Raw genomic sequence first — 72089 nt, 5'->3', positions numbered from 1 at the left:
TCATTTCAGGTGCCATCAAGAGGGAATTTAAAGCTTATTCTCTTTTTTCCTTTTTTTAACTAATTTAGTTCAAGTGTCATTTCAAGGGTGAACGCCTTTCAAAAATTTTAATTTAAAACTTTAGGATAATTCTAAATTACGTAATAAATTATTTTTCTACTTTTTTCCCCCTACTGATCTAATACTATGCACAGGGGAAAACTGTGCAATTTGATTGAACAATCTCCTATATGGAGTTCAGAAAAAAAAAAAAGAAACACATACATGGTGTGGGTGTGACAAGATATGGGACCAGTGTGCAATCAATCCTCTATGACTCTAATATATCATGAACAAATCATACTAAGTGTATTTCAAAAATTAATTACTAAATTAACCACATGTATAGATTATCATTATATACAACAAAATATTATCCTACTATATAGAATCGGCTATACGGATCAAATGACGCTATTAAGTCTTATCATGTATTATATCTACAATAAGATTATTAACAAATATATTTTTTTTGATCACCTCATATATGATCTTTTTAAGTTTTTCTTTTACCATTCGCCATCTATTCACTTTTTATCTCATCTACCTTTTTAACTGGGTATTTTATTTATCTTTTTTCTACATGTATAAACCACTAGAGATGAGATTCTACTATTTTTTTTACAATAAGCATTACTCTCACTTCTCTCTTATATTTTTATTCTTTATTTTGTTCATATGTGAATGGCCGCTCATCTATTTTAGCATCCTCGTCTTTGCTACACTTATGTTTATGGTAACCCTTTGCCGCCCAAAATTCTGTTTTATACAATATAGTCGGTCTAATATCATGGAATAAGATTTTCCTTTAAGTTTTTAAAGGTACTTTTTGTCGCATATAAAATTAGACGCATTTCACTATTTTAACCAGTCTGTTTATATCCGACGTTTTACATTCTTTTCAATTTCTCTATTATTCTTTATAGATTACATGTTAAAATAAAAAAATACATATTAAAAATAAATTAAATAATACAGATTTATACAAATATTTATTTGGTGATTAATTTTTTTGTATAGACATACTATTCTTATTATGAACTTATCCAAAGTGCTAGATTTGCTGGTCCATTAGTTATAATTGAATCTTACAATATGTAGAAACAATTGACCAGTTTAAGCAGAAACAATTGTTGGTCTAGTGGTTAGCTCACCAGTCCGCCTTGTGTATGCAGCAACCCATTGACCAACGACAAACCCTTAAATAGAGCTCAGTACCGCAGCAGATTAATCACATGCCGAGTTGGGAGATACGAGAAACCAAAAGATATATATATATATACGCAGAAAGAATTACTTGGCATGGGCATGTTTGAGAATTGAGAGGGGTAACTGCATGCATGGGACATGGATTCTCAAGGTTACGGTTGTTTCCATCTGATCAGTAGTCATTCCATAACAATTACTTGGCTCTTCCACCGTTGTCTTTTCCAGGTCCCAAGGGGTAATAATAACAAAACAATATTATATGACCAATAAAATTGATTATTATTTATTAAAAAAAATACTAGATAAACAAATTATTTTTGTAATCAAATTCATTTAGAATTTTTTTTCTTCTTATGTCTTTTCCTTTCTTTTTTCTTCTTCAACTAAATTTATAGTTATCAATTTTTAAGCTATTGGACTAACTTGATTGATCTTAATTATCAAGTAATTTAATCATGTGGCATCATCGATATATTAATATTTACTATTTAGCCAATTTTAAATTTGGATAAAGTACTAAATTGGTCCCTACGTTTGGACGTAATTTTGTTTTGGTCTTTAAAGTTTAAAATGTCCTATTTGAATCCAAAAAAGTTTCATTTAGTTTTAATGTAGTCCTACCGTGAGGTCAAAGTTAAATAATTAACGGAATATCCTACATAACAACAGTACAAGAATAAGATCGATAATCTAGAGAACAAGTACAAGCTTCAGAGACACAATATCAACCGTGATGCATCAATAGATTTATTTATCATTCTCTTTAGTTCTATAGAAAATATTTCATTTCAATTGCAAGAAGAATGATAAATAAATGTATTGATACATCCATGGTTGATTTTGTGCCTTTGTTCTCCAAATTGTCGACCTTGTCCTTATACTGCTGTCATGTTCCATTATTTATTTAACTTTGACCTCACAGTGGGATTACATTGAAACTAAATGAAACTTTTTTGAATTCAAATAGAACACTTTAAACCTTAAAGACAAAATAAGATTACGTTCAAACGTAGGAAACTAATTTAGTATTTTACTCTTTAAATTTTAAACTCTAAATTTTAAAAGTGTTAATGGCTAATATTGACCAAAAAAAATATTAGACTCTGACATTACAGGTAATGATATACAAAAAGACAAATTCTTTGGTATCTATAAATTTGATATTGAATTTGCCGAACTTACCTTTAATGATAAATTTTAAATATTTTAAAATTATTTATTTTTATATTTTTTAAATTAAATATTAATATTTGTCCTTTTTTAATAAATTAAACAACTATATATAAACACCATAACAAGCACTGTACAAAAATATGGCCGAAGAGTGTCACTTCCATAACCATAACATGGGGCCTTACTGCCAGTTACCATTGGCCCAGGTCACGACTCACGAGTGATGATGACTCTGTGGTTGCTTCAGTAACCAGTAGTATGAGGTTGTTTTTGCACTATGGACTTTTTCTCACTACAAGTGGTTCCCGAGTCCCTAGTCTCTGTCATGGTGGACCAAGTGATTTGCTTTCTTCACAGTGGAGAAAATGCTATGGCTTCCTTCTTCTTAGGGTGGTTCTTCTTAGGGTGGTAATATGTACTCTACCTGCGGGTACCCAACCCGATCCCACCCGTTAGGATAGGGTTGCCAATCTGATCCGCAACGGGTAGGGTAGGATGCGGGTAGGGTTCTCGTGCGGGTTGAGTTTCAACCCTATCCGACCAACCCGCACTTTATATATATTTATATTATATATTTATATAAAAATATGTTTTAAATGGATGTTTAATCGAAGACCTCTCACTAAATGCAAAAGATCCTTAGTCACTAAAAGAAAATCATTAATTGATATTTTAATATATTTTTTTTACATAAAAATCAGTTCTATTTTAAATTATCACCAAATTATATAATAATGTTGTATATTTTTTGTAACCCGGGAATAGGGTCGGATACCCGCGGGTTAAGAGCGAGTAGAGTTAGGGTTGGAATATTCTCAACCCGCGGATAGAGTTATATTTTAGTATCCTTAAGTCTAAGAGACCCAATATCTTAGTATCCTAGTCTTCGCTCGAAATTAATAAGGTATTGAAGCATCTTTTCTTTTTTATATATAGGGTTATATAAAGATGAGACTCCCCAAGTCAATAATAAAAAACATTGGGAGTTCGTTCTCTCACTTTGACTTTGAAGAATGAAGAGAGTTCATGTAAGCTATTCAATTGGGCCTTTCATAGCACGATGGAATTTTCTTTCTTCTTTTCTCAATGGCGTGTTTGTTTTCTCTTTTTTATTTCTTTAAATTGCTATTAGTTGTGACGGCTTTCTTGGCTATGCATATACAATATTTGAGTAAAATTAACACAAGGTGACATGAGAAAATCAACGAACAACTCTACCTTAAATTGCGTTAGCTAGAAGGAATGATCCTTGAAAATTCATGCCCTCTGATGAAAGAACCAACTATACACAAAATCAACCTACCAAGCCAACCCCAACCTCCCATCTTTCTTTTTTTTTCTTGTTGGGAATGGATGAAGGATCATTTTCCAGCTAACTTCAAATCAAGCTTTTTCTTTTGAAGTTGATGATAGTAAATGATTCAACGTTGCTGCTTGAACGACAGCAGTCGGGCTTGGTTCCTTGATATGGGATGTCCCGGCTCTTCGAGTGCCATAATTCTTAACACGGCGCGAAGGAACTCTAAGAAATCTCACCAGCCTTTTTGAACCCACAAGTAAAACCACGCCAACAATGATAAGCAGCCTGCAGCAAAATGTTTCGGATTAACTTGCTTCTGGCTTAAGATCATGAATATTCACATATTGGGAGAAATAAGAAATACAAGATTATTGATAAGTTCTCTATGTAAAGTTATTCAACCTAAACAGAAAAGAAACTTGGACAAGAGATTAACTGAAACAAGAAGTGCTTGTAATAAACAATAAAACTAATGTTAGTTCTAGCAAATGAAATGACGAACTCTCAAAGACCTTGGAATGTAAGGGGAAAAAAAGCACAAAGCAATAAGGCAGACAACTTATATTACCATCCAAGAAGAAGTGCGAAACGAGCTTTTGGGGCTGAAGGGAGTCGCTCGCCTAAAGCAAGCATCCCAGCAAGTACACCAGTCAAAATTGATGCCACAGCTGCACATGTAGAAACTATAATAGCCCTCCCATGCTTTAGGCCGCGTGTCTACATGGTGAATAAAATAAATACAGTGATGCAAATCTGAAAATGGCAATGCAGCACTTAGACATGTGTCTAGACATTTTGACTGAAATTAACACTCATAGGTTGAATTCAAATGTCAATTAAGCTTAAAGTGTGTAAGCATTTTGCACAAAGTAGATGGCACAAAAGATATCTTCAGCATACCTGGTAGAATAAGCCTGCACCACTAAAGAATACACTGATGATGATGCACATAGGAACCAACAGGCTGGGGAAACCTTGCTCCAGGAATAAAAATCCCATCTTTGAAATTACAGAAGCCATCCTGCATTTAAAGGGTTTACAATGATCAAGTTGTATTTGCTAGCATAACGTAGTAACCCCCAATAGAAACTAACAATTCTAATTGAAACCAAGTCTAGACTTCACTAATGAAAATTTCAAGATATTTTAGATTCTTACTATCACCATTATTCTCTAAAAAGTAACAGTATAAACAGAAGGGAAGTAACAGTACCCAAACAGAATTCCAGATTCCAAGCCATATATGATTTCCTCAACAACATCATATTCCATCTGTAAGAATTAAGAATGTAAAGTCATGCATGGGTAAAAATGACAACAAAGATATTTAAATCACCAAAGGGATAGAAGAGGTTATTTTTGATAAAATATCAATTGTAGAAGAGTTCAACATTGTTATCTAAATTAGTAAGTGACTAAATCAAATACTTTGTCTAATGAGGCAATATATGATCTGGATGTCAATGTTTCTCACACTAATATTGCATCAAAATTAAGTTCTATAAAAATAAAGGAAAAAAAAACATGTGAATTTGAAGCTTCTAGAAATGAAAAAGGTAAATTTAAAAGGTAATATCATGATGACAAAATAAATTACCATCTCTTGTTCTCTGCGATGACGTTTGCATATACGAAGCCATGCATTAAGTAGTATCTGCATAAGTGTTTCCAACAATTAACATAACGACTCTATTTGGAAGCTAGTAATATTACTTTGTTGCGCAGACATCGTAACAAAAATGCATTTGGAATTTCCAACATACTACAATAATGCCGTCTTGCTGGCTTCGAGGAAATTCAGTGCTTAGTGGAAAAATCATTTCAAACACAAATGTTAAAAATAAGATGATGCATAAGGCAGGGTACCTACAAACAAGATGAAAACGACAAATGCCAGCCACGGTACACATAAAATGGATAGAGCAGCAGCCTCTTGCTCCTCACCTCCAGCACCAACTCCTAAATTTTGAAGAGCATATCATAGTTAAAATATTGGACATGAATCACATGTGATAAAACAAAACATTTGATGAATTGAATCCATTAACTGATAGCAAACTTAATTTTATCAGCATATGGATAACATAAATGAGGAATTTGAAACTTACATTACCTATTGTGCCAAAACCTGCCAAGGTAATGCCAACCCAATCAACAATATTCATGACTTCCTTAAGATAAAAATGAGAAAAGATTGAAAGAATGGCCAGTCCACTGCCAGAAACTGGTTGGATAACAGAGACCTATTTGGGAAAACACCACCATATTTTATCAACTTGAGGAACCTCAGAACAGGATTAATAAGAGCATGCATTATACATGTTAGAATATAATTAGGATAAATTAGGATTAATTAGTATTATTTAGTATATCTGAATAGGATATTACGTCTTTATTATTACGATTCTCTTAGTACCTATAAATACCCTTTCATATTGTGTCTTTCATATTGTGTCGAGACAATTTGAATAGACAACTTGATTGTACTAAATAATACTAATTGATCCTAATTGATCCTAATTATATTCTAACAATACACAACAGTATGGCAATAAGAAATAACCCCCTGAAATTCAGAGTCATGCTTTCAATTGAAGAAAACTTCTCTTATAGGTATTGGTATTTTTCACTTACAGGAGCTAGAGAAAGTGCCCTTAACATCAACAGTGCCCCAATTATGTCCATAAGAAAACCTATCAACCAGGTTTTGTTTGAAGCATATGCCTTTATGACCTGCAAAAGCCGAAGAGCAATGTTAATCGCTTTTAATCAGTGACTCCCTGTGGTTGCATAAGCTTGCATGAAAATTTAAACAAAAAAAAAAGGATCTTGAAATTCAATTCTCTCTGTTCAAGTTTTCAGTTTCACCATTCCAAAAGAAACTAACAACGCAAAATTGTAATGTTTTCGAGCTACGGCGAATTGAGAGAGAGAGAAACAAATGTGCATGCAAATGTTTGAAATGATATTGGTAATGAAAAAGAAAAGAGAAGAAAAAAAGGTGAAATTTTTGAAAGGGAAGAAAGAAAGGGACCTTGAGCTTGAAAGAGAGAGGGGGGAGAATGAGTGTGCCCTTCTTCTGAAGGATCTTGCCGACGTTGTTGCCGGCGGTGGCAACCACCGTCAAAACGATAGATTCCCACATCTCTCTTCTTCAGCCCTTTTGCCCCTTTTCCTTTCTCTGCTCTCTGCAAAGTGCAAACCTCTCTCTGCTTCGCTTTGTTTCACAGCGCTTTCTTCCATTGACTTGCCTTATTAATTCATGGATTTCATTTAATTACATTTTTTAAATGGTGAAAACTCACTTGAAATCGACTTTAGGTAAAGTTGATATTTGAGAGTCGTTAGACGAAAATTTAATTAAATTAATTAAATTATCTGACTGTTCTCAGATATAACTTAACGTGAAGTCAACTGCACCTGAATTTCCATCCTTTTAAATATAATATAGATGTGAATATGAAATTATGAATATAGATATACATTTAATTATGTTTTTAGTCCCTATTCCTATTCGTATCAAAATGGATGCTTTTAATTTTTTCCTCTTATTGTTGTAAAATACAATTTTTTTTAAAAAATTTAAAAAATGAGTGGAAAAAATATTAAATATATAAAATCATACTTAACAATATTAATTGAAATAAAAAATTAAAAAGATTTATTTCCTATTTGAATAATCAAAATTTGGTAATTACATTTGATTTTTTCCTTTTTAAAAAAATTGTTTATTAAAGAAAAAATAAACTGGTTGAATTACATTTGTCATTCACATTTAATATATATAGAATATTGTTATATTATTAGTAAAATTTATTATTTTTTTAATATTAACTAATTTTAAATTTTAAATATTAAATTTTAAATTCTGATGGTATAAAAATAAGATATTAATCTAATAGAATTTATTTTTAAAAATTTTACATAGAATTTATTAAGATTTTTAAAAATTTTAACAGGTAAGGGGCGTGTTATAACACGTGGTAGCATCTTGGCCAACATGTGGGGGCGTGTTGGACACATGGCAACATATTAGCCAACACGTGGGGAGCGTGTTGAAACACGTGGGGGGTGCTAAATGATTTCCACAATACTGTAATACACTTCAAATATCAATATTCAACCAAAATACCATCTCTATTTCTATATTAAAAATAATTTCTACAAATTAGATTAGATTTTTTTAAAATTAAAAGTTTTAGTCATAATATATCTTCTTTTCAAATTAGAGATACAAAAGCTTTAAAGTTCATTTTTTGTCAAAAAAAATAAAATTGGGTTTAGGATATAATACCATAATTAGTTTTCAGTGAAAATAATTTTTTTTATTTTATTCCAAAATAAATCTGTTAAATGTAGGACAAAATAAATAAGTTTTTTTTTTAAATAAAATCTTTTTTATTTATTTGTTTATTCTAAGAAAATAGAAAAAAAAATGTATTTTTTTTGACAAAAAATGAACTTTATCTATGTCTTATCTATTAAACACAATTTTATATCTTTGTATTTCTGTTTTAGTATATGTTAATAAACGCGGCCTTATTTCTATAATTTTGAGTGACGAGGCACACAAAGTCACAAACTTTAGCCTCAAAGTGGCCATGACATTTTTGCTTATTTGGTAAGGACTAAAGAAATGGTGGGATTTATAAGTGCTGTTCCGCTATTTTCTTGAATAAAATATTTTTTTGTAAAAAAAAATAAAGAAATGGTCTTATTTACATTATCATTTATCTTGCCTATTTATGTTGTATTCTGTCCCATCCCATTGCTTACTAGTTACTTCTATATTTTTAAGATGGAACAGAAGTCTAGATTCCCTTAACAACAATACAAATGATTAATAATTAAGTGGAATCAGAATCACGGTATTGGTACAAATAGAAAAGAATAGTTTTTTGAGTTCAACTCTGTTTCATGAACTAGAAACACATTCTAAATAGAAAATTATTACTATTTTGATTTCATTGTATGACAAGCATTTTATAAACACCACAAGATGTCTTTTGAAAGTTGTCTCTCAAATATAATACAATTTATTTAACTGAAAGCAAAACCTGCCTAAATATTAGGATGTACATGGCCGGGTGAAACCGAATTTAATGTGATCTAGACCCGACTCAAAATATATACAGGGCCTATTTATTGGACTCGAACCCGGCCCTAGACCCGATGAAACCTATATACTTTCGGCCACGATTATACCGGATAAAAACCGGGTCGTTAACATTATATTACCTTGATACCTTCTTCTAAGCTAGCATGTGAAAATATCCAAATTTCCAAGACTCCAACCATTATTTGACATGGTAAAATTCACTTAGAAAAGTATAACAAGAACCAACTCTTCTCTAAAATTAAAGCATAATCATAATCAATACTAATATTGTCTAATAACACCAAATATTTAAATCAATATAAATAACACAATATTATGCAATAGTCTAAAATTTTATGCATTTTAAACATAAAATATTAACTTATAGTCTTATAATAACTAATAACACAAAATATTAAGGTTTACAATACTTAAATTCCACATAAGAATAGCCATCATCTATCACTAATAATACAAAATATTAATTATGTATGATGACCGGGCCGACTTCGGGTGACCCGAGCCATAACCCAGACCCGACCCAAAATAATGACCGGATCTATTTTTGAGACCCTTACCCGACCCTAAACCCGATAAAATCACACAAAAATAGCCCATAAATTGTTCGGAGCCGGGCCGAGTCTTCGGCCCGGACCGAGCCATGCACACCCCTACTAAATATGCATTCAATAGGTCAATTTCATAAGGTGAAGCACATTCTGGAAACCACGTTGAGCCAATGGTAAAAACTAACAAGAGTCAAAAGCCATAATCGGAAAGTAGAAACAGAATTAAGAAGGTTACAGATTACAGAACACTTCAATAAATGGAAAGATATATTCTGATCCCTCAGGATCCAACATGATTTAACAGTCTATCTAACATATCAACAAAAGCTTTGACTAACTCAAGAAAACCGATCATAACCCATTATTAATTAGTGATGAATGATGATTAATCTGAAAGTTCTTACAACAAACTTAAAATTTGTATACAGAACTTTAAGCAACACAAACAATAGGACAAAGTAATTAACATTTAACAGTAGTACCTACCAACCATAAACAACCTTGGAGTACTTGTTCTTAAGCCACCTAAAACTGTTTCTGAGGGAACGTTTGACTTTTCCTTCCACAGAATACATCTTATAGCTAGCAACCCTCTTCTTCCTCTGAAGTTCAGGATCACCAAAGCTCCAAGACTTGGAAATAGAACCTGAAATGCTTTTCCCTTTCTTCAGCTTCAAGTCCCTATTATTAACACCACCTTGAGTTTGAACATATGAAACACTATAGCTCCTGAAATCATGAGGAAGAGGTCTAGGTGCACCATAGTAGCTATCTATCTGCATCCTTTCCCCATTTGCATAGGATCTTGATCTCTGAAACTCCCCCATTAAAATTCTGCAGGAGGATTGAAGAAAGGTTTGTTTTTTTTTATCTCTTGATGAAAGACCAAGACTTTATGGAACCCAAAAAATGTTATCATAATTTTGAGGAACAGTGGTTATGTGGGGTCCAATGAAGACTAGAGGAGCTGGTCTTCTATGTCGATGGCTGCAAGCAAAGTTTTAACTTTGAATTTTATTCTAGATTTTTATGTGCTGCTAATTCCATACATTGTTATTGAAATAAGCTTAGAAAGAAAAAAATGTGACAGATAATTAAAAATAAATAATTCAATCAAATTGAATAATAAACAATTCTTGGCGTGTATAGTGGGGAACCATTATTGTTGAATGGGGAAGCTTTTAAAATTCTTGAGGATTTTTCTTTTTTGACTTAGACAAAAGGTGTATTTTTGAGACTATGGACAAGGATTCCGAATATAGGACAACCTTTCTGTCACGAATTTCGAGCCTTTTTCACAGGCTCAAGACAATAAACAACCGTAAAAGTCTTCTTTAACGGGTCCGGTTTTCAATCATCATAGTTTTTTACTTTTTTTTAGTGAAACAACTAAGAAAGTAGTTTTTGGTTGCCCACGGTATCCTCCGACCCGACAGGTTAAGGATTTATCCGTCGCGGATTGGAGTTCCATTTAAAGGTTTGCAGCTGGCCAATGGGTTACTGCATGCATAAGGCGGGATTTAAACCCCCGACACTTATTAAGAAAGTAAGCACCCATCAAACCAACTTGAGTTCATCTCCCATGGTGTGTTTGAGAAGGAGATTGAAAGATACAGATTAAAAGACAAAAATCGAGAGATAAAAATTAAATTAAATTTTTATATTATGTTTGGTATAAAATATATTGAATTGAGTTATTTCTCAGTATTATATTTAGTTTAATCGATACTGAGAGATAGATTTAAAATTTGAAAAGTTAATTGAGTATTTTCAATAAAAAATGTTACTAAAATTTTAGTTTTGGTTTCTAGAAATTTCAATCTTTGTATCAGCGACTAAAATTTTAATTTTAATATTTGATCACCAAACACAATAATCAATATTCTATCCTATTCCGTCCTATTCCTAGTTCCGAAAAACAAATACAACCTAATTGACTTAAATAAATTTATAATTTCCTTTAAATATTCGTTTTTTTCTTTTAAATCTTATAAAAAAAATTTTGGTTTCGGTACAATAAAATTTAAAAATTTACTTTATTAACTGCAGTAAATTTAATGTACTGTATTAGTGTATTGTCGCGTTAGTATTCAATCTATTACATTAACATTTAACAAAATAAACTAACGAAAAATATTATAATAAAAATATTTTAAATTTAACTGGACCCAAAAAAAAAAAATTATAGAGATAAAAAATATTTAAATTATTCTAATTTTATTAAATAAGAGTAAAATTATTATCATAATCAGAGGACAAAATTTCAAACTTTAATACTACACATTCAAATTTTTTGTTAATGGTTTAATTCAGGATGCTAGGACAGGGCGGTTTGCATTCACCAAACGAGGCTTAAATGTGCTTACCTTATTATATAGTTGACACTTGACAATTATTATCATAAGTTCATAATCATAATGATCGTTACGCTATTAATTAATCACGTCCAGGCTGTGGTCTTAGACCACAGAATGGTTCTAATTTCTAACTATTAAGAGTTAACACATGCCAGCATGAACTGTATTTTGAGGTACTGAGACAGAAACTGAGAGACTGAAATTTAGTATCGTATTTGTTAGTTCAGAAACTAGTATTAAAATTTCTGTCTGTCTCTAAAATTTCAGTATTTCAGTACTTCCAAAAAGTAGGGACACAGGAGACTGAAATTTTTAGAGATTGAGACTGAAACTTTAATAACATTTTATACCTAAAATACTTTCATTTCAATTAATTAATTTCAATTTTACCCTTTGTACAAATTAAATTAGAATTTTATTCTTGTCTCAATTCCTGTCTCCCATTTTGCACCAAATAGATACTGAGATTTATTTCAATTCTTGTCTCTTAGTCTCTGTCTCTCAGTCTCAGTTTTTCCGTCTCTGTCTCTCTACCAAACACTACCTTAAGTGATTAAGGTATAGATTACTGATTTTCACACTAATGAGAAAATCCAAATAGCAGGTATAAATGATAAAAGGCTATAAAAGCAGGACATTTCCAATATAAAATTAGAAAATTTCAACTTTACACAACCATCCCTCATATGTTTAAACAAAACTTATATGAACAGAATTACAGAATATTCAAATCCAATAAGGCTAACACCAGATATACAAATAAAACCCCAACAAAAATTTTGCAACACAAGCCAAAACTAGGAAGAATGCTCATTTCTCTTCAAATCTTGCTACAAAAGAAGGGGCCCTAGATCATGAAAAACTAAGTAAAGACTGCAGCATCCATACTGAAAGCAAAACTGATGAAGCATTAATCAAATCACAGGAGATCAGCAACATTGGCTGGAAGCTCCTCAACCACCACATTGTAAAACTTTTGTATGTCAAGCAGCATCCTTTCAACCTCCCTTGTCACAAAATTGATGGCAACACCCTTTCTTCCAAACCGACCGCTACGACCAATCCTATGGAGATAGTTCTCTGGCTGTGTAGGAAGGTCGTAATTAATCACAAGTGAGACTTGCTGAACATCAATACCACGGGCCAAAAGATCTGTGGTAATGAGAACGCGAGAGGACCCGGAACGGAATTCTCTCATGATGATATCTCTTGTATTCTGGTCCATATCTCCATGGGTGGCCGAAACAGTGTGATCACGGCTGCGCATCTTGTCTGTCAACCAATCTACCTTGCGTCTGGTGTTGACAAAGATAACACTCTGGGTAATGGCCAGAGTTTCGTAAAGATCACAAAGTGTCTCAAGCTTCCATTCCTCCTTCTCAACATTGACAAAAAATTGCTTGATACCCTCCAAGGTGAGCTCATCACGTTTCACAAGAATCCTCACAGGCTTATTCATAAATTTTCTTGTGATCTCCAAGGCTTCCGGAGGCATTGTGGCAGAGAAAAGCCCGACCTGTATCTTAGGTGGCAGGAGCTGAAAAATATCATAGATCTGGATGGGAGGAAAAGGGAAAAGAAAGGTAACATTCAGAAAAAACTTTGAGGGGAAAAAAAAAGTTAAATACAACTTAAAAGTACTTAATATGTTTCCTATTGGACATGCAGATAATACCAGTGCAGTGCTAACCAAAACATATAATTCTTAAAATGGAATTTGGCAAGCAATAGATCTTCTCATCCATGAAAACATGAAACAAATAGGAAAATTAGTTTCAAATAACAATACTGGCTGAAAGTTTTCATCATTTGGCAGATAAAAGGATGATACATGAAAGAAAAGGGAAGCAAAGACACTGAAAGGCAGTAACAATGTTTCAGCAGCCACCTCATTACAGCAAAAAAATGTGGCAATAATACAAATAAAATCACTGAATAGTATTCTTATGACAAAATCTTCCTCTGCAACATCATATCGATAGAACAAAGCAATTAAAGAGAGCATCATATGAAAGTAAGTGAACCTGATCCTTGAAACCTTTAGAGAGCATCTCATCTGCCTCATCTAACACAAACATTCTAATGCTATCAGGGCGCAAATACTGTCTTCGCAGCATGTCAAATACACGACCAGGGGTACCAACTACAACATGGACACCACTCTCAAGGATACGTTTATCTTCACGAACGAGGGTCCCACCCACACAAGTATGAACCTTAACCCCAAGATAGTCACCTAGTGCTCGCATGACCTTCTCAATTTGTTGTGCAAGTTCACGAGTTGGAGCAAGAACCAGAGCCTGGCATTCAACAAAGCTGTAATCAAGCTGCTGCAAGATACCAGAGCAAAACGTAGCAGTTTTTCCAGTTCCAGATTGTGCTTGCTGAATTACATCAAGTCCCCTGATGAAAGGCACAATCCCCCTTTGCTGAATTGCAGAGGGCTTCTCAAAACCTTTCCAGAAGTTGCACAATATCATCAAGAATGCACAGATCCACATAAATAGAAAGCAATACAAACTAGCATTCGCAAGCAGAGTTTAGAATTAAATTACACTAATGCAATAATCTACATACCATATGCATAAATACCCCTTAGAAGGTTCTCCTGCAATCCCATAGCATCGAAGCTGTCATAGACTTCGTCATAAGATGTAAAGAATTCCTGTCCATCATCTCCTAGTCTGGCCCATCAACATACCAAACCGAGAATGAGCACATAAATATGGCCATCGCAATAATGCATTACTTATAACAACAATAACGAGACTATGAAGAAACTCTCATAATGAGGAGTGCTAGGGTGCCAGCACTTTTGTTAAATTCTGGCCAGCACTTAACCACATAAAAAAGAAATTGAATGATTCTACACCATTAGATGCAATCTCACACCATTAAAAACATCATTGATGGCTAATTAATGGCTAAAAACCACAAAATCTGCTGGCCCCCTAGACTTTCTCATCTAAGTATCTGGCAAAAGAAACAAACAACATACAACTCATTCATCTTAGCATCAAATTGACGAGCATCAAATTGTGATCCTTCTGGTGCCAACTCCGCCATGATTGCAAACTAGAAAGAAAAATATACATAATACATTAGCTCATTTTGCATAATTTGGAAATTAAGATATCAAAAATACTTCATGAATTCTAATATGCCAACCACAGTGCACAACATAACTACACTAATCTGGAAACTATAGAGAAAATGAATAACCTAACTAACCAAAACGGTAATCCGATAATCAATGAGAAAAAATCTGCCACAAAATAAAGCTGGAAGAAACAACTCAAAAAAGCTATATTAGCTGAGTGTTACTTTAATCGAGGTTAATATTAAGTTATAAAATGTAAAAATCTAGGGAAAAAAAAAATTAACGCAGAGTGAGAACTGCCACAACATAAATTGATCTGAGCAAAGAGAGATGGAAATCTGTAACAGAAACTAGAAATTGATGAGATGTGAAGTGTAGCAGCAGTGAGATGCAGCTTTTAAATTGCAATAAATCATAATTAAGTTCAAAGTTGAAACCTTTTGAGGGTGAAGATGGAGGTTCGGATAATGAAATAGCAACTAGTGAAGAAAAAGAGTGTGTGTTGGGATTTGAAGAAATGGTTGGATCTTATCTTGAAGGATGGTGGTGTTGGCAACGAAACGACGGCGTAGAACACAGAAACGCAGCTGCTGCTGAGTGAGTGGTAAGAGAAAATCAGAATAAGTTGAGGCGTTTCGTTGTTTGGAGGGAAAGAAATAGAGAGAAGGGGAGGGAGAGACAGAAGCCGGAGTAAAAGTTGAATTTCTCTTTCTCTTTTTGTCTTGCTTGGAGGACAAGAAATTGAAAAAGAACAAAATTGAATAATCATTTTTCTTTTTTTTTTTTTCCTTTTTTTTTGGGAGTGAAGTGTGAGATATAAAAAATAATTATCCTAATCATTAAAATTAGTTATTAGTATATAATATGCACTTTTTAATTTTATTATGGAGGTGAGGATGGGGTAGGACCCTGTCATGGAGTTCAGGTGTGCTTTACATGCATGTGGTGTCAGCAAAAGAGAAATCGAACCATGCGGGTGGGAGAGGCCTTGTCAGACGGTCCGATTTACTCCAATAACACGATTTCTAAAAAAAATTAACTATACATAGAACACGAATGGTCCGATTTGCTTTATCGAAGATTCAAAATTTCTCTACTTACAACTCGGACCCTCCGACCTGATCATCACCTTTTTCATACACACAACTCGTATGGTCCGAGTTCTTCACACTGCAACTCAGAAAAAACTGCCCCACACGCACCTCAGAATTTCATAACCAAGCACAATACATTCGTGGTTTCCATAACCGAAAAAATGAGCCTATAATATGTATTGAAATATAAAATATACATTAAAAATAAATTAAACTACATATTTATTTGTATAAAAATATATAATAATTAAATTTTGTGGCTAATTTTAACATATAAATAGTATTTTTTTAATAAAAAATAAAAAATTTGGTCAAAATTATCTTAAAAAAATAAAAATATTAAATATATATTAAAAATAGTAAATTATTATACATTTGTGTGTAAAATATTATTTTATACAATTTTAAATAGTTAATTAAGTAATTGATTTTTAACATATATAATTGTTTAAAAAAATTCTTCTAACAAAAAAGTATTTATATAACATTAAATAATAATAAATTTAGTTTTTTCTTCTTTTTTTTTTTTTAATCAACTGAAATCCAAAATGTAAAACTACATATTATTTTAAAATAAGATATTTTTTAATATCAACAGAAATTGAAGAGAAATCATACTAGAAAAGTGAAACATATACAATTAACTAAGAAATCTAAGTATGTCTAGGTTTAGTTGATTTGTCTATATATTCATTTCTTTTTCTAAATACGTAATTGAGTGTTATATTCCACTCCTTCACTGGTAAAATCTGAAACGCTGCTACAAGAAGAAAATTTGTATGAGAGTCGTGAAAATACTCAATTTTTTTTAATTTACGTTATTAAAAAAATTTTATAAAAAATATTCTATGAAAATACTTTGTCTTTCACATAATTAATAATTTATAATCTATTTATAAATTATTGATATTTTATAATTTTATAATATATAATTAATATTGTTATATTTTTTACATAGTTGTCATACTAAAAATAAAATTATAAAAAAAATTATAATTCTTTTAATATATATTAATAAATTTTTTAAAAATTACGATAAAATTTTTAGATCATCCTTGCTCACAGTGTCACAACCTCACAACAATTTTCTTTTTTTTTTTTTTTTTTTTGGTCCATAATTTTCTTTTCTTTTTTATTCCTCGGAGGGGGGCCTTGGGCTTTTCAGAATGTAACTAATTTCTATCCAACTGTATTCTTAAACAATGGTGGTGGAGGCCTTAGCACAATGGAAATTCGATTTTCAATATATCTATTTGTTTAGGCCATGTGAACCAAGGTAATCCCTTATGTATCCCTATCAAGCCTGCATTTATAAGCACAAATATATAATTTTTTTCAAGCCCAGGAATTGAGTCCTAATTTCTGACCAAAAAAGAGTCCCAATTGAGTATGCAAAAAGTTATTAATTGTTAATTTTTAAATAATAAAAAATATAACTTTGATGCACTAGACAATTTAAACTTTATATATATATCTAATTAGATAATATTGTATTAACAAAAATAATTACTTTTATATTAATTACATGAATAACTATTCAAAAACAAATGTGATTTGACAATTTTATAAAACGTGTTATATTATTAATATATTAAAATTAAATTCTAACAAAGATATATAAAATTTTATAATTAACAAAGAATTTAAGAAAATACAAAAATATTTAAAAGAAAAATATATAAATTTCATATAAAATCACAAATTTTATATAAATAACAGAACACGAAAAAGAAGAAAAAATGTATTGAGAGAGAATAAAAAGAAAAAATAAAGAAAAAAGAATAAGAGAAATACGAGTGGCAACATACATGTTATCCGTAGGTATCCAACTCGACCCTATTCGATTAGGTAGGGTGCGGGTTAAGTCTCAACCCTATCTGACCAACCCGCACCTATATATATATATATATATATATATATGTATGTTTTAAGTGGATGTTGAATTAAAAACCTCTCATTAAATGCAAAAGATCCTTAGCCATTAAAAGAAGATCATTAATTGATAATTTAATAATTTTTTTTTACATAAAAATCAGTTCTATTTTAAATTATTATCAAGTTATATAATAATATTGCATCTTTTTTATAACTTGCAAGTAGGCTACCTGCGGGTTAAGAACGGATAGGGTTAGGGTTGAGATATTTTCAACCTATGGATAGGATAGGTTTAAATTTATATAAAAATTTCAATCTGCGAATAGGATTAAAGTTGGCTCTAAACCCTACTCTATTCTACCTATTACCACTCGTAAAGGAAAACAGAAAAAATGAAATAAAAAAAATGCAATAGAAAAAGAAGAAGAATATTAGAAGAAAGAGAGAAAAAAATCATAGAAGGAAAAGAAAGAGGAGAAGAAAGTACGTGGAAGAAAAAGAATAATGCATATGAAAAAGGAAAAAAAAAATAAAAACAAAACATTTATTTGTTTTCAATTTGAGAAAGTCTAGGGCAGCAACTTTATTAAATTCTGGCTAGTATGTAATCAACAAAAGAAAAAAGAGTAATTTCACACTATTAGACCATTTGGCCAGTACTCCCAAGAGTACTCCACAGACAAACAAGCCCAAATAAGATGATCAATAACTCTATATTTTTCTTTTATTATATCACATGTTTATTTTGCCTTTCTTTATTATTCTGAAATGTGTGAGTCAACTTTTATTCTTTATTCTGTTAGTATCTTATTAGAATATTCTACAAATTAGAAAGATTTGCTAGATATGATTGTATTTATGATGAGCTTGTAAAAGCTGTATATATTACAGCAAGAGAAAAGCATTATACAAATTTTACCCTTCTCTTCTCCTTACTGTCCATAATTCAGTATGGTGTCAGAGCTTTAAAGCTCTGCTATATCCATCCATGGTAAAGACCACAAATCCAAACGGAACACCTCCTTCTCATTCTCCTTCTTCTTCTTCTGTCATACAAACAATGAGTGATAATGATTCAAACCCCTCTCAAAATTCTGCTATCCCCTTCTATATACAGCCAAGTGAGAACCCAACATCAATTCTTGTTTCCCTGTACTCACAGGAAACAACTACCATTCTTGATGTCGTTTCTTTTTTATGGCCATAATTTCCAAAAACAAATATGGCTTTTTCACAGGCTCAATCCCTTCTCCTTCACTTGATGACCCAGTTTATCCTGCTTGGGAAATGTGCAATAATTTAGTCATTTCCTGACTATTTCATTCCCTTTCACCTTCCATTACCCAAAGTGTCATTTATCTGTCTACTGCTTCTTCTGTTTGGGAAGATCTTCGAGATCGCTTCTCACAGTCAGATCTATTGCGCATTGCTGAATTGCATGAGGAAATTTATGCACTCAAACAAGGTTCACTCTCTGTCACTGACTTTTTCACTGCCCTAAAGACTCTATGGGAAGAGATAGAAAATTCACGTCCTCTCGCTCTCTGTACATGCCCTGCAAAGACTTACCGTAACCAAGACTTCATCATCCGATTCTTGAAGGAACTTGATGAACGTTTTTCAGTGGTAAGATCCCAATTGCTTCTCCTTGATTCTCTGCCTCCAGTCAATCGAGTTTTTGCCATGGTAATTCAGCAGGAAAGACAATTACAAGCAGCTTCTGGCATTCTGGATGAACAACGAACTATTGCTGCCGCGATTGAAGGTCAATGACCAGGACACGGTCGCGGACGCGGCTCTGGTTTCCGCAGCAAAGGACGCGATGGGAATTCCTCCAAGTACTGTACTCATTGCGGCAGAACAGGGCACACGGTGGACGTGTGCTATGGAAAGCACGGGTATCCACCTGGACACCCGCGATACCCTAGACGACCTCGTGCTGGTGATCACGCTGCTCCCTCCATCAACAGCGCCGCTTCCTCCGCTGCTAACCCTACTCTGTTCTCCAACGGCGCCGCACCATCATCCTCTTCATACAGCCTGGTTCAAGAAAAACAGGTTATTAGGGCACCAACTGAACTAGTTCTTGGACTGACCCAAGCCCAGCATGCAGCCTTAATGAGCTTTCTGAAAAAGGGCCGAGGCCCACAGTTCAGTTTCTAAGGATGAGATTAAGCCCTCCAGTTCCTCTTCCTCTCAATCTCAAATTGGGCTTCTCCCCAGTCCAAATTTGGGTAGCCATATTTTATGTTCTTCTCATACTTTTTCAATTTTAAATTCTGCATCACACTTTGTTTTTAATGGTGCATGGATATTAGATTCAGGTGCCACTGATCATATTGCTTCCAATTTTTCTTATTTTATTTCATACATAAAAATTAAGCCAATAGTGGTCCATATGCCCAATGGTTCCAAAGTTATAGCATCTTTTAAGGGTGTAGTTCAATTTTCATCCTCTTTAATTCTTTCTAACGTACTTTATTTGCCTCAATTTCATTTTAATCTAATTTCCATCTCAAAACTTACTTCTAAACTTCCTTATGATGTCACTTTCTCACAATTTTCATGTATTGTGCAAGAACCAAACAGCTTGAGGATGATTGGTTTGGGTAGTTTAAAAGAAGGATTATATATGTTCTTGAGCAAGTTTTCCACAACATAAGTTCATCACCTTCCTCCATCAATTCTACATATAGTACACCCATCACATCTTTAAACTTATAGTATTTTAGAGTAGGTCATCTTTCTGGACAACGGCTTAATGCCCTGCATAAACAATATCCATTTATTTCTTTGCATCATGATAAACTTTGTGATGTATGCCATTTTTCTAAGCAACAAAAACTTCTTTTTTCTCTTAGTAATAATAAAGCAAGCATGAAATTTGAATTATTACATATGGATATATGGGACCATTTCGTCAAAATTCAATTCATAATCACAAATATTTTTTAACCATAGTTGATGATTTTAGCCGCTTTACTTGGATCATCTTGTTAAAATAAAAAAGTGAGGTATCTCAACATATCAAAAATTTCATTGCTTTGGTTGAAACACAGTTTAATTCTAAGATTAAATTTATTCGATCAGATAATGGTCCAGAATTTCTTTTGACATCCTTTTATTCATCAAAAGGCATTATTCATCAACGAAGCTGCGTTGAAACTCCCCAACAAAATGGGAGAGTCAAACGTAAGCATCAACACATTTTGAATGTTGCTCGTGCTCTCATGTTTCAATCAAATTTGCCTATCACTTTTTAGTCTTATACTATTAATCATGCAGTTTATTTGATAAATAGAGTTCCATCTGCCATTCTTAATTTTAAAACCCCTTTTGAAACTCTATTTAATAAACAACCCGATTATAATGAACTCAAAGTTTTCGGCTGTTTATGTTTTGTTTCAACTATTTTGAGACATCGTTCTAAATTTGATTCAAGAGCACAAAAGGGTATTTTTCTTGGTTATCAAAATGGTTTTAAAGGATATATTGTTTATCTTTTTGAACATAAGAAAATTCTAATTTTCAGAAATGTGATCTTCTATAAGCTTATTTTTCCCTTAGCCAAAAACAATCAACAGCCCACACAAAATTATCCCATTCTTATCCCACATCAAAATAATCCAAGCCCAAATAACATCAATAATTCAAAATCACCCTCCATTCCTATTGGACCCATTCCTTTACCCGATTCAAGCCCACTTCACAACAATAATTCCCAACTCCCCTTTTCTGGAAGCACCGAACCCCCTCTCTCTCCTAATTCCCCTTCGTCTTCTTCCTCCCAATTGCCTTTACCTTGTTCTCCCAACTCTTCTTCCAATGTGACTTCTCCCCCATCCTCTCCTCAATCACATACAGCCCCTCACTCCATTGAGCTAATTGAACCTGGACCAATCACTGTCCCTCCTTCTACCCGACATAGCCACCGTCATATCCGGCCTCCCACTCATCTCTCTTATTATGTCTGTAATACTTCTTTTAATCCCCAAATTTATTCATCCTCACGCTCAAGGTATTATCTATCTTCAGTTTTCTTTTTTGCTTTTTTTTCTATCTCACATACCAAGTTTCTTTCATCCTTATACTCTGACTGTGAACCAAAGACCTTTTAGGATGCTGTTAAGGTTCCTCACTGGCAGCATGCCATGACAGAGGAAATTGCTGCACTTGAGCTGAACAAGACCTGCGTTCTGGTTGAGTGTCCTCCCACCGTAAAACCCATTGGATGTAAGTGGGTTTACAAGATCAAATGCAAGCCTGATAGTAGTATTGACCGCTACAAGGCTTGCTTGGTAGCCAAGGGTTTCACACAGACAGAAGGAGTAGATTTTCTTGAAACATTCTCACCGGTAGTGAAACCTGCAACTATCAGAATCGTTCTTGCTTTGGCTTCGATTAAGGGTTTGCCAATCCAGCAGCTTGATGTTAACAACACTTTCCTTCATGGCGATTTGACGGAAACTATCTATATGGCTTTACCTCCTGGTCTCAAATCTTCTCAGCCAAATCAATGTTGCAGATTGCTCAAATCATTATATGGATTGAGACAATTCAGTAGAATGTGGTACAAGAAACTCTCCCTTCTTCTTGTTTCTTATGGATATCAGCAGACGATTTATGATTATAGTTTGTTTTTCAAAATTCTGGGCACTGACATTTGCATAATACTGGTCTACGTTGATGATATTATGATTACGGGAAGTTCTTCTTCTGAGATAACAGCAATAAAGGTACTTTTGAACTCTAAATTTAAAATTAAAGACCTTGGTACATTGAAGTATTTTTTAGGTATTGAGGTAGTTCATTCTTCTCGGGAAATCTCTCTTTCACAGAACAAATACTACTTGGACCTTTTGAACGATTCTGAACTTTTGGGTGCAAAACCCACACCTATTCCTATGGATAGTACCTTTAGACTTCATTAAGATGATAGTCCTCCTTTGTCTGATCCATTTATTTATCGGCATCTTGTCGGTCGATTGTTTTTCCTAACCACAACTCATCCGGATATCACCTATGCCACCCAACAGCTTAGCCAATTCATGGCCACCCCTACTCAGGTTAACTATGCAGCAGTTCTTCGAGTACTTCGATATCTGAAAAATAATCCGGCAGAGGTCTTTTCTTTCCCAGATTTTCTAGTCTTCAGATATATTGCTTCAGCAATTCCGATTGGGCAGGTTGTCCGGATACCCGTCGTTCATTAACTGGTTATTGCTTTTTTTTTTTGGAAATTCTTTAATCTCTTGGAGGACTAAGAAGCAAACTACTGTTGCTAGATCTTCAACAGAAGCTGAGTACCGAGCCTTGGCTAACACTACATGCAAGCTTTTATGGATCTTGAATTTGTTACAGTTTCTTCGTGTGTCTTGTGATCGTCTACCTGTTCTGTTTTGTGATAATCAAAGCGCCTTACACATTGCTGCCAATCCTGTGTTCCATGAGAGAACTAAGCACTTGGAGGTGGATTGTCATCTGGTTCGCCAAAGGGCTCAAGCTGGCGTAATGAAGTTGCTTCCCGTCCCATCTTCGCGCCAATTGGCAGATATATTTACCAAGCCTCTCCAAACACATTCCTTTCGTATCAATTTATCCAAGTTGGGAATTCTTGACGTATATCATCCTCCAACTTGCGGGGGCATATTAGACCATTTGGCCAGTACTCCCAAGAGTACTCCACAAACAAACAAGCCCAAATAAGATGATCAACAACTCTATATTTTTCTTTTATTATATCACATGTTTATTTTGCCTTCCTTTATTATTCTGAAATGTGTGAGTCAACTTTTATTCTTTATTCTGTTAGCATCTTATTAGAATATTCTACAAATTAGGAAGATTTGCTAGATATGATTGTATTTATGATGAGCTTGTAAAAGTTGTATATATTACAGCAGCATACAGCCAGTAGATAAAATCTCACACCATTAAAAACATCATTAATGGCTACAAATCACAAAAATTACTATCCTCTAGCACTCCTCCTTATTTAAGATACCTGATTAACAATAACTTATTTCTCTAACATTAACTGTTTATAATAATATTATAAAACCCAGAAACTAAAGTTATAACAACAAAACAAAGGAAATATGATTCATACAAATTCTCTGAACGGAGCCCATTTTGTATACTTCATGCCCTGATAGTCTCATCAAACATTTTGAGAACATGCAGAAGAGTCCTGAGGTTACGAATAATGACGTCACTTTTGTAAAGGAGCTAATTAGTGAAGGACAGGAGTGAAATATAAATGAGTTAAGGAAACATTTTGACGAAGATACTATAGGGAAGATCATTAGAACCCTAGTGAGTGTTATTGGAAGAGAAGATAAATTTAGTTGGCCTCTTAAAACAGATGGGAAGTACACTATCAAGACGGGATATCATGTTGCCAGAAAAGAGTAGAGCATCGATAATCACAATAGCCAATCAACTAGTGATGACTTCAAGGACTTATGGAGGGACATTTGGAAATTAAAAGTGCCTCAAAAGATCAGAACCTTTCTATGGCAGGCCTCACATAACATATTACCGGTTTTTCAAAACTGTTATAATAAAAAAATTTCTAACACTCCTATCTGTGCTATTTGTTCGCAGGAACCAGAGTCCACTGAGCATGCGCTGCTGCTTTGCCCTTGGACAAGGGTTGCGTGGTTTGGAGCCCAAATTCAGTGTTGTCCTACGGTCCATACAGTCTCATCTTTTGGAAAATGGATAATGGATCTTTTGAAAAATATGAAGGTATGTACAGGAACTGATTATGAACAATGTAGCAGCAAAGTTGGTTTTTTGGCATGGGAGGTGTGGAAAGCAAGAAATCAAGTAGTGCATCAGAGGTCCAAACCTAGTCCTATAATAGTAATCTACAAGGCTAAACAAATGGAAATAGAATTTACAGAAATGGCAGAAGAATTGGCAAAAAGTTTTGTTAATGAAAGAAGGAAAGTTAGAAGGGTTACCTGGAGACCGTCACTGCCAGGATGGGTTAAGTGCAATGTTGATGCAGTGTTTGTTGAAGTGTTTTCTGGAGGAGCAACAACAGCAGTATTCAGAGACCACCATGAAAACCTCCTCACAGCCTCAAACTCTAAAATAGTGGCCACCTCGCCTTTAGTTGCGGAAGCCTTAGCGGTTAGGAAAGCACTAATAATAGCAAAAAATTTTCAACTGGAAAGAATTATCTTTGAATCTGACAGTTTGATTCTCATCCAAGCTCTAAAATCAAAGGCATCAATTGCAGAAATTCAAGTTATTTTGGATGACATTTTGGATTTAGCAAGAAATATCTCAAATTGTGGGTTTACCTGGGTGCCTAGAGAAGGGAATGGCTTAGCGCATGAAGTAGCCAAGCTTACAGTTGACAGTTCTCTTCAACAGAATTGGCTTATGTGCAAGCCACAAAACCATCACGAACATCTTGAAAAAAGAGATTTACATGTCACTGCAAATGACAAACAGATCATGAGCATGGAATTTTGTTTTGGACTGGCTGCAAATCAATTAAATCAGAAAGAAATTTACTTCGCTTGCAGGTCGAAAGTTCGAGGGTAATTCAGATATGGATTTTGGCACTTCCATTATGGGAGAGATGGTGGAATAGGATGCTTGTTGTTTCTTTACTTTCCTTTTTTGGATTTGGGTTTTTTGTTGTCCCTAGGGGAGGGAACGGTGCCGTTTGAAAGAGCAAGGGAAGGCATGACGGATTCATGGCATTTTGAAGGTTAGGCTGGCTGTTTTTTTTTGGGAAATAATGAGAGTGGGATGTTTTCTCATGCTTCCAAGGAAGGATGGGTGAGTTTGATTGTAAGGAACAAAGAATGAAGGAATGAAGGCTGCGCAGTAGTCTTTCTTGTTGGATAATAGCTTGGAGTCTTCTTAACGACGAAGATGTAGAGTGACGAAGGGTTGGTGTGCTGTTCTTAACTGCTGGACAGATTGGGTCTTGGAGCTTTCCTTGTTTCGGGTTGGGCTGCCCAGGTCTACCAAAGGAGTCAGAATCCAGAAAGAAAGGTGTTCCAGATGTGGGTCAGCTACGGTTATAGCAACGGCAACCTATGGAGGATGCAACTTGAGCTGCTGGGCGATGGAGGGTGGTGACAGAGACCTCCTGGCTGCGGCTTCGAAGGGAAAGGCTGCGTCGAAGGCTATGTTGCGAAGGAAGAGATTGAATGAGGGGCGGCTGGATACTGCTACACCGATGGGGGCACATCGAGTTCTTGCCGGCGAGGATGAAGATTTTCGATGCCAAGCACGGTGTTCATTCATTCAGGCGCTTGGGATTTGCTAAGGAAAAGCTGCTGCATGGAGGGAACTCTAGTCTCGGCCAACATGCAAAGGAATCGCAGGGTTCAATCCGTGTTGGGTTGGGCATGGAGTTTTTGTTTCGGGTCTGGGCCTTTTACGGCCTGGATCCCTAACAAAAAAAAACATTTTGAAGTTAACTTCATGTATTATGTATACTAAGAGATTGCGATTATATTGAAAAACGAGTTTGTCAGATTGATGATAAAAGTAGATTTTTTTATTTAAATAAAATAAAAAGTGATTAATATACTATATGATTTTTTGAAATTAATTTTAAATTTGTGAATTTTTTATTTTTAATAATGTATAAGTTGTCTCAAAACTGTGTGTTTTAAATTATATGTTAATTGTTACACCCTAAGACGATTAATATTTTGAAGTGTTCTAAAAAAATAGACAGTTTTGAGACAAGGTATTGAACTTTCAAAATCAATGTAAATCGTCCCAGAGTGTGATGATGTATACATTTTACACCTAAAATTAGGATTGGAAGTGAGTCAAGCTAGCTTATTAGCAAACTCAAGTTCAACTCGTTAATAGCTTGATAAGCTGAACTCGTGAGTTAGTGAGGCGAGCTTGAGCTTGCAATTGAACTCAAGTTTAGAATTAAGCTTATAAATCAAATGAGTCGAGCTTGAGCTTGAATATGCCCAGCTCATTAGCTTGTGAGCTGACTCAATTATATATATAACATTAAAATATAGATTAAATACATATAGAACATGCGTATTAATAATTTAATATATATATATATATATATATATATATATATATATATATATATATATATATTAATTATTTAAAATTTTATAGTAATTTTTTATATATAATTTTGATGTAGAATGACATAAATAAAAAATTTATAATTGATAAATAGATAATATATAAAATTGATCTTTTTTTAATATTTTTTAATATATATATATATATATATATATATATATATAAAAGTTATAATTTATTGATTTAGAATTATAAATAATATTTCTGTTATTTGAGCCAATTCGTGAGATCGAGTCAGCTCGTAAACTTTCGTCGAGTCGAGTTTGATGAGATTACGAAATTGGTTCAATTATATAATGATTTGATTTAACATTTGCATCCTTTATTCACCAAACAATTTTTCATTACCATCAATAATTGTAGTCGGCCAAGATTGGCCTGTGTAATTGGCCAAGGTGTGTTCAAGCGTAGTCGTGTAGACTGTGCAAAGGCGATTGGCCAAGGCCGATATTAGAGATGGTAATAAGCAATCATCAAGCATGATGCTACAAGAAGTCAAGAACATTAGAACCACGTTATCTCTTACTACAGTAGACAAATAATAAAGAAAGGGAATGAGAAGGAATAAAGTTGTTGTTCTTTTGATAAAGATTAAAATAAGGGAATTGAATTCATTAAAGTAAGAAATTATAGATAGAGGGTACTGTGTAAATGTATGCATATACACTAATAACACTATGCATAGAGTCACCTTCACAGTGGACCAATGTTGGCGTGCAGGGTTGACAGAAAAGAAGAAGATGGGAAAATGGGCACATGCCTCCAATTTGTTGTGATCACATTCACATGATTCTCTCCATTTTTTTTCTTAATTTTTTATTAATAATAGAAAGACTCGAACCCACAACCTCTTAATTAAGTATAAAAAAGAAAAGGTATAAGGTACCAACATATTATCTGTCAATTTCTGCTAATTCTTATTTATAATTGTATTTTATGGAAGTGTGTTCGTAGATGTGTCTAATAATTAATATATTTTAAATACATATATAAAGAGACACATCTAGAAAATATATCTATAAAGACACTTCTATTAAACACAGCTATAAAAAAGACATTTTTATTAAACACATCCACAAACACACTTTCATGAAACACAATTATAAATAAGAGTTGGCAGAAATTGGCAGATATGCTGTTAGTAACATAGCGAAACTGAAAAAAAAATTATGTCATTTGAGCTATAATTCATTGACTTATTTTTTCTTGATTTAAAAGAATAAAATATAATTTTTTATTATTAATTTTATAAATAGAATAAAATAAATATAAAAAAAATTAAGAGTATCTATTTTTCATTCACATGCATCATACATTAATATTTGAATAAAAATTTAGATATAATCAACTTTACATATAATTAAATAATTTGACTAAATTTTTATCTAACGATTTTTAATTATCAATTTTACATAAAGTTGACTGCACTTGAATTTTTAGTTATGTTCGCCGTCATCATCATCAGGCATAGGTGCTTTTTGAAAGGGTCGTTAGGGTTTATCGGTTGAGACTTGAGAGTCAATCAATGTCAGGTAACAACCCCACGCACCTTCTTAATGGAACCTTGCAACCCCACTTCACCGCTCGCAATGCAACCCCAACCACAATTTCTTCTTTCTCATTCCATCACGCTCCGGATATTCTCTTTGCTATAACTACTATCTTATTACAAGAATATATACATATATATATATATATGACAGAAAAAAATAAAAAATTATTCTATTTAATTTAATATATAATATTTATAGTTATATATTTATTTTATTTAATATTATTTATTTATTTTAATAATAATTAAAGAATATAAAATTAAAAAATAAATGCATTAAAAGAAAAAACAAGTTATGGCTCTTTATGATTTTTAAATTAGGACCTCATACATTATAAAATAATATTAAGTAATTCATTTTTTTTAGCCAACAATAATTTATTTTTTTAAAATTATTTTGTTTATTTTAAATTTTTTTTAAATTCTAAATTATAAATCTAAACACTAAATTAAGTTGGTTAATTAAAAATTAATTTTTTATACTTTTTTCTGTTCAATTAAACTCTATTAGGTTATACACTATCACAGTAAATTCTCACCATCACCAAGTTATTGTTCAAAAGAATTAAAAATAATACTACATGACCAAAAAATATTATTATTTTTAGTTAATATTTAAATAATACTCTAAATTTTAGGTACTAAATTTTAAATTTTAAATATAATTTTGATAATATAAAAATAAGATATTAGTAAAAATATTGATTAATATGAATAAAAAGCGTTAACTTTCAAACGTTTCTTAAAAGCTCTACACTGTTTTTTTTTTATATTTGATATATATCTTTTATTTTTTGTATTAAAAATAATTAATAAAAAGTGGGAGATAATTAAAAAATTTGTCTTTTTATATTATAAGAAAAATTATATAAAAAATAATAAAAATATAGTAAAAATTCACATGTAGTTAAAGTTAATAATTAAAAACTATATCATTCGATAACAATTTAGTTAATCATATCAAATTATCTAACAATTTTTAACTAATAACTTCCCATAAAAATAATTATATATAAATTTATACTTAAAAATATTATTTCTAAAACAGATTTATCCATAATTCAACTTAAAGAGAATTTTTAATATAATGGACAAATTTGACCAAAAGCGGGGTGCACTGTGGTTGTGGCGGAAAGTAGTATTCAAACTATTCATAGATATCTGAAAGGATCAATATATATGCAGATTGCAGAACGTGCTGGTGGTACCCAAATTAAAGATTTTTCTTTTTCTTTACATTACCTTCTTATTATTATTATTGTTATTATTAGAATAAAGTATACTTTTTATCCTTGAAGTTTGGTAAAAATTTTAAAAATATCTTTAAATTTTATTTTATTTTAATTTTATTTTAAAAGTTTTCGATTTGCATCAAACATACCATAGACGACTAAATTTTCAAAAAATTTAAGACCAATCTAATAACAATGTATAAAAATTATGCTTGATTTACTTGTATTAAAAATTATTCTTATAAAATTATTATTGAATTGATCTTAAATTTTTAAAAAAATTAACTGTCAAAAATATATTTAATACAAATAAAAAATTTTTAAAATAAAATTAAAACAAAATAAAATTTAAAAATTTTTTAAATTTTTTTATCAAACTTCATCGACAAAAAATATACTATACGGTGGTTATTATATATGTTACAAGTACAACCAGAAAGAATTAAAGAGAAGGGTATATGCATATATGCATGTGTTGCCCAATGCAACATGCCAGTTGTTGATGAATCATGATACTTACAGGTGGTCTTTCTGTATCCACAAATAAACATTTTTCTTATATAAATCATGAAACTTACACTTGCAAGTTGCAATCAGCAATTAACTCATCATCAACATCATCCAAATAGGGCTAAATTTAGAAAGCGGTAATGTTAGGATTGATCATTTTTAAAGTTATCTATTTGAACATACATAGTATTTATAATTATATATTTATCATATTTAAAATTATACAATTATTTTAATAATAATTAATAAATATTAAATAAAAGAGTAAATGTCCTTTCCGGTCCCTAATTATTTGTTCGATGGACTTTTTATCCCTTAAGAAATTTAAACACCTAAATTGGTCCTTATCTACTTTGATATATGTACGTTTCAATCCCTGGTTAGGGACCGGAAATGTCATTTATTCAAAGTAGATAGAGACTGAAATGTACATATATCAAATTAGATAGGAATCGATTTGGGTGTTTAGATTTTTTAAGGAGTGGAAAGTTCATTGAACAAATGGTTAGAGATATTTACTCTAAATAAAATTATTTAGATTAATTTTTTATTATTTTTCAAATATTATTGATTAAAAAATCTCTTAGCTTGCATGCACATGCCCTTTCCTTATTGGGAAACTGTTACACACATCATATCAATGCCCATCCCATGATCCCAATATATATATATATCATCATTAACCACAGTGGCCTCAAGCTTATAATACTTTTCTAGTTATTAGTGGCTAATTGGACTTCATGCCCACAATCATGAGTCAGTGAAACACTCTGCACAGGTGATCCACTTATTAAGGGGTCTTAAGTATATATTGCCTCTTAATGCTTAATTAATGCATGTTTATACATATTCAGCAAAAGGCACAAGGTAAGTGATGAACCAATCTGAATGGCATGTAAAGACTAAAAGAGAAAAAAAGTTAAACTAAAATTTATACACAATTTATAAAAAAAAAATTTAATTTAAAAAGTCATTATATCTTTTTTTTTTATGTACAAAATTATGTTTTTTTAATATAAAATATAAAATTTATATTATATATAATAATATATGTATTATTTAATACACAAATATATGATAACTAATTTAACGATTAATTTTTAATATATATTATTATAAACAATTGACCCATACAATTACTTTTGTAACCAAATTAAACCCTCATCCAAATGACGCACTTGCTCTCTGCTGCCGCGGTTGCTAATTGAAGCATTAACGTTGTTAATGATTAACTTTGCAACAATAATGTTATTAGGAAGTAAAATAATAAAGCATAAAGCATGTAGACTTTAAAGTTTAAACTACTTTAGGCGGCGCATTAGATCTTGGTGTGACTTTTTGTGGTTCAATTCATTAGTCTGTATTCAGCACTAATTCCATCCAATGCAATTCCAATTCTCTTAATTTTTCTTTTTTTTTTTTTATAGGGAAGTAAAAGTGATGATATATTTTAATATTATAATTTTTAGTGTATTTTAAAATTGTGGAAGATACACAAATCGGAGAATCTTATTTCTATACTTTAAATTTTTAATTTTTTTTAATAAAAATTTTTCGGTTCACTTTCTGTTCTCTTACAAATTCCTCGATCCGATTTCATAAATTCTTCGGTCTAATTTATATACTTCTCACAAATCAGACGGTCCGATTTTTGTTTATCTAATTAAATGGTTTCACTTTTGAAAATAACACCTCGATACCCATATTTTATAAAAACACTGTTGCTACTCCAATATCAAAAACAAAATCTGTTTATCTCTTTAATCTTTATTTTGTTAAAGAAAGCGATATATATTTCCATGTGTTGCTCTTCAATTTGATTTGCATAATATTAATTATTAATTATTACTGCCAGTCTGCCACCACCATAGGATATTCCCTTCAACTCCGACAGACATATCAATAATGTTGCACTCGATTAGTGTTTTTCTTTGACATGATAATTCACACCAAGAACCTGCTTTCTCATTGGACTATACTCCTTCTATAATAAGAATCACTACAAAATACAAAATCATTCATATATATCTAAACAGTGGAATATAATCATTACTTGTATGTATAATATATGGAAACCTTCATAAACTGATCATTTAAGTGTTCAAATATCCAATTACAGATAACTATCTTTTGTTGTAATTAACAATTAACATGTGTATAATATAAAAATTAAAGTAATCAAATTCCTCAGTTTAATTGATAAATATCCTGATCCTCAATTTTAGCAAGGGCATGATGAGCCCCTCAGATAATCATAACTTGCATCTGACACAGAAATCAATTACAACCACAAAAATGACTCAAGAACTTCACAGAATATTGAAATCTTGCGCTTCGAATGATTTCATTTAACTAACGCTCTTAGCTTGATCTCAAATTACGTGACAGAAAATTGAATAATGCAAAAAATTGTGTATATAACTTGATTTGAATATGCATGTATGCATATTCATATATTGACTCAGTTAATTACTTATCTTATGAACATGAATATACAATTTGAATTACAATAATATTTGAAAGATAATAAAAAATTAGCTCAAATAATTTTAGTTTATCTTATTTAATATTTATTAATTATTATTATAATTAATAAATATTAAATAAGATAAATTTTGACTATTTTAACTAATTTTTTATTATCTTTACCGTTTTAATCAATGTAAGTAATAATTATTGACAATCTTTGAAGGACTAAGACATACATAAAATATATACTCTATCAATGTTAGAGAAATCTCTTGTTCTGGAGATCATCACATTATTAGTTATAACATAACATAACATTATTAACAATACAATTGAAAAAAGAGCTAGTAAATCCATATAAAATTTAAAACATTAAAAAATTTAGCTATTATGTATTCTAAATACGACCTATATTAAGATTAATATTAATAAAAATTTTAAATTTTTTTATTTTAATAATACAAAACAGTTATATTGAATTTACTATAAAAACCTTTTAAATTAATAACTGATAACATTAAAATATTAAACAATAATTAAAAATTTTAATTCATCTTCCTAATTTTTAAATAAAAAATTTTAATTTTTTTTATCTTTTCAATGTTTTGGAAAATAACATATATATTTAAACTTTCACTTAAAATTAAGATTTCTAATCATCATCATTCTTAAAATATAAAGTACATATTCAAGATATATAATAAACTTACTATTAGTGAAAAGTTTTAAATTTTTTTATTTAATAAATACAAAATAAATACATTCAAAACTTAAATATTTTGTATTTTCAATAAAAAATAATATAATAAATAAACCCATAAGATATTTGCATTGCTTAGGTCTCCAAGCCTCCAAAAGCACTTAACAGTTAACAGAGAATTTATCTTTTGAGGATAATACTGTATTGAAAGAAGTTGAGAATATCAACTAGCGAGGATTGGAGGGTCAATAAATAGATTTAGAATTACAAGATGCTTCGGTAACAACAATGAAAATAAATGAGTTTAATTTGAAGTTGGACTAGAGCTATTTGTATAAAGATAAAGCAGAAAAACTTAAAACAGCAAAAAAAATATCTAATTTAACTCTTGATAATTATCTTAAAAGGACAATAAAATTTCTATGCTAAAAAAAATTAAGTTAATATTTTTTTTGACATAGAAACTAATCAATTTCAAAAAAAAAAAAATCAAAAATTGAATTAGATATTTTTTTTAGGGTCTCATTATTCTTTCGAAATAATTGTTATGACCGAATAGAATATTCACTGAAAGATAAAGTTTCTACCCCTGCCCTTCTTTTATTTGTTCCTGCTTTCTCTTTTTTTCTTCTATCTGTAAAATGTTTAAAATATTAGAGAACGGTGAGTGGAAGATAACTCACATTTATTCCTTCAATAATATTAAGTGATGCAATCAAATTCTCTCTGATATCTTCCATTCCCAGCTCTATATAAACCCTTCCATCCCCTTATACTTCTTCACCCAAAATCTCAAGTTCCAAAACAAAGGAACATGCAGTTTTAGGGCTAATTGGTTTATTTTTCTCCCCCATAATTCACTTCAACCATTTTTGTTTTTCTGGTTCTTCAGGTTCAACATGAAAGGTTACATCCAAAATATTCAATAAATTTCGATCCACCATACATATAAGATGCATATCGAGTTCAAAAAGGGTAAGGGAGGTGACAGAAGAGAGTGAGCACACATGGTATTTTCTTGTATAGTATTTAATACTCGAAACTATGTGTGCTCACTCTCTACCTGTCACCCCAAACTATCTCTCTTGTTATATATATTTTTTTAATTTTACTAATAATGTTTATTTCTTTTGTTATTTTAGCCTTTATAAATGCTAAAGAAGAGTAATAACCCTAGCTTGCAGGTTGGGATCATCCTATAACATTTTCATCACAGTAGGTATGTATGTATGTGTTGATGGGTGCTTAATTACAGATCCTCCTTCAAAGAGTTACAATAATCTGTAATTCTAATTGATGGATCAAGTTTGATGCTGTTATACTCAGTCAACTATCTGTAATCCGTTGAATTGCAGGTTAAATAAGTAATTTTGGCAGATCCTAGCTTTCTTTTGATTCTGACTCTGAATAAATATCAGTTATATATCTTATTCTTAGGGTTTTGATGAGTTTTTCACAGCTTAAACAAAAGACTATTGATCAGTAAATTAGAACCAAGTTTCAATCTCTCATCAATTTTGGGTGCAGAAAATTTCACTCTCCTCCCTTCTATTTTATAAATATACATTTCCTTCCGTTTTAATTTTTTAAAAACATCTTCTTTAATTTATTTTAAACTTTTTGAGTTAACTAATGTTAACTTTATCTATTTTTACAAAAAATTATATTTTAAAAAAATACTCATTAACAAAAATTTTATTTTTTATCATTAAATTTTGTTTATCAAAATATTCTTTAATAAATTATTCTTTTATTGATTAAATTATATTTTTAAAAAAATTAATAATTATATTATTTTTTTCTAAAATACTCTTCAATAATTTTTTAATTATTAAATTATAATTTTACTAAAATTTTTGTTAACAATTTTTTTATATTTTATTATTAATTTTTTGATATCTATATATATTATTTTAACATTAAATATAAAAATTTAGTAAGATTATTTTTCAATATCAATATATATTAATTAATTGTTACACAGTGGTAAGATTTTTTTATTTAATGTTAAAATAATATATATTGATATCAAAAAATTAATAGTAAATATAAAAATAATTGTTAAAAATAATTTTAGTAAAATCACAATTTAATAATTAAAAAAATTATTGAAGAGTCTTAGAAAAAAATAATTTAATTATTAATTATTTTAAAAATATTTTAGTAAAAATATAATTTAATCAATAAAAGAATAATTTATTAAAAAGTATTTTGGTAAGTAAAATTTAATGATAAAAAATAAAATTTTTGTTAATGGATATTTTTTTAAATAATAATTTATTTTTTCTTAAAAAATAGATAAAGTTAACATTAGTTAACACGGAAGGCAGGGGAGGGGAGTGGAATTTTCTCTTATTAATTTTACTTGTTTAAAGTTGGCTTGGTTATGAGCTATTTATCTATATTTTTCTTTTCATTAATTATCTCTGAAATAAATGCATTATATTAGATGTAATAATAATGAAATTATAAAAGTTGAGTTAAATAAAATAATTTTATATTATTATTAATATTTTTATTAGTCAACACATATACCCAATTAATCAAACGTTATATTGAGGAACTTACTTTTATGTTTCAGCCTTATATAATATATTATTAGTTGTATGTCTTGATGCTATATATATTTTTCTAGTGCTCTTTAAATTTGGTATGTATAAATTAAAGTTCCCAAATGCTAACCAGTGCTTTATTTACACATAAATATTATTCGACATAGTTTTTTATAATAATATACACTGGTTTTTCAACACTTTAATTTCAGGTTGTGAAAAACAAGATCGATCTTATAGCTAACTTAAGGGGATTGGGGGAGTTGCTAAATTGTTGTAGGGTTTATGTTTATTGGTTGTGTATCATATATAGATGTATGTTTGATATGAAGAATTTTTGAACCGCCATATTTACAATGTATTAGAGTTGTGTCTTGTTTGATATGAAGGAAAGTAGTAATAACCAGAAATTGCTGTACAAAAATTGCCCAATTTCAATTCCCCCCATTGATTTAAGCAATAAATGATGTGATTATATGCTGTAATTTAAGATTTTGATGAGTCCTAAGTAAATTAACTTATGACAAGATCACATATATTAAGATTTTGATTTGAAAGGATGAACTAATTAAATAGTCCAGTGATTGGGTGCAGTGGTTGCACATATTGAATTGAATGGAAAAGTGTGTGGCATGCAGATATAATATGAGGTTAATTGCTCATAGAAAATAGGTTAGGGCTTTTTTCTAGGTTCCCCTTTTGACAAGGTTATTAGCAATTCAAAAATTGGTTTCAAATTTCTATTGTTATGGTGGTCCATGTTTGAGACATTTGAGATGTTCTGAGGAAGTGAATCATTTAGGAGCATAAATAATTTGTTTGCAATTTTCAGCCCAAATATATATATACAAAAATGTTATTCGTACTCTAAAATTATTTAACAATATATTTATATATAAATATATATGTAATTTAATTTATTTTTAATGTATATTTATATTTTATTATATATTTTATATTAATAATTAATTTTAGTATTTACTTAGTATAATTGATATATATATAGTGTCACACACTCACACCTCCTTCAAGTTCAGAAACATTAGGTTCCAATAATAATAAAAGATAAATAATTAAAAAACTCAAATGCTCTTTTTGCATCTGCCTAGCTTTGCCAATGTTTAATATAGTATAGGAAAGTTTTTAAGTTTATCGATACACCAATATTTCAATAATTTTTAACTGTTAATTTTAATTATATATATTATATATATTTTTTATAATTAAAATCAACAGTGAAAAATTATTGAAACATCGGTATACTTGAAAATTTTTTTATAGTATAAGGTCAATATATAGGGCACCTGCTTAAAATAATTATAAGCCTCAGTAAAAAGTATATATATATATATGCTCATATCCCCATAATAATAAGCGTGGACTGCTAAGCTAATTAAGCTACAAGAGTAGCCCTTACTAGTATATGAATATTCAATGAGTAATAATAAGATTTGATTATTCAGTTCGTTTTTATAGTGTTATATAATTTATAATTAAATTTTTGTAACTTTTTTAAATTTTGTGTTTACATAATTTTTTATTTTATAATTAAATTTTTATCAATATAAAAAATATTAAAGTTAATAAAATATTTTTCGTAAATTAAAAATATCAATAATTAAAAATTTAATTAGATCTTTAATTATATATTTTTTAAAAGAATATTTCGTTAATTTTATAATTTTTTACCAAAAAAATCTAAAAAATAAAAATAATGTAAAAATTTAATTAAAAAAAATATAAAATTTAATAAAATTATAACGACTAATTGGTAATTAAACCTAAGAATAATGTTCAACAAATTTCGTACCGTACTATCAAATAATTTATGTGTCAAATTGTAGAAAGGGCATCATGATTCTATTTAATCCAAAAAATAATTATATTAAAAAATGCATAGAATTGGAAACCTGGGTATGGATTTTATTTTACACTAAAAAAAATCATACCCTAATGTCCGTAAAAGAATAAAAATCTCACTGATGAAGAGTATATGCCTGCCTAATCTTACAGGTGTAGAAGAGTGATGAATGAGCATGCAATCATGCATGAATTGAATTAATCATCGCATTATTTTTTGACGTCGGATTAGAGATGTTTAATTATTTTTTATCGTTTTGGGAAATACTTATGTGAAGGTTTACTGTGGTATAATTCGTTTTCTAATGATTATCTTCTCGTTTTCGGTCTCGCCAAAAAAAACATAGAGAATAAATACCTGCAAAAAATATTTTGAAGCTCAAATTAGTATATGAGTAATTAATTATTTGTTCTGCAATACTTGAGTTACTTCCCTTTTTATATTCGAGGCAAGTATTAACAGTTGTTTAACCGATTAATTTATCTTAATAAAAAATAAAGATACTGATCTGTAATAACATAATTAAACTTTTTTATTTTAACTAATATTTTTAATAACTTAATAGATATTTTTGCATCGTCCCAGTTCAACATATTTTATTAAAATTACCAAAAATATTTTGAAAAAGACAAAAGGTGTGTTCAATGAATGAAAAACAGCTATTGTTTTATTTTTTAATGTCATTTGAGTTGATTTAAGTAAAAAGAGAAACGATGGATGAGTTTATCTTAATTTAAAGAATGTATTAAAATCTAGTTATAATAAAAATATGTATCCATAAAGTTTAAAGTTCCAAAATTAGAGGCATTATCAACCAAAGTGTCGATAGAGGATAAAAAATATGTATCATTTGAACAAGTTTTGTTTAAATCAATAAAATCGATACGCATACTTCATTTATCATTATGTTTTTATACCATCACAACATTAGCTAGCTAAGTTGTAAACCTTATTAAGGAAGCTTGTCGCTTATCTATACCAAGGTTACATTTTTTCTGTGCTATAAGTCGGACAGACAGATTGAGTGCCAACTTGTGAGAAATTGCAAAAAAGTCGATGCGTAGCATATTTATGGAAATCCATGCAAATAGATCTGCATTTTGCTGAAGAATTTGTCGGAGTTTATCTTTTTCATATTTCTGTAGAACTGTACCTGCATAGGTGAATTTGTTTGGATCATTAGTCAAAGAAATCTTTTACAATTTTTCTATTGGGTAGGTCGGTCCTGGAGCTCGGCTTATGGATCCAACTCGGCTAATGGTGAAAGATTAACCAAATTGTGAACAACATTGATCTGCGCACCTATAGCTTGGTTAGAAGCAGGCGTTCTCATATTGCCGAGTTTCACGGTTGGCACCGTGGATGATGGCAATAAGGTCGTTTTGCACATGAAACTTGACACACAGATAAATTTTAGATATCATAGCACCAGATTTATTCAAAAAAGATTAGTCAAGTATTAAGTTATAAGGACAATTAACAACAAGATATTGGATAAAGTCTTGGTTAAAAGATTCTCACTCTATGATTAGTAACCACACAGATCTTAAAATTGGTACACATTTTACCTGAAAATTTCACTAAGTTTTCAGTGGATAAATGCAGTATGTAATTGCTCAGTTTCATCTTTTGAAATGTAGAGTAAAAAAAGACATTTGTATTGTTTTCAGAATCTAAAATTACTTTCCAAACAACTAAATTTATGAAACAAAGCAAAAAAAAAAAAACCCTATATTTATGAAATAAAGCAAGGAAAAAAAATGAAACGAAGCAAGAAATAAAAATAAAAAAAGGAAAAGGCTCGTCTAGTATTACTTTAATTCCTTAAAATTTATTTACATTGACTATTTTAATTTTTGATTCATAATAAAGAATAGAAGTAGTTTAGCCATATTTATGTAGCGCTCCACGATTGAAGGAACATTATGGTTCAAGAACACTTCCTCAGCAAGATTGAAGAAGGTGGTAATTAAGAAGTGATCAATATGTTAAACATGCAATTTCTTTTACCAATAATCCAAATAAAATTATTTCATAGTTACTGGAAATAAACACACTGATTATTTCAAAAACCAGAGGAGACAAAAAAGAGTATATATGATATACAAACAAATATGGTAAAAACTCAGATGAAATCGACTTCACATTCACGTGAAGTTGATACTTGAGAGCCGTTAGATGAAAATTTAGTTAAATCAGTCAAATCATTTAACGGCTCTCAGGTATCAACTTCACGTGAAGTCGACTGCACCTGAGTTTCCACCAACAAATATATATATCCTAATGCTAATTATTACATATTACTTCAGCTTTGAATAAAACTATATTAAATTTTACCTATTATCATTTACCAACTAAAGAAAAGTATCCTACTAGGAACAATAACAAAATGAAAAAGGGTGCATGATGATTTGAAAGAGAAGAAGCACATGATGAGTAAAAGTAGTAATAGGGATAGTAATAGTCATGTGGCCCTGATATTACTGTTGGCTCTGCTTCAGTTGTTGAACCTGAAAGAGGCGGCAATGGCGACGGCGGCGAATGTGGCTTGGGAGGTGATGGTGGTGGTGAGAAGGTGGCATAATGTGGTGATGATGGTGGAGGATATGATGCAGAAATTGATATCAGAGGAGTAGGAGGAGGAGGAGGTGAACATATCAATGGACATGTGTCACAGTCACTGATGCAGAAACGATCATTTGTAGAAGAAGCTTCTTCCACTCTGACAAACAAAGCCAGAATCATCAACAACACCTTTGAGATCCAATAAAGAAACAGGATTTTCTTGCTGTGATCCATTTGAGTTGAAGTTGGTGGAGCTAAGATATACCTTGAAGGCATGCTTATAGTTTTATGGTCCTAGTGAATTTTGTGAATTTAGTTCAACTTTTTTATCAGGACTGTTCTGGTTTTTAATTCTGTCCTTTTGGAAAAGCTTTAGTTTCAGAATCTTAGATGCTTCTTTGCTTCATCAAGGGTCTAGTGCCCTTCTGAAAGTAACAACTTATATATTAGTATTCATAATCAATAGTAATCTTCTATATATTAAACTATTAGTATGTGAATTCATAATTTGTCCTTTATTGGATCTTGTTGTATTTACATCATGATGAATGTATTGAATAAATTAAGGGCTTAAGGCATCCCTAGATAAATAAATAGAAAAAAAAAAAAGAAAGAAAAGAAGCCATTACTATTTACAACTTTCATTATATCAATGGAGTTCAGACATTGTAAATTTTGCACCTTTTGCAATTTCTTGAGAAGAAAATCCAAAGGAACACTTCTTTAGCAATTCCCCTTTTCTTTTCTCATATCTATCTCCAAACATATAATTCATCTTTGTGTTTGTGAAATCTTTTCCTCATGGTATTATGCACTTTATGCTGATTTAATTATGCTTTTCTTTGCAAGTGGAAATTCTGTGCCTCCTTTTTCACTTGAGTGTAATATACACCAAAGTATAAATGTGAAGCTAAGCAAACCAACCATCACTGTGCTGCAAGAATATCAGATTTATGTTCATTATAAAAAAAAAATAAGCTTATGATGATACATATACAATGTCTAGCTCCTAACAGATACAAATACACAAATATCTGCATGTATTCTTTTCTTTTCTAAAAGGAATTTAGATCATAATGTACTAACCTAGCTCCTATCTTCCAAATTCTCTTAACCGATTAAGTTCCGGCAACACAACGGTTGCGAGATTCGGCCTGTCCTTCTTTCTGAGCTCACAACAGGCCAATGCTAAGTTGGCAAATTCTAGAGCCTTCTCAACTGGCCAATCAAACAACATAGGATCAAGCATATCTTCAAATTTTTCCTTTGCAATTGCCCTCCTAACATGGTGAGAAAGTCCCATAGCAGGTTTGGCTGTGATTATCTGCAATAGTACTACTCCCAAAGAATATACATCCGATTTTGGGGTCAAAATTCCAGTTTGTTGGTACTCAGGATCAATGTAACAGAATGTTCCAGCAGCCGAGGTCATGTAATATTGTGTGACATTGTCCACTACAGATTGAGGAACCAATCTTGCCAGACCGATGTCTGCGATTTTGGTGACATAATTCCTGTCCAAAAGAATGTTAGCTGGTTTGAGATCACGATGAACAATCGGCTCCGGCTTCGCCTGGTGTAAGAAAAGGAGAGCAGTTGCAATGTCAGCAGCTATATTAAACCGCAGCCTCCATGGCATAGGTGGTGAATTATCTTTCCGGAACAATCTATCTTCTAAGGTACCATTGTCCATGTATTCATACACCAAGCAACCAGATTCAGGACAAGCACCAAGGAGCAGAACCATATTAGGATGTCTAATGCAGCTTAGTACCTCAACCTTTTCAATTTTCACAGCATAAACAAAACATGTTACAAACTATAGAAAAAAATAGATCACTAAGATGATTGAAATAAATCCATTACCTCTTGTTGGAACTGTTTCCTTCCTTGAGCAGCTTCAGGATTTAAGACCTTAATTGCAACAGGGGTATTTTCAAGATCACCTTTATAGACAGAACCATATCCACCTTCTCCAATTTTTCTTGAAGGGTTGAACTTCTCTGTAGCTGCTTCAATCTCCTCCATGGTGTATCTTCTGCATCGCATATCGGTGTGAGCCAAAGCAGTTAGTGCCATCTCCTTCTCCTCTGCCTCTTTCGCCGCCTTCAACTCTGCATCCCTTCTTCTCTGTGTTTCCAGTTCAGCCCTCTTCTTCGCATCCTCTGCCATTTCCCATGCTGCCGTGGCCCTTGCCTTCTCCCTTTCTGCAATGGCAAGAGCTGCCTCTTGAGACATCCTAATCGCCTCAACTCTTCTCTCCCCTTCCATTTTCAAATGCCGCATCATTTCAGCCTGTTTTACAATCATGTCCAAGTTAGCAACAGTTTGAATTTATGTCATCGTTTTCTTGATATTGCAAAAAGTAGCATAACCTCTTTCTTGGCTGAGATGGCTTGTTTGCAAGCTGTGCTGTACAAGTCTATAGTTTGCTGCAGTTCCTGCTTCAATCTTCTAATTTCTGCATCAATATCTCTCTGTATTGAAGACTCAAGTGTTAGACAAAGAGTAATTTGGTGATATAACAATAATGTTGTTGTTTTGAGACTTAACAGTAGAAGAAGAGATTGAGGCTGATGAGAATTCTGATGAGAAGCTGAAGTTAGTAGTTTGGTTGTGATCCATTGATATTTCTCTACAGTCATCCATTGAGAAATGTCGTAGATGAGGAGGTGTTCCTTCAAAGGTATTACCCATTAATGGAGAATTTCCTGCACTCATTGGCTTATCACGGAACGAGATTATTCCTCTGTTCCATAAATAACAAAAATCAAGTTAGCATGCAAAAATTTGATAATCTATCTGTCTATTTATCTATCTATTTATCTATTTATAATATATAAAAACTGATACCAACTCTCTCCACAATGAGTTTAAGTCATCTTTTTTTTTGCTAACGATACCACATCAGCAATTCTAATGACTTGACAAAAGATAAAAATCAACCAATTACTATTTAGTAAAATATTTTAAAAAAATTAAAACAAAAAACTCTTATTTATTATTATTCAATTGAAATATACATTCAAAGTGTCATAATAATAATAATAATTATAAAAAATTTCAGTTATAAATATTCAAATTCTACAACTTATACATATTAAGACTCTTATTATCCTTCATTTCTTAATCTCTCATACTAATTGTAAAAAATTTCTTAAATTTAATATAACATTTTTATATGTTTTTCATTCTCATTCATTTATTTTTTTAATTATTTACAAACAAAAAACCGCAAGAAAAGACAAAGTGTAGCTATTAATGCAAATCGAAAAATGAAAAAAAAAAAAATGCAGTTTTATATAACTCTAATATAATTAATCTATGTCTTTTTTAAAAATAAATAAATTTAAAATCTATTTATATTATGTAGTATAAATAATCTATCTCTCTACGCATTGCATGGGTTTCACTCAAGTTATGTCTAACAGCTAAGATATGTTAAAGCGGTTGTCACCTTACTCCTCCCATGTCTGGTTCACTATGTGGATAGTGGTGGATTCTGGAAGGAGTAGGAGTAGAGGGTGGTGATTGCCATAGCCGCGGTGGAGTTCTGGGTGGGGTAAGGGTATGTTGGATGGCACGTGTTGCAGATCGAACCGACACAATTTTCCATTTGGAAATCACGTATACAGAACTGAAATCTGGAGCTGATTTAAGCAATGCTGTTGGCACATCAGTTTGATGCCCTCTCAATATTCTGTGTGTCAATTCAAAGTACTAGTAATTACCTAAATCTAAGAAACATTTAAAAAAGAACACGAAAATGAAATAAATAAATAAATAAACCTTGAGAAAGCACCCTTGTTGGCTGGTGCACCAACCACAATAGTGTGTATGAAATTCTTGCTTGCAAATTCCACAATTCCTCTCACAACATCGCTTTCATGGATTACGGCTTCTTTTACTTGCACCTAATAATTACAATAATGCACCAAAAATAATAATATTGTGTATGCCTGTAAAATAATGGTAATAATAAGAGTATTAATAATTACATACAGCTTTTCGATTACATAGTCCACGTAAGTTGCCGAACACATTGGCTACATCGTCTTCATCGGGTTCATAAACAGTAACGAGATCGTTACGAACTGCATGATGAAATTAAATGAAAGAACCTTAATGGTTTAAGTAATAATAATGATGAGAAATATAAGAATAGGGTACCTACGGCTACAAATGTTGTCTTTGTGTTTGACATGGACGGCAAGGACGAGAGGGTTGTCTAGATGATTAACCGCCCAACGAAATGCGTAGGAACTGTTCTTATCTTTGTCCACGGCCACCAACGTCGTGTTTGGTGCTAACGGTGTTTTACCATCATAGAACGTGGAAGACATTCTTTTATTAACGATGATGTCTAGGGACAACTCCTCCTCTTGCCGCTACCGCCACCACGCCGCCGGTGGCAGAGAAGAGAAGAAGGAGAGAATTAGGTTAGAGGAACTCCAATCAAATGCATTACAATGTTTGATCTATCCTTCATCACCCTTTGTTTTTGTCTAATTTTAGGATTTACATGTAATGAATAGACTGCCCTAAATTTTACTAATGTTTTCTTGTTTGTTCCAAAATATGGATGTTTTAAGTTATGTTATATTTCAGGAATTTTATACTGCCAACTAGATTACAAACCGTTTATTTAGTTACATATGTACACCTGTATTAGCTGGCCTAAGGTAGTTAAGCCTAACTGCCAACTGCTGTAAGCGGTTGGTGAATGAGTACCCTTATCAGGTGACATTATACACTTTATACTATAAAACAAGATAGGACTATATGTTACGTATATATCAAAATCAGCTATTAAAATCAGCCACCATTATAAAATACATATTGAAATATATAAATATATATTAAAAATAAATTAAATTACACATGTATTTATACATAAATATATTGGTTACTAATTTTAATGGCTAATTTTAATATATAAATAGCATTTTTAAACCAGATATATAAGAGAGATATAGAAAAAAAAGAATTAGTAAAGACTAGTTAAAGTCCTTAAAAAACCGGTCAAGCATATCAATCCTGACAAAAAAATATATATATATATATTTTTTATAAAAATTTATTGATAACTTTTATGGTCACATTATCTAAATAAAAAAAAAGTGTTTGTTTCGGTATAACGATACAATAAAATTTATACTATAAAATAAGATAGGACTATATTACGTGCAGAGGAGTGCTAGGACCAGCAACTTTTATAATTTGTAGCCATCAAATAATCATTAATGATAATTTTAATGGCGTGAGATTGGTGTAAGATTTCATCTAATGGCTCACTTTTTTTTATTGGTTATATGCTGGCCAAAATTTGGATAAGTTGCTGACCTCCTAGACTTTTTTTTACGGACTTTTTCTTACGTGTATACTAAAATCAGTTACTAAAATCAGCCACAGTATAAAATATATGTTAAAATATAAATACATATTGAAAATAAATTAAACTACATATATATTTATACACAATTATATTAGTAGCTGATTTTAATAACTAATTTTGATGTATAAATAATATTTTTAAACAAGATATATAAGAGAGATATAGAAAAAAAAAAGAATTAGTAAAGACTAGTTAAAGTCCTTAAAAAACCGGTCAAGCATATCAATTCTGACAAAAATAAATTATATATTTTTTATAAATATTTATTGATAATTTTTATGGTCACATTATCTAAATAAAAAAAAAGTGTTTGTTTCGGTATAACGATACAATAAAAAAAATAAATGAGTAAAAAATTGTCAGATGAATTATGTTTTTTAGTTATTATTTATTTTTCAAAAATATTATATTAATATATATATACCAAAATATCTTTATAAATAATTTTAAATAATCATATATATCCTTACGATTATTTTTATTAAAAAACAAATAACTCTTTTTATTGATATAATCAGAATTCTTTTAAAATTTTAAAAAAAAATTAAAATCAAATCTTATTCTAATAATTTTAAAAAACAAAAATGAAAAACAAAACCAAATTTCCAAAAATAAATTATAAACTTGTTCATCTTCTCTTCGCATATGTTTCACATGTATGAAACATAATAAAATGCACCAAACATAATCCCAAACACCATTGTAACCATTATTACTCTTTCACATGTATGAAAAATTGGATTTTTTGAAGGTGGGGTTATTTGGGGTGCTGTAATGGGGGGGGGGGTGTTTGAATTTGACTTTTGCTTTGTTGTTGGATTGCCATAAAAAACGATTCAAAATAGGGTTAATTTCATTATTATGAATGATGATATTGGTGATGCTGGATTTTCAATTTGTTTTCTGAAAATTTAGTTTTATTTTTTGGGATTATTAAATTAAGATTTAATTTTAAATTTTTTTATTGCAGAAAAATATTTTAGTCATAACAATAGAAAAAGATTATTTAGTCTTTTAACAAAATAATCATAAAAATATATATATTTATTTAAAATTGTTTATAAAGATATTTTAGTATTTATGTTGATATAATATTTTCTAAAAAAAATAAATAATAAATGATGACTAAAAAGGTATAATTCATATAAAAAAATTTATTTATTGATTTTTTTATCATGCCCATACGTATAAATTAGTCAGCATATCAAAATAAATACCAACAAAAAATAATTAACACTTTATTAGGATCAACATTCACACAGAAATCCATAAAATTGGTGACTTAGTATCAATAATATAAGCATTAAGTATCAAGTAATTGATTGACTTTTTATTGGATTTGGATCCTCTAAAGTTTGAATTTCACTTTAAAGAGTAAAGTGTGATCTCTCACCATTAATTTTATAGGTGGGACCAATAATAAATATAAAAGAGAAACTATTCAAGGGTAGAAGATCACATTTTATTCTCTAAAGTGAAATTCAAACTTTAGTGGATCCAAATCCGGCTTTTATTATTCCACATGAACAAAATTATTTTACCAACTTATGTAGAGATAGAAATTTAGGTGTAGTCAACTTTATGTGAAGTTGATAATTGAAAGTCGTTAGATAAAAATTTAGTTAAATTATTTAAATTATTTAATAATTCTCAGCTATTAATTTCACCTGAAATTGACTGGGCCTGAATTTTTTCAGAAAGCCAAATGTGTGTGAACTTGTTGTGACGATTTGTTGTTTTGCGTGTGTGTTGATTGCTGGGTCCTTCATTTCTGTTTTCAAACCCTTGTCTTTTTCAATTAAATATGCCAAGTTCCTTACGTAATTAACAAGTAGGTAATCAACTAATCATATCTGGGATCGATAAAAAGAAAATTAGCTGAACTGGATGTCTAATTGAACAAACCGGTACAAGTGTGAAATTGTGAATCTAACAATAAGCTCAGGATGGATTAAATTATAAGAGACTGAAACAATAATATAAGAGACTGAAACAATTGTAAACTATAAGAGACTGTTACGGTGCTTTGAGTTGATGTCTGGACTGAGCATTAACTTTGATAAATCGAATCTGATATCGGTGAACTGTGAGCAAGGATGGATTGATCAGGCATGTGGACTGCTGGGATGCCAACAAGCTTCTTTACCGGTTAGATACTTGGGAGTTTCTCTAGGTGCGAATCCGCGCTTGGTGAAGACTTGGAAACCAATCATTGATAAGGTGGAACAGAAGCTGAGTTTGTGGAAAGCCAAGGTTTTGAATAAATTAGGTAAGCTGGTCCTTATCAAATCGGTGCTGAATAGTCTCCCCATCTACTACCTTAGTCTATACAAGATGCCGAAGGCGGTAGCGGACAAGCTGATTGCTTTACAACGGAACTTTATGTGGTGTAGGGAGAACGGGAACTATGGTATACCTATGGTAAAGTGGGAGATAGTTCAGGCTCCAAAAAAGGTTGGGGGATTGGGGGTTGGTGATGCAGTGCTGAGAAACACAGCGCTTCTGTTTAAGTGGTGGTGGAGGTTTTCAAAGGAGGATTGCCCGCTGTGGAAGAAGATTGTGTGTTCGTGTAATAAGTTGAACCCGGATGTCATGTTAGCAACTCAGCCTTTACCAGTAAAGGGTGGCCCTTGGAAGGACATATGTCAGTTGAATATAAAAGAACCGCGGATTCGTGATAAAGTGGTAAGTGGACTGGCAATGGAAGTAGGTAATGGTATGCAGACTCGATTTTGGGAAGATAACTGGGTTCAAGGTGGTACTCTGAAAGGAAGTCATCCGAGACTCTACTCTATTTCCAGTCAGCAAGGACTTGTCATCGGGGAGTGTGGTTTTTGGGATGGGCTTGATTGGATTTGGAATTTTCAATGGAGGAGGGCACTGTTCCAATGGGAGCTGGAGCTTGTCAATCAACTGCATGAGAGGTTAAGGCCAGTGAGGTTGTCATCAGGTAGGGAGGACAATGTGGTGTGGAAGTTTGAAAATAAAGGTATTTTCTCTACTAGTTCTGTGATCCAGGCTATACAAGCGGAGACATTATCAGCTGAGATAACGAGTTATAGCTTCACGAGTTCCATTTGGAAAGGTTTCGTCCCTCCGAGAATTGAGCTCTTTGGGTGGTTTGTGCTAGTGGGTAGAGTTAACACCAAGGAGCGGTTGACTAAACTAGGAGTCAACATTCTGGGGGATAGTATGTGTGTACTGTGTACCAAGGAATTAGAATCTGTTGAGCATTTATTCCTTAGGTGTGAGGTAACATGGCAGGTGTGGTGCAAGTGGCTGAGGTTACTAGGAAGGAAGTGGGTGATTCCCGGAACTGTTAAAGAAATGTTTGAGAGTTGGCATGGAATGCATAATAGACAACAGGGGAAGAAGATGTGGATGTCAGTGTTCTTTGCAGTGATTTGGAACATCTAGTTGGAACGGAATGCACGAATCTTCAAGAATACAAGAGCAAGCCTGGAGGTCATACACACAAGGACGTTGATGAGCTACACGGAATGGAGTGGTGGTGATCCTGGGGGAGGATGAGAGTACTGGGGATAGTAGGGGTTAGTTTATTTGTTGGTAGCTGATTATGTGTCTTCTTCTTTCTTTTATTTGCTCCACTTTAATGTGTTGAGCTTCCTTTGTTTCAAAAAAAAAAAAACAATAAGCTCAGGAAAATTATAACAAACCTGATATTTAATTTTATTGACTCAAGTGGTGAACAATAATACTATACAATAATAATGTTAATGTCAACGCTTGAATGTGTCAACTGTATACTCTATGATTATTATATTGTTTTTATTCCATCCCTAATTAATTGTATAAAGACCCAAGTATGAGTGACAAGCAATTCATCAGATCCGTAAAACAGTTCAATGAATAATGTATAGCGGAAATTAAATGCATATTGTTTTGGTTTTTTCTTGAAGCCAATGCATGCATGGCATGGCATGGCATCCATAATCCAACCATAATTAACTGTAGGTTGTTGCTTGTTAGCCACTCTATATGTTTGGAAAGACAAATGGTCAAAAGTAGTTTATATTGTTGACTTTAGGGTATCAATGTAGGACCCATGAGGCCCCACCTAGTATTGTTTCCTGTGCCATTACTTGGCTAAAAAAAAAAAAAAACAGATTATGCTACGTAAATATCAAAATTAACCAACAAAATCAGTCATTAGTATAAAATATATGTTGAAATATAAATATATTATAAAAATAAATTAAATCACACATATATTTATATATAAATATATTAGTGACTGATTTTAGTGACTAATTTTAATATATAAATAACATTTTTATATAAACTACTATTTGGTGAGTTCTAATATATTTTACTCACGGACATGGAGGGAGTTAGAACAATTCTTTGCTGGAATTAGAATAATTCTTAAGAGAGGTTCATATAAAAATATAATTCTAAAAAAAAGATAAATTAAATTAAGTGGAGATTAATATAAAAATTAGTAATTTTGATATATTAAAATTTTTAATTTGGAGGGTTATTACCCCACTTTTCTAACACTAACCTCTGCCTCCTGCTTATGGGAATTTTGAAATAAATAAATAAAAATTTTATAAAAAGTTGGAAAAAAATATCTGAATCTCCAATCATCCTGTACCTAACAGCGCCGAATCCAAATGGCAATGGCACTCCATTCTGAAGAAAATAATGCTTATCCCTCAATCCTGTTCACACTTGCTCCCTCCCCCAACCCAACTCTGTTATCACTATCAATGCAAATTACCTACCATTTTCTTTTCTCCAAATTGGTACAGATAAGAGTTTTTTTAAATAATATTTTTAGAATGATATTATAAACCAAGCATGAAATCAATAATTAATTATATATTAGTTATGGACTTTGTTAAGTAGACAATGATTTTTCTGAATAATGTAAATAATAGGTTCTAAAACTGACTCAATAAAATAAAAATACACTACACTTCCAAATTACTCACCTAAATCTTAATATTAGGATAACCATCCGCACACCTAGTGAATAATTGAATATCCGATATATCCATTGTTCACATTGTTTAATATTTTTATTATTATATCATAAAATTTAACTAAATTATTTAAAATTCATAAACACAAATAGGGATGGTAATAAGATGGGTAGGGATGAGTTTTTGTCTTATTTAACTTTGACTCTGTTCCATCCTATAATAATTTGCATAGAATTCACTTCGCTCCTACTCATAGATAGTAAAATTGAACTGTAACCTATTTCCGTGGGTATCTACCCCACTCTTATAATTATTAAAATTTAATAAATAAAATTAAATTTAAAAATTTATATAATCATCATCACATACATAACATAAATTAAAGTAAACACTTAAAAATGATACAATATTATTAATCAATTTACTAATAATTTTATATATATTATATATATACTGAGATGGGTAGAGTCAGGTATTACCTAAATCTGACCTCGTCCTGTCCCGTTCAAGGACCCACCCTGCTAAAAACCTGTCCCGAATGGATAAGAGAGGGGTGAATACCTACAAGTAAAGGTAAAAGTGGGTCAGACTACTCGACGTTAACCTGTGGCTCGACTCGTTTTAAGTTCAGTTTTTTGAAAAACCTACTAGTTAAAAAGGTAAGAGCAAATGCTTAAAAAAAACTTAAAACATTCGTTGGACCGGTTCATCAGAATATTTTTTTGTAAAAATAAATTATTCTTAATTTAGACTTTTAACTATTCACTTGTAATAAACACAAAACAAAATAAAAAAGAATCAATAATCAAAACTAGTTAAGATGATAACTTTTTTGTTAAAAGAAAAATAAATTGTAAATATAGTTCTGATATTTGACTTACGATGAATGTATAAACAAATTATACTTTACAAATTATGAATTATAAATTATAGAATACATTTAATATCAATTTAGATATTTTAAATTTATTGTTTTGAGTTATAATTCACAAAATAAATTTTTTAAATAAGCTCGTAAACTTGTTGAATTTTAAACAAATTTGATTCAAACTTGAAAAAAAAACCTATAAAAAATAATATACCTAAATTTAGAACATTTATTTATAATATAGATCAAATTTGTCAAAAACAAAACTCAACTTAGTTCGACTTATTTTCATCTTTACTCACAAATTTAGATAATAATGTCATTCCTAAACACAAATATAATTTTTTTAGAGAAAAAAAAAAACTGATAAATTTAGTTAGGACTTAGGAGTACCCGATTTATTATAATCACAATGGGTATCATAAGAGAAATATTTAAGGCCATTGAAATTAATTATTTTTTTATTATTATTCTTAACGATTATTTTAATTTCTTTAATATAAAAATTTAAAAAATATATTTTTAATCCACATTTTTAAATATCCATACCTAATTCACCGCTAAACCTATAAATGGCTTTAAGGCTGCAGTTGTTTTTAATAATAGAATAGGACAAGGCACTGAAAATAGAATAATAAACTAGAATAAATTATAAAAATTTAATTTATTCTCATTTTTTCATTCAAAAAATTTGAGATGAAAAGTATAACAATAAAAAATATAATTATTAAAAATTAATAAGAATAATAAAAGAAAAAATAAAAAATAAGTTGTGTTCTTTGTTATTGTCTCCGTATCCTTCCTATCAGAATAAACACAAAATATATTAATTCAGTATCTAAACACATTGTCTTTATCCACATCTTTTTTACCAAACACGATTTTGTATCTTAAGGTCCGTCTCTTTAAACAAACTCAAACTAACATTCCTCTTACTGTATTAGTGATATGAATGGTAGCGTTCACACAGTGATACTCTTGAGTTGAGTTTTGAGACGAATAATAAGAGTGAAGAGAAGCTTCTCTTCTCTCATAATCTCTAAGCTATATTTCTATTCCATCACTTATGACACTTGTGTTTTATTGCATTCTATGAAAATCCAAACTTTTCAGAGACCCACAATTCCTCTTAACCTTCAAATGAAGAACAAGAAGAAGACCAAGAAACTTAAGGGCGCTATCGTTTCTTCGTTCTTAGTCCGCCACCACAATTTCGAAGAACAATCCCACCAAACCAGGAGAAAAAAGCCACGTGCCACGCCAGCAGCTCCACCGCAGCACCGCCGGCTGTGGGTGAAGGACCGTTCCGGAGCGTGGTGGGACGAATGCAACAGCCCCGAATTCCCCGAACAAGAGTTCAGAAAAGCGTTCAGAATGGGAAGAGCAACGTTCGATTCGATCTGCGACGACCTCAATTCGGTGATTGCCAAAGAAGACACCACCTTGAGGAACGCGATTCCGGTACGGCAGCGTGTGGCGGTTTGCCTGTGGAGGTTGGCCACCGGTGACCCTCTGAGAATCGTTTCGAAAAGGTTCGGTTTGGGAATCTCAACTTGCCATAAGCTTGTTCTTGAGGTTTGCAGCGCCATCAAAACGGTTCTTATGCCAAAGTATTTGCAGTGGCCCAATGAAGATTATTCTTTGAGGAAGCTGAAGAATGAGTTTGAATCTGTTTCAGGGATTCCCAACGTTGTGGGATCTATGTACACATCACATGTTCCCATTATTGCCCCAAAGATCAGTGTTGCTGCTTATTTCAACAAGAAGCACACTGAGAGGAACCAGAAGACTAGTTACTCTATCACTGTTCAGGGTGTTGTTGATCCCAAAGGGGTTTTCACTGATGTTTGCATTGGTTGGCCTGGTTCAATGAATGATGATCAGGTTTTGGAAAAGTCTGCACTTTTTCAGAGAGCTAATAATGGGGGTTTACCTAAGGGTCTTTGGATTGTTGGAGGTTCAGGGTACCCTTTGATGGATTGGGTTTTGGTGCCTTATACTCAGCACAATTTGACTTGGACACAGCATGCTTTCAATGACAAGATTGGAGAGGTTCAGAAGATTGCTAAGGATGCTTTTGAGAGGTTGAAGAGTAGGTGGTGTTGCTTGCAGAAGAGGACTGAGGTCAAGCTTCAGGATTTGCCTGTTGTTCTTGGGGCTTGTTGTGTTTTGCATAATATTTGTGAGCTGAGGGATGAGGAGATGGATCCTGATCTCAAGTTTGATCTTGTTGATGATGAAATGGTGCCTGAGGTAGCTCTTAGATCCATGAGTTCCATGAAGGCAAGGGATGCAATTGCTCATAATCTTTTGCACCATGGACTAGCAGGGACTTCTTTCTTCAATTGAATACTGAAAATTTGGGAAAGTAGTATTCAACTAGTTCTTTTGCTTGTGTCTTTCTATTTGTTAGTGTTGCAAGTGTGAGGAGTGTTGAAGTTAGTCGCACATCAAATAAAGTAAGGAAGAGTGAGGAGTTTATAAGATGAGAGACCAATTAACTTGACACCTTAAGGTTTTGAGTTGGATGTGGCGTCTTCTCATCTTATGTTCTCTCGCTTGATTCATTCCCGAAATCTCCCCAGTGGTCGAGAGCTCTCCGCAGTTGGCCCAACACTATTTATGGTGATGATGATAGAATTCTCCATCATTGTTTCATGATAAAGGCTTTGTAAAAGATATAGTTGCCCCCTCCAACAAATATATATTGTTGTAGTCTTCATAGGTTTAAGGTTTTTATATATATATATATATATATATATTCTAGACTTGCAAGTTGTAATCTAGTTGCTTATTTTAGTTGTGTAAGATAGATTACTTAATAAGATCATATCATATCATTCTTTTGTAAGTGTCATAATCTTAATTTCATTGCCATATCGAAACACTAGTTAATCAAATCAGAATCGGAATATTCTTTTGTGTATTTTTAGAATCCCTTGATTAAACTAGTATGAAATGCAATTTTTGGAAGAGCAAGATCTATTTTATTTCTCCCATAGCAAGCGAAACACGTTGTTAATGCTATTAAGCTGAAACTAAAATCACTATCTGTGAATATTGACTCTCTATTTGATGTAACCCAGATCTTGACACTGTAAGTGGTAACAAAAGTTTTGAATTTGTGACTTTTTATGATATTTAAGCACTTTCTATTAAACTACTTCTATTTTAGTTTTATATATATATATATATATATATATATATATAGAATAATACTACACATTTAAGTCTTTTTGTTAACCAAGTCCAAACTAAGTTAGTCTAATATATGAACAAGCTCAAGCCAATATACTAGACTTATTGCCAGGGAGGGGGAACCACATAGGGGCAAAAGGGACAATAGCCTTCCCTAATTTTAATTTTTTATATGTAAATTATATGTAAATTTTAATTTAATCTCTTTTAAAATTTTATTTTAGTCTTATTTTATTATGTAAATATTTTTTGTCCTTCTCTAATATTTCATCTAGTTCCGCCACTGCGTATTGCACCTCTGATCTGTAAGGTAGCGTTTGTTTTGAGGTACTGGGACAGAGACTGAGAGACTGAGACTCAGTATCATGTTTGTTGACACAGAGACTGGTACTAAAATTTCTGTCTCTATCCCCAAAATTTCAGTATTTCAATACCTCCAGAAAGTGGGGACACAGGGGACTAAAATTTTTAAAGACGGAGATTGAAACTTTAATAACATTTTATACCTAAAATACTCTCATTTCAATTAATTAATTCCAATTTTACTCTTTGTGCAAATCAAATTAGAGCTTCATTTTTATTTTAATTTCTGTCTCTTACTTTGCACCAAACAGAATACTGAGATTTATTTCAATCTCTGTCTCTTAGTTTCTATCTTTCAGTTTCAATCTTTCAATCTCTGTCTCTCCACCAAACACTACCTTAAGACTTTAAAATGTCTGTGGCCTGAACTGTTCTATTTCCATGACTAATGCTCGAGTCAATTCTTCGTCTTATTGTCTAGGTGGTATCAGACAATGAGAAAAACGTGTTCATGTTATCATCACTTACCTTAAACCTTTTTAAGAGTGAAGTTAATTAGTGCAACTTGAACAAGCACATTTCACGACGAGAAGCCGTGAATGAAAAAAAAAAAAAAAACAAAACAAACTTGTATGCATGAATTGGGGGTAAAATAAGCGCATGGAATACACGTTTGGCTTCATGGTTTGTATATTTAAATGGAAAGGTGAAATGATGGGTTTTGGATCCTTGTGTACATAAACCAAAAAAGTCACTGTCATTCTCACATCACATTGCTACAGTTTCCACTCAGCTACTATTTTTGCAAAACATCTCAACTTTCAGAAAAAAATGAGTGCTTTCAAAAAACGGCGCTTTCAAAGGGAAGGATCATTTTGGCATATAATAAATAGGGTCGTTATATTGATATATAGACACTAATGTATCTCTTGATCTACCTTTTTTATAAATCAAAGTTACTTTATTTTGTTTAACGTTTGAGGTATGATACGTGTACACCAAAATCAGTCATCAAAATCAATTACCGTCCATCAGTATAAAATACATACTAAAATATAAATACATATTGAAAATAAATTAAACTACATATGTATTTATACACAAATATATTAGTGGCTGATTTTAGTGTACAAAAAGTATTTTTGTTAACGTTTATAATTATATACTTATTATATTTAATATTATTAATTAAAGAATATAAAATAAGATAAATGATAATTAAAAAATATAAAATAAAATAGTTTTAGATTAGTTTTCTACTATCTACTAATGTTCTTGTTATAAATTAGATATGGATAACAAAATTAGTTTTTGTCAAGATAGTAAATATATTATGCTAAAACTAAAAAAGTAGAGTTTAATTTTGATGCACCAACCGTCTAAAATACTTTACACAATCGTCCAATCACATCAATTCTTCTGGATGATCATTCACGTAATTAATGAAAATAGAAGTTATTTTTGATGATGTAGCGTTACATAATTGAATATATATGTAAAGCTACTTTATACTGATAGTGCATCAAAATTAACTTCATATATATATATATATTCAACTCTTGAAGTTAATAAAATATTTATTTGTAAATTATATATGATGGACAACTTAGAAAAAGAATTGTATACCAATTCCTTCTCATATTTTTATTATATATAATAGATATTTATAATAAAAAACATTTTAGGAAAAAATTTATACACCAACTTTTTTCTATATTTACACTATATATAGTAAACTAGCAGAAGACCCGTGCAATGCACGGGTTGAAAATTTCGGTTCCTTCTTTTGGATTTGTTTTTTTAGTGTTTTTGGATTGTCACTTTTTAAGTTGATAAAAGGTACTTTTATTGTTCAATTCTTAACAAAATGTAACAGATTTATTTACTCTATCACTACTCAATATATAAGTATTTTTTCCTAACTCTTCATAGTTTGCATAAGTATCGTTGCTTTTCAAAACATTAATTTTGATGAGCACGTCTTAGAATTGGCTATAGAAATCCTATCTCATAGAACATTGTATCTTGTTCAACTTCATAAATTATGCAACAACAAATACAACTTAAAAATATAAACAATACAATTAAAAAGATAAACATAAATAAGAACCAAAATCAATATAATTTATGTATATAAAAAGAATTCTTTCATCGCATTAAAATTTAAGGAAGGGAGCAATTGAAATTGAACCGTATAAGATTTTATAGGATTTTTCACGTATTACAACAAAAAATATTATTATTTAAATGCATAAAATTAAATCTTCTAACATTGAGATAAATAAGAGTCAAAATTGAGAAAAATCATCAGTAATCAAAAGAGTAAAAATTGCTTTAGTTTGATACTTGAACCTAAAAAAAATATCTGGTTTCCTAATAAATTAAAAATGTTATCAGTAAAACATAATAATAACACACAAAAAATTCATATTAGTTATTAGTTATGAGCTAAACAAATAATATCAAGTTTAAAAAAAATTTCACACATACGCAAGTCACAAATTTATTGACCTAAGATCTCAAATGCAAGTAATTCTCCTCACACAATAACAACATAATTATTATTATAAAATATATAGTTAAACTTACTATACAGTAAATCAACTAATCATAAGTAAACTATTCGAGTTGAGTCACAAGAGCCTGAAAAATATGGTAAGTGAACGAAGTTATTAACCTACTTAAAGACAACTTATTAACTAATAATTTGATTATGCGTAATGTTAATACAACTCATTGTGTTTTAAAATAATAAAATTATATTTTTATGTTGATTCAAACAAATATCTATAAATTGATGCTATTCTAATATACGTTAATAATACATGATGTTCTAATTTTTTTCTTGTGAAAAATTTTTATTTATAATTTTGTGCCATTAATATCAAAATTGTGTATTCAGAAAATTGCGTATTTGACTCTCAAATTGACACGAGAGAGAGCTAAAAAGATCCAAATATTTTTAAAATTACTTTATCCAATAAAAAAAACAATAAGTGGAATAAAAAATCATGACTGATTTTATAGTGTACACATATCCTTGTCAACATTTTAAGTATATGTGTTAGTAGGAGCACTATCGAAAGAAGATAAACGCATGCACCAAAAGAGAAAATTATTAATGATATGATACAACTGAGAAGTGTCTTAAAATTAATCCAAAACACAAACATATAGAATAGGTAACATTTCAAAAAACTCACAACACAAAAATGATTGGTTTGGTGTCACAATGCCAATGCTAAAATGATCAAAGATTAGTGCACATTTTCATTTAATTCCTAACAACAGTTCTTTATAACCTCATGGGTAATACTCATGTTAAACTAAGGTAACAATGAATATTTATAATCCAAAAAGTAAAAAATAATTTAACAAAGGAACAGCTGCCAGCCGGAACATTTATTGCACTGAGAGTTAACATTGAGACCCTTTGAAAATCTGAGTGAACTCTATGTCCTCCTAAGTCCTCACCAGAGGCTCCTGCTGTTACTCGTATAATATCTTCAATAAGTGCAAAGTTCCCCAATATATCATGAGCACCACTCTGGGTTCCCCTTCCTTCGAGAAGATTAGCCGGAGCAGCGTCTTCATACTCCCTTATGAACGTTTAGATGCCTGAAGGATTAAAGTGGATTTTTTCCCGCCAACCTCTTGCACAAATGAAACCAGCGCTTAAAAGAGGATCGGTTTCATCCCCGTTGGCACTATAAACTCCATCCTTTAAAAAAGGGTCCTCATCTCCACCAATTGCTGATGTGTCAATCTGAAACGGAATGTAGCATTCCGATTGAGAGGTTGACTTATAAACATAGGCTCTTTACATTAGAATTCCGACCCCATACATAGAGTAAATCTCCATATTTGGAGCATGTGGTAATCTGCAGCAGCAGGACAAAAATATAACACAAACCATAAAGAGAAGTAGTATGAATAAACAACGGATTTTAAAAGACAGCAGGATACAACATTATAGAAGATAGCAAAAGCAAGAATCTATCAATACCCCAAACCAAGGTAATAAAATGATTAATTACGTAGTAGCCAAGTGCCAACAATAGTCAGATTCTAGATTGGCAGTCTTCTTGTGTGCAACTTCTACAAAATGTTTACTAAAGTAATTAAGTATAGGATCTCACCTTGTTTCTAAGGGGTTAGACCAATATTTGTAATGCTTGTATTTTGGGTCATCTAAATTATCAGCAATCCCACGAGACAGTTTTCTAATAATAATGTTTATTTAACTCATTTTGTGCATTGTAATAAACTTCCTTATTTCCAAATTTATTTCAGAACTTATAGTTATATATTTTAAATACTCAAACTAATTTTAGACATTATACTTCTATTATTGCTGTAGCTTTTTCCAACAAAAAATTGAAAAAAATAAAGAAAGACCTAATAGAGCAAGGGTGCCAATGAATGAATACATCATAAGAAAACTTAAATCAATCTAATGCCTACTAACCTGTCGAAGCCATTGGATCACCTCACAATTGCCATCATGAAAGCGAAAAGACAGCTCCATGACCACAAATCTAGCTTTTCAATTTGACCCATATTCCAATCAGCAATCTCCCACAAATCATCCCCCTCCCTAAACCCTACCCTAAATCAAGTGTGTATGAGTATTAATAGCTCAATAGTTCAGTGTACGTTATAGAAAATTGAGTACTAAAATCAACGGAAAATTACAAAACTCAGATTTAAAACACACAAACCCCAGTGGGAAATCAGGAGCACAATTGCAAACCCTAATAAAATCACTGCATACTGAAAACGAAGAACCTAACAGAAAATCGAAAAAGAATAATATGTTTTCATTTTTGGTATGTATGTTCTCGTCTAAGTTAAGGGACAGAGAATTGGTAAACTAACAATTGCTAAAACACTAACAAACTTTTTAAATTAACAACACCAAGGAAGTAGAAAGAACTTAGACAGCTGTGATTAAACCAAGGAAAACTGAATCTATTTATAAACATATCCAAGTGGATAAAGTGCAACAAAACTATAATAATATCTTAATAAAGTTATATTAGAGTAAAAATTTACATATGCCATAAGATAATGCTTATTTTTTATTTTTCATTTTTTTATTCCTAAAAAGAGAACATTAAAAAAATGGCATTTAGTAAATGCACAAACATGCCAAGGATTTGTCAATGACTATGGCAAAAGAAGAACAGAACTTGTTAAACGGCATTTAGTAATAATAATAACGAATGAAATAATAAAAAAAGTAACTAATATAAAAGGAGAATATGAAAAGGCAAACAAGAGATATTTGGTGGTTACAAATTCAATAGAAAGAAAGTGCATTGGATTGATTTGTATAGAATTTTCTACTTTTTAGTACAGAAGTTTTTTAAATATAAATGTATAAAAATTAATCATTTAAGAGTTAAAAAAATAAAAGTTAAGAGTTTCAATGCGAACCAAATGGTGGAAAAATGAGAAATATAAGAGATAAATAGCTCCAATATGAAGCAAATGAGGAAGCCAACCATTGAAATTGAACCATATCGAATTTTTATAGATTTTTCCACTTTTTAAAACAAAAGAACTTTATCATTCAAGTGCATAAATTATATCTTTTAAGATTGAGAAATAGAGTCAAAATTAAGGAATATGGGATTAGTAATCCAAAGATTAAAAAATGATTTAGTATCATCACTGAAAAAAATAAATATCTGGTTTTTTATTAAAGTTAAAAATTTTATTTGTCAGATACCATCTTAAAAATACACGTTTTACAGGTCCAATGTGACAATAAAAGTAAATTTCATCCAAAAATATTAATCAAAGAAGTTCAGACATCCAACAAACTCGATGGATTATTTGGAAATGAAATATAAACTCCATACACAGAGATCACAGTTTATACACAGAGGTCAAAGGGGAAAATTTTTACCTTAACTTTCTTGAAAATTTTCTGACCTCATTTTCATATGCAGTAAAACTGTATTGCAATTTGAGAACCGAAACCAACAACAACCTCAATCGCTCTCTTATATATCTTTATCAATGAAGAAATCACATTATAAAAAAAGTTAATTGGCATCCAAATATCAATATAAGTAGAGGATAACATTGACATAATCACATACAACTTAACAACAAAAATCATGAAAATTTATTTACATAAAAAATATAGCAGTTTAAAACAAAACAATTAATCTCACAAAAGCCTGTAAATTTTGAAAGACATTCAAAAATCCTAAGAATAAATAACTGTGAATTCATAATAATGGTAAACACAATAATGCATAGAAAACATGATGATACAAAACAAATTTAATTTTAATAAAACAAATAAATAAACAAAGTTATCCGAAATTATGAGTTCCACCCGGACAAAAATCCAAACGCCACTTTCTTAGATCTTTTATTTTGCATAAAATAAATAAATAAATAAATAACCCAAAGATCTGTGAAACAGACAAACAAAAAAAAATCAGCGGCCTAAATTGCACATTGTAAACATATTAACTTATCTTTTTTCACTCCTTTGAATAAGAAAAAAAATTGAAGATTAATTCAGCAACTATATTTTGCAATTAAAATAAAATGATACAATTTGCAGCTGTTGTGACAATTATGAGAAATATATCTAGGTATTTTGAACCACACACACGCACGCGCGCACGCGCATACGCACACATGCACAGAGAGAGAGAGAGAGAAGAAATCAAGTAATGATCTGATTTTTAAATATGAGTTTAATCTGATCCAAAAACGGAAAGATTGTGCTCAAAATCAATTTTTCCTTGCTTTCAAAATTCAAAATCTAAACTCTTGTTTGCTTTTCTATTGTGCCAATTCTCATAGAAATGAATATAAAAAACGGTATACCTTTTTCAAATTTCTCGCTTTTAAAGGTAGTAGAACTCCTAATAACCACAGGCTTTGAAGATATTTCAATCGCAGAAATCTTCATATCCTAGTTTGATTCTTATCAGCATAGATTTTAATATGAAAATATAACAACCAAATCAATAAGAAAAAAGAGAGCACAATCCAAAAACAAATCCGAATCGAGCATTGGCCAGATGTCAACCACACTGAAGGATAACAGTATCATAATCACACACAACTTCAACACAAAAATCACGAAAATCTATTTACATCAAATTTTAACAGCTTGCAAGAAAAACTTAATCCCACAAAAGCCTGTAAATTTTGAAAGACATTCAAAGAAACCTTAGAATTAAATACAGTGAATTCATAATTATGTGAAACACAATAATATCTAGAAAAGACAATGATGATAAACAAAATTAATTTCAGAAACAAAACCCTTACCCACTTTGAATCCCACTGAGATAATGGGAAAGAATCAAGGCAAAGACGCGACACAATACAACCTACACCAATGACCAGAGTGGTGTACACTTGTATATAAATAAGGCACAAAGGTAATTTTGACTCCGAAGACAAAAAAAGGGCACAAAGGTGAATCTAACACTCAATTTGGTTGTGACAAAAAACAACAGAAAAACAAAAAAAAAAAAAAGAAAATAACCAGTAGTAAGAAAACAGGTAATGACTTCTCGACATACAAAATGAGGAAGGCAGCAATTGAAATTGAACCATATCAAGCCACAAAGGTGAAAAATAAAATGAGAAAAAAAAAACAGAATAATATGAATGAAAGTCATACCTAGTAGTGCCACCGCCGCCACTGCAAACACCAGAGCGGACCATCAAAAGCAAATCATCATCCATCATGCCCATCTCTCATAAAAGAGGGAAACAAAATATGCATTGATACAATAAGTACCCAAGAAAATAAAGACCAAAAGATCAAAGAAACAATAAAGAATAAAATAAAGGAACCAGCGGTTGAAATTACACCATACAGATTTTTAAAGAATTTTCCACTGTTTTAACACAATTAGTTTTTCGAACTTGAATGCATAAATTGGTCAAATTAAAACCGCACTTGTTCACTTATTTTGAAAAGCTTTTAGCATATTCAAACTCAAGATTAAAAATCCGAAGAATACACCCAAACTTATAATAAAGAACAAAAAGAACCTTGAAATCTTTGAATGAGAAAATATCAAAAACTGAAATTTGAAAGCATGTCATTTCACTAATTAGGCAGTATCAAATTCAAGTGACTAATCAAAGCCACTAAGTTTTTGTTAAACTGACACTTTTATGTTATTGCAATTATTCTAGAATTTTCAACCCGGAATAAAATCTACAAACAACAAAGGAAAACCGAGAACACAGAGTCAAACACAATTTCAGAATTTTCACAACCGGAAGAAAGGGTACAAATCATTAACCAAAAGTAAGAACAAATTATACAGAAATTCGAGACCTTCTTATGAGTAAAAATTTATTTGAGAAACTTTAAAGCGTGTCATTTCTAGCACCTTAAATCAGTTAGGAAATTAAAGATATTTTGGAATTTTCACATACAAATAAAATCCCCAAAGAACACAATAAAACTGAAATCGAATAAGATAAGGAAATATCAACACTCACACTCCACACATGTGTAGTAGTAAACTCAATTTATGTTTCTAGTCAACATCATATAAAACTTTTAGTTAAAAAAAGTTCAAAAAGCATCTGAAGCAGCATGATTAAATCTGTGCATTGAACAGTTATTATCCATTTCAAATGACTAATTAAAGCGACTAAAATTTTTCTATACAAACTTATTCAACAAAACTATCAAAATAGCTATAATAACTAACTTCTTTATCCATTATCAGAAGCCGAAGAAAAGCATGTTCTTCATTCTCCTCCCTATGATCAATTAAACTCCTCATTCTGATGATTCTGAGTGTTATCTTCCAACATTCCTTCCAGGAGGTGAGATTAAAGAGGAGCTTTTTTGAATCAGTTGACACTAAGCATAGTTCATTTGTTTCATCTATCACACAAGCAGCAATACAAACAAAACCACCCAATTTTCAGAAGGAAATCAGAAGGGAATGGATGAACAGAACCAAAAATAATTACTGTTACTGGAACAAAATATCTTATATCCAAACAAAAAATCCAATTTTCAAAACAGAATCAGAAAAGAACGCCCAAACAGGGACAAAAACAAATCCTGTTAATTGAAAGGAAACTTGAGTATCAAAGTAAACAAATATCAAAGAATCTGAAATAAGTCATAACCACTACATACCTACATCACAGGAAATTCGGATTGAACAGTGAAACACGCCACATGATGGAAGGGGACAGAGAAAGGACAGGGCCGCCGTAAAAATTCCCACCTAACTTGTTGTTTCTCAAGATAAGAGAGAGGCAGAGTGACATGAACCCTAGGCTGATTTCCTCTTGAGAACTACCACCGATCTTTAAATGAATCTGACAAATCAGACCAAAAAAAATTTGTTCCCAGGATCCTTTTCCATGAACCCTAATCGCACAGGTAGCTATATCAATAAGGGTTAGGAAAAGAAAGAAACCTGAAACACCAAGATATCATAGCCAAAAACCGATCCAAGAAGGGGAAGAACTGGGAATGGAGATTGAAGCTTACCGAATGAATGGATTGATGAGAGTAAGGCTTGTCAGTCAGTATCCACGCATCTACTGCTCTCAACTCTGTTCTTGCTTCTTCATTTTGATTCAATCCGTATTCCATAAAAATACTCTTTGAGAAGCAGCTACTTGAACACTTCCAACCCACAAAATCATCACATTAATAAGCAATAACTTTTCTGTTTTTCTTCTACCTTTAAAATTTGAAATCATTCATTGTTCAATTTTTTCTTCTACTACTACTGCATGTGGACAGTACTCTTAATGTGAAACAGATGAAAACACATAATCAGTGGCATTCTGAATTAAGTAATTTCCACACAGAAATTAAAATTTCACTAATTAATCAAGATCCATATTATGTATAGTTATGAGCAGTGAAATTAAGTAAAGGTGATATTGGGTCAGAGAGAGGGAGAATGAAGAGGTACGAACCAGGGATCGCTGGAATATTCGAAGAGCTTGCCTTTGGTAGAGAAGATGATGAGTGCGACTTCGGCATCGCATAGCACTGATATTTTGTTTGCCTTCTTCAGCAAACGTACCTATCTACCTATCCTCTATAACATTGAATCTCCTTCAATCTCCTTATATTCAGCGCATTAAACCTCCTCTGAGAAAATCAATAAACACATCAATAAATTAAACTTTCTTCTTAATTAATTGAATGGTTTAAGCGAAAGGAAACTAACCAAATCGCCTTCAATGACGTATTTGGAGACTTCATCTCTAAGAGTGATGAGATCCTCTTCGCTGAGATCCTTAGTGATCTTGTTGTCCATGCTTATATCGCAGAGAATCTTGCGAGCTCTGCTCCTTCCGATTCCATGGATGTACTGTAGCGAGAACTCAATTCTCTTGTTCGGAATCTCCACTCCGCCAACTCGAGCGCACTCTATGCTTAACTCTCTCACCTGAGCACACAAATTCGAAAGTAAACAAACAAATTTCAGAAATGTAAGGTAGAGTTTGTTTTATGTTACCTTGGGAGGGTTGAGAACAGGGAAATAGACGGCTCTGGAAAGAGGTCTAGGGTTTGAGATTAGGGCGAGAGAGGGAGCTATAGGCATCGCTAGCGTTTGTGCCATGCTCGAGTTGTTCTTCTTCTTTCTCTGCTGCTAAATAGAAGTAAGAGATAAATAGAAATTAAAACCAAAAGAAGCAAAATTGTCTCAACACAACTCCTCATTCCAATGTATTATATTAACATAACAACCCATAAAAGAAGCAAAAACTTTAGCATATAAAATATTATAACCACTAAATATATATATCAAAAACCAATCTATAACTTCAAAAAAAGCTAAAAGCTTTTTCTCTTTCTACAATCAACCGGTTCTTCTCATTTCGCTCGTTCTAAAATATGCATTATCTCAAAAAAAAAACATTACTAAACCACAAAAAAAAAAGAACAAATTAAATATAATTTATATAAATATAAGCAAGAAAAAAAATAAGTCCGGCAAGCTTCAGCTCTATATGAGGAAATTCAAATTATTAGCCTTATTAGCTTCTCTAATAAGCACCCAACCCCAATCTGGTTCAACAAAATACTATCTTAATTAGGAATATGAAAGCTAATCAAATTTAATTAAGCATTAAGCAGAGTTTGTTACACACAGAAAGCATATATATAAGAGGAAATAGGAAATGTAAAAGCATATATACTCCTACTACTGCATGTGGACAGTACTCTTAATGTGAAACAGATGAAAACACATAATCGTTGGCGTTCTGAATTAAGTAATTTCCACACAGAAATTAAAATTTCACTAATTAATCAAGATCCATATTATGTATAGTTATGAGCAGTGAAATTAAGTAAAGGTGATATTGGGTCAGAGATAGGGAGAATGAAGAGGTTCGAACCAGGGATCGCTTCCCTAACTGCGATGCAATCTCAGATCAAAATCCAGCTGGATACTCAATTAATCTCTTATCAATTTCCCTCTTATCAAACAAATCCTAATAGACTATTTTGTCTTGCAATCTATATATCCATATGGAAGGTTGTAATTCTGTACCTGTGGGGTAAGTACTGAAGGCAACTCCATGTAGCATATGAACCCATTGAGACTCCAATGACATAGAACTGTGGCCCTGACTCTAACTGATCAGCAAGTTCTTGAATGTCAAGTGCTTCACTTTTGTGCGAGCGTTTGGGATTTGGATCACTTTCTCCATACCCAGCTCGGTCATATTGCAGCAGATATATGCCTAGTTCATCTATTAGTTCCTGTATATATGTATATATACACGTTGAGTAACCTTATTCAGCATATGAATATCTTAATTGTATAGTACTACTATTCTGTTTAAGTTGACAGGGAATGAGTAATTGTACTTGGGATGCGAGAAAGTTCATCTCTTTGGAGCTTCCAAAACCATGGACAATGATGATCTTGTACTTTGCCACATCCTTAGAAACCCCTCTCTCAAGATAAGCCAGGTGCCTCCCATCTCTCAGTTTAATTCTTGGTGAAATCATAGCAAAATCATCTTGGTTTGGAGAAACAACCTTAGTCCCCTGAAACAAAAACCCAATAACATATATAATATTGAAACCATTAAGAATGAACAAATCTTATCAGTGTTTACCTGACAGAAACCTCTGCAGAGTTGTTTTGTCTGATATTGTGATGGTTTCTTATCACTGAACAATAGTTTAAGGTGATGTCCTAATCTTTTCATCTGTTCTTGATGACTTAGTAGATCCAAGCTATGCTTTTTATTTCTGTGTGCACATCAAATATGAATGGAATGATAACTGAATTTGGTTCATTTGGTTTGTTTAAATCAGAGAAAATCAAACAAAAAGCAATCGGATCGTGGAATTCATGAATAAAATAAAGGAACCCAGTGCTTGAAATTACACCATACAGATTTTTAAAGAATTTTCCACAGTTTTAACACAATAGTTTTTCAAACTTGAATGCATAAATTGATCAAATCAAAACTGCACTTGTTTACTTATTTTGAAAAGCTTTTAGCATATTCAAACTCAAGATTAAAAATCCAAAGAATACACCCAAACTTATAACAAAGAACAAAAAGAACCTTGAAATCTTTAAATGAGAAAATATCAAAAACTGAAATTTGAAAGCATGTCATTTCACTAATTAGGCAGTATCCAATTCAAGTGACTAATTGAAGCCACTAAGTTTTTGTTACACTGATTTGAACACACAAATACTACACCTTTATGTTATTGCAATTATTCTAGCATTTTCAGCCCGGAATAAAATCTACAAACAACAAAGGAAACCCGAGAACACAGAGTCAAACACAATTTCAGAATTTTCACACCCGGAAGAAAGGGTCCAAATCATTAACCAAAAGTAAGAACAAATTATACAGAAATTTGAGACCTTCTTATGAGTAAAAATTTATTTGAGAAACTTTAAAGCGTGTCATTTCCAGCACCTTAAATCAGTTAGGAAATTGAAGATATTTTGGAATTTTCACATACAAATAAAAGCCCCAAAGAACACAGTAAGATAAGGAAATATCAACACTCACACTCCACACGTGTAGTAGTAAACTCAATTTATGTTTCTAGTCAACATCATATAAAATTTTTAGTTAAAGAAAAGTTCAAAAAGCATCTGAACCAGCATGATTAAATCTGTGCATTGAACAGTTATTATCCAATTCAAATGGCTAATTAAAGTGACTAAAATTTTGCTATACAAACTTATTCAACAAAACTATCAAAATAGCTATAATAACTAACTTCTTTATCCATTATCAGAAGCCGAAGAAAAGCATGTTCTTCATTCTCCTCCCTATGATCAATTAAACTCCACATTCTGATGATTCTGAGTCATTTCTTCCAACATTCCTTCCAGCGGGTGAGATTAGAGAAGAGCTTTTCTGAATCAGTTGATACTAAGCATAGTTGATTTGTTTCATCTATCACACAAGCAGCAATACGAACAAAACCACCCAATTTTCAGAAGGAAATCAGAAGGGAATGGATAAACAGGACCAAAAACAATTACTGTTACTGGAACGCAACATCTTATATCAAAACAAAAAACCCAATCGACAACGAAGACGCCTGAAAATATGATGATTGGACCTTTGTAGCTGCAACTGCCGTTGCCGAGGAAGTGGGATGCGATTCCTCAATTGCTTTGAAGCAAGCCGCCGGGCTAACGCTCTTCGTGAGCGTGTGAAGCCCGCAACAGAGATCTCAGTCTCTCAGCATCGCCGGCATCTCTCTGCTTAGCTCAATCGGTTAGGGTTTTCAGATGGAGCTTGACAAAAACGATGTTGAAGATACGCCGTTCGAGAGCGCGAGATATGCCTTACATAAATGAGGATTTGGGAGACAGGGAGAGCGATAAACAGAGCGTTAATGGCCAGAGATTATCCGGAGCAGGAGAAGTGAGTTGGCTATCTATGAGAAAAAGAAGGGGAAGGTTGGATTTAGAATTTCAGAAGAAAAAGAGAGAGGACGGCACAGGTTGAAGCGAAAGAGAGATAAAGAGGGAAAAGATAAGGGGAGAGAAGAATGTAACGTATTTACCTTACTCACCGTTTCAATTTTTTTATTCTAAGTTATTGAGGAACTGACGCGTGGCTTCAGGAGCCACGGCAATTATACAAGTAGTAGATAAAGAGGGACTACAAAATCACAAAATACATTGATTTAACTAAAAATACCACCTTTGCTTTTCTAACCATCATTGTCCCCCATTAGTATCTAGATGAGGCTTTTTTGCTATGACTAAACCATCATTTCAGTTTTTGCTAATAAAATAGTAACTTGGAAAAAATGTAATAATCTTATAATTTTCTGTTTCTTTTTTTTTTTTGGTTATTAATTATCTTATGAACTCTAAAAAGATTTATTTTTTTAATCTTTCTAAAGACTAGTTTTGGTTTTTTTTTTTTTTTTTTGTCTTATATTACACACACTTACCGCACATACACACACTAAAAAGAGTTTTATTCCTTTTATATTCCACTCCTGAAATTTGAATTCTGGTATAACTTCTAGATTTTTGGGACCAACTTGGACTACACTTGTCAATTTCAAAAGTACACCTATCAAATTGTATAGAGAGCCGGTAGGCTCAAGAATTCAGTCCAAATCAATTTAGTGGATGAAAGGGTAATTTACCCCGGTTACCAAAAACGGGCTCCTGAAATTTCAATTGGTTCCGGGGACATTTGGTAAGATAAGAATCACAATTTCAAGTCCAAAAGAAAATTTCACAATTTGACCCAAACAAACAAACGAACAAACAAATATAGTCTACGTAGATAATTGAGGATCGGGAATGAATCCTCTCACACTTCACACTTGACAAAACATTTGAAAGAAAAAAAAATAATTGAGAAAATTGTTAACCAAAAACAAATATTGAAAAAATTCATTCTCATTCTCATTGGCCAAGGATAAAATCTAACTGTAACAATCCATTAGGCCTGTCGGGTCATATGGGCCACCAGAAGAGTGCAGATAGAAACAACTCATTTCAGACTCAAAAAGAGAAAAGATAAAAAGTCTCTTTCTCTCGCAAGGAGAGCATATTTCTCTAGATAGCTAGAGCGACTACTTCGACAGGAAGCTGGTTCATCTCCGGCAGCGGAGCTTTCGCAAAGAAAAAATAGAAATAGTAACCAAAACTATCAGAAGTGTCCGAGGCCAGGTCTCCTCTTTGTTAGAGAGTACTTCAAGCTCATGGCTATTTTAAGAGGAGAAGTTCTTCACCTAGATGAAGACCATCATGTCGGTGAGTTTCAAATAACAAAGAAGCTAGTTGGAAGACTTTTGACAGAGAAAAATGTAAACAAGACTACTGTTGAAAAAACAATAAATAAGATGTGGGGTGAGCCTCAAGGATTGATCATCTCAAATATGGGTACAAACTCATATTTGTTCAATTTTAAAAATGAAGAAGATGCTATGAAGTGTTATGAAGAAGGTCCATGGAGGGTGGACGGGCATATGCTCAGCTTGCAGTGGTGGAGGCCAGAGCTTTCCTTTGAAGAGATAAGTTATAATTTCCTTGCTATTTGGATTCAAGTTCATGCTTTGCCTTTGGAGAAGCTAAACAAGAATATTGCAGAGAAGATTGGGGCTTCATTGGGCAGAGTGTTGGAAGTAGAAGATCCATATGTTGATGGAAATTTGCTTAGGAAGTTTTTGAGGGTTAGAGTAGAGGTGAATGCTTTGGAGCCATTGAAGACAGGATTTTGGTTTAGGAGAAGTGATGGTAGCTATTCAAAGGCGTCCTTTAAATATGAAAGGTTATGTGATTATTGTTATAATTGTGGAAGGATTGGGCATGATAAAAGAGGATGCAGAGAGGTGATAGCAATGGATAGTGAGAATTCAGGTTTACCAAAATATGGGCCAGACCTTTCAGTTCTAGGGCTTAGATCTATCATTGCAGAGGCTGAAAAGGTGGGAATCAGAAAAAAGGGTGGTGGTAATAACAGTCCAGAAGGGAGTTCATCGGTGGCGCGTGGTGAAGACACAGGGAATAGCGAGTGGGTATGGGAAAGAGATAGAAGAGAAAGAGAGGCAAGTCAGGAGAAGGTAGATAGAGCCAGAGCTAAGGGTATAGGGATAGGACTACATGCTACTAGAAGGTTCTCACAACAAACAGGATTTGTACAAGTGGAGGAGGCCCCATTTTATCAGCAGGAGCAGCAGATGGAAGTAGAAGGAATGAGTGGGAAAAAAGATACCCAATTTCTCGAAAATGGTGATACTCAGCACTTGGGAGAAGAAATGAAAAAAGATAATGATAGACATGATGGGATTGCAGGAGAAGAGATGGATGGGAGTAGGAATCTTTTAAATGTGGAGAAAGGGCCTAGTGAAATAGAAATTGGGCCAGCTTTGAATGGCCCACTTAACACTTTGCAACAGAAAAGGGATGGAGTAGAGCCCATACAATGGATCCATAAGCAAAAGACTTCAATAATGCAGGAGGCGGATCACATGGACAGAAACGAACGAGTTGAGGAGATCTTTCACAGGAATCAAGAAAGTACAGATGGGCCTGGGAGAAATGATGAAGCATTAGTATTCAAGAGGGCTGATGTGCACCAAAATCCAACCAAGAATAATTTTCAACTAGATAATGAGAAAAGGGCAATCAGGAGAACAAAAAAGAGCGGGAATGAGCAGGAATTGGATTTAGACAGAAGAGAAATTGGAGGCAATCAGGAGGGAGAAAAGTACAGCAACCATGCAACGACAATAACATATGAGTATGAGATTGATTTGGTTCAGAAGATTGTTCATAGCTTAAGACTGAAGAGAAAAAGAGAGGAAGAGGCACAGGTACAATTAGAGGACATTACTGAAGAAGCGAAATACCTGACACAGGTTCGGGGAACAAGTAAGAAGAGCAAAATGGTCCAAACAATTTCATGGAAAGGACAACGAATGCGAGAAGAGCTTGGCAATGAAGAAGCAACAGAAGATACGAAGGCCGAGGAGGCGGGCCTAATCATGCCCCCAACTCAACCATGAGCATCATAAGT

General features: G+C 31.7%; 5 protein-coding genes across 24 annotated transcripts; all 5 read right to left on the bottom strand.

The window, feature by feature from the left end:
- Nucleotides 1–3558: 3558 nt before the first annotated feature.
- On the bottom strand, nucleotides 3559–6992 carry LOC107606302 (putative magnesium transporter NIPA9). Its single transcript, XM_016308346.3, has 9 exons — nucleotides 6756–6992; nucleotides 6356–6454; nucleotides 5835–5964; nucleotides 5592–5680; nucleotides 5319–5375; nucleotides 4935–4993; nucleotides 4622–4742; nucleotides 4290–4438; nucleotides 3559–4006 (listed from the first exon to the last, which is right to left on the bottom strand). Exons 1-9 carry the CDS (start codon nucleotides 6864–6866, stop codon nucleotides 3805–3807), a joined length of 1017 nt encoding a protein of 338 aa, XP_016163832.1. The 5' UTR covers nucleotides 6867–6992; the 3' UTR covers nucleotides 3559–3804.
- A 2730-nt stretch (nucleotides 6993–9722) lies between these two features.
- Nucleotides 9723–10410, bottom strand: LOC107606301 (uncharacterized). The gene has a single exon (XM_016308345.3). It carries the CDS (start codon nucleotides 10213–10215, stop codon nucleotides 9871–9873), a length of 345 nt encoding a protein of 114 aa, XP_016163831.1. The 5' UTR covers nucleotides 10216–10410; the 3' UTR covers nucleotides 9723–9870.
- A 1946-nt stretch (nucleotides 10411–12356) lies between these two features.
- LOC107606300 (eukaryotic initiation factor 4A-10) lies at nucleotides 12357–15573 on the bottom strand. Its single transcript, XM_016308344.3, has 5 exons — nucleotides 15283–15573; nucleotides 14744–14820; nucleotides 14323–14429; nucleotides 13770–14200; nucleotides 12357–13300 (listed from the first exon to the last, which is right to left on the bottom strand). Exons 2-5 carry the CDS (start codon nucleotides 14809–14811, stop codon nucleotides 12665–12667), a joined length of 1242 nt encoding a protein of 413 aa, XP_016163830.1. The 5' UTR covers nucleotides 14812–14820; nucleotides 15283–15573; the 3' UTR covers nucleotides 12357–12664.
- Nucleotides 15574–40673: 25100 nt separating this feature from the next.
- Nucleotides 40674–44791, bottom strand: LOC107607943 (U-box domain-containing protein 52-like). Of its 3 annotated transcripts, XR_015891958.1 has the most exons (10): nucleotides 44526–44791; nucleotides 44354–44445; nucleotides 44141–44265; nucleotides 43809–44051; nucleotides 42905–43100; nucleotides 42727–42828; nucleotides 42218–42646; nucleotides 41438–42131; nucleotides 41033–41285; nucleotides 40674–40776 (listed from the first exon to the last, which is right to left on the bottom strand). XR_015891958.1 is itself a non-coding variant. In XM_021106588.2 (9 exons), exons 1-8 carry the CDS (start codon nucleotides 44692–44694, stop codon nucleotides 41445–41447), a joined length of 2043 nt encoding a protein of 680 aa, XP_020962247.1. In that variant the 5' UTR covers nucleotides 44695–44791; the 3' UTR covers nucleotides 40802–41285; nucleotides 41438–41444. The 3 variants fall into 3 exon arrangements, 2 of the variants coding, with proteins under 2 accessions (XP_020962247.1, XP_020962248.1); XM_021106588.2 differs by lacking the exon at nucleotides 40674–40776 and having other exon boundaries at nucleotides 40802–41285; XM_021106589.2 differs by lacking the exon at nucleotides 40674–40776 and having other exon boundaries at nucleotides 40802–41280.
- A 13520-nt stretch (nucleotides 44792–58311) lies between these two features.
- On the bottom strand, nucleotides 58312–69082 carry LOC107643744 (small ribosomal subunit protein uS13c). Of its 18 annotated transcripts, none has more exons than XM_088493138.1 (16): nucleotides 68662–69067; nucleotides 68314–68492; nucleotides 67179–67314; nucleotides 66925–67107; nucleotides 66605–66816; nucleotides 65564–65698; nucleotides 65273–65494; nucleotides 65016–65193; nucleotides 64579–64716; nucleotides 64219–64455; nucleotides 63779–63957; nucleotides 62728–62803; nucleotides 61920–62007; nucleotides 60979–61083; nucleotides 59533–59673; nucleotides 58312–58945 (listed from the first exon to the last, which is right to left on the bottom strand). In XM_088493138.1, exons 3-6 carry the CDS (start codon nucleotides 67269–67271, stop codon nucleotides 65653–65655), a joined length of 534 nt encoding a protein of 177 aa, XP_088349264.1. In that variant the 5' UTR covers nucleotides 67272–67314; nucleotides 68314–68492; nucleotides 68662–69067; the 3' UTR covers nucleotides 58312–58945; nucleotides 59533–59673; nucleotides 60979–61083; nucleotides 61920–62007; nucleotides 62728–62803; nucleotides 63779–63957; nucleotides 64219–64455; nucleotides 64579–64716; nucleotides 65016–65193; nucleotides 65273–65494; nucleotides 65564–65652. The 18 variants fall into 18 exon arrangements, with proteins under 18 accessions (XP_088349264.1, XP_088349262.1, XP_088349274.1 ...); XM_088493136.1 differs by having other exon boundaries at nucleotides 61920–61998; XM_088493148.1 differs by lacking the exon at nucleotides 61920–62007 and having other exon boundaries at nucleotides 59533–59668; nucleotides 65564–65695; nucleotides 68662–69082.
- Nucleotides 69083–72089: the final 3007 nt, after the last annotated feature.

Source organism: Arachis ipaensis, chromosome B7 (assembly GCF_059453495.1).
Source record: "Arachis ipaensis isolate K30076 ecotype BB chromosome B7, ASM5945349v1, whole genome shotgun sequence".
Classification (NCBI taxonomy): Eukaryota; Viridiplantae; Streptophyta; class Magnoliopsida; order Fabales; family Fabaceae; genus Arachis; species Arachis ipaensis.
This window is presented reverse-complemented; position numbering and strand designations above follow the sequence as displayed.

Coding starts and splice junctions, on each gene's coding strand:
- LOC107606300 (XM_016308344.3), bottom strand. CDS start 14,811: ATGGCGGAGTTGGCACCAGAAGGATCACAATTTGATGCTCGTCAATTT. Junction 14,201..14,322: donor AAGGGGTATTTATGCATATG/GTATGTAGATTA, acceptor ACTTCTGGAAAG/GTTTTGAGAAGCCCTCTGCA. Junction 13,301..13,769: donor CTAAAGGTTTCAAGGATCAG/GTTCACTTACTT, acceptor CCTCCCATCCAG/ATCTATGATATTTTTCAGCT.
- LOC107606302 (XM_016308346.3), bottom strand. CDS start 6,866: ATGTGGGAATCTATCGTTTTGACGGTGGTTGCCACCGCCGGCAACAAC. Junction 6,455..6,755: donor CTCTCTCTTTCAAGCTCAAG/GTCCCTTTCTTT, acceptor CGGCTTTTGCAG/GTCATAAAGGCATATGCTTC. Junction 4,007..4,289: donor TTCGCACTTCTTCTTGGATG/GTAATATAAGTT, acceptor ATTTTGCTGCAG/GCTGCTTATCATTGTTGGCG.
- LOC107606301 (XM_016308345.3), bottom strand. CDS start 10,215: ATGGGGGAGTTTCAGAGATCAAGATCCTATGCAAATGGGGAAAGGATG.
- LOC107643744 (XM_088493139.1), bottom strand. CDS start 67,271: ATGAAAAGATTAGGACATCACCTTAAACTATTGTTCAGTGATAAGAAA. Junction 66,817..66,924: donor TGAACTTTCTCGCATCCCAA/GTACAATTACTC, acceptor ACATATATACAG/GAACTAATAGATGAACTAGG. Junction 65,699..66,604: donor CTTCAGTACTTACCCCACAG/GTACAGAATTAC, acceptor ACTTCTATTTAG/CAGCAGAGAAAGAAGAAGAA.
- LOC107607943 (XM_021106588.2), bottom strand. CDS start 44,694: ATGTCTTCCACGTTCTATGATGGTAAAACACCGTTAGCACCAAACACG. Junction 43,101..43,808: donor CCAGACATGGGAGGAGTAAG/GTGACAACCGCT, acceptor TTTATGGAACAG/AGGAATAATCTCGTTCCGTG. Junction 42,647..42,726: donor CCATCTCAGCCAAGAAAGAG/GTTATGCTACTT, acceptor ATTGTAAAACAG/GCTGAAATGATGCGGCATTT.